The sequence below is a fragment of the Physella acuta genome, unplaced genomic scaffold, assembly GCF_028476545.2.
Source record: "Physella acuta isolate Inbredline_101_S28 unplaced genomic scaffold, ASM2847654v3 ptg000268l, whole genome shotgun sequence".
NCBI classification, from domain to species: Eukaryota; Metazoa; Mollusca; class Gastropoda; family Physidae; genus Physella; species Physella acuta.
The window spans coordinates 19093-86688 of record NW_026731787.1 but is presented as its reverse complement, the minus strand read 5'-3'; the positions used below and the strand labels follow the sequence as shown (position 1 = coordinate 86688).

General features: G+C 35.7%; 1 protein-coding gene across 1 annotated transcript; it reads right to left on the bottom strand.

The window, feature by feature from the left end:
• Positions 1 to 10020: 10020 nt before the first annotated feature.
• Positions 10021 to 45380, bottom strand: LOC131939207 (corticotropin-releasing factor receptor 2-like). Its single transcript, XM_059297400.1, has 11 exons — positions 45234 to 45380; positions 37511 to 37608; positions 30825 to 30939; positions 27801 to 27957; positions 25477 to 25607; positions 17984 to 18069; positions 17553 to 17688; positions 16466 to 16507; positions 15767 to 15914; positions 14371 to 14585; positions 10021 to 10569 (listed from the first exon to the last, which is right to left on the bottom strand). The coding sequence occupies exons 1-11, from the start codon at positions 45378 to 45380 to the stop codon at positions 10021 to 10023; spliced, it is 1824 nt and encodes a 607-aa protein (XP_059153383.1).
• Positions 45381 to 67596: the final 22216 nt, after the last annotated feature.

Genomic DNA, 67596 nt, shown 5'->3' with positions numbered 1-67596 from the left:
TCTCACGGACAAATGATCTCAAGACAAATGATCTCAGGACAAAAGATACCAGGACAAAATATATCAAGACAAATGATACCACGGACAATTGATCTCAGACAAAATATCTCAGACAAAATATCTCACACCTTAATTTTAATAGTGTATTGGATGATTTTAATTGATCTGAATTTTTTTTTTACTGTCTTATGGTTTTGTTTACTATGTTTAATATTGTTTATAGGCCTAAATAATTGTAAGCAATGTTTGCTGTATAAAATAGTCATATTGCACTAAACATTTTAAGGTTAGTATTAGTAATATAGTATAAAAAGATTAAAGAAATAATTTCGAAAGACAGCGTAGGTGTGCTTGACAAACATGAAACGATCCTACCACGTCAGGTGGACGAAACTAGATCAAAGAGGATGGAATAACAATAAGGACACACCTTCGTATCAAGGTGGCTTTGATGGTAGAGACATGCCTTAAGGGAAAGACATCCGCCCTCCATGGACAATACGACTAGCATATAACGTCCATTGTTATGCGTCGGTCACACCTTAGTGATCAGGTGACTAATGCTTATTTAAATGACAGCGGTCATCGCGGAGCTAAGTATGTTGTAGTGTGCATAAAACAAAGCAGTATTAATGGTGATTGCTTTGCTATGGTCTCTTACGTTACCTCGCAGAAAGGTATTTGGACATTAGTTTCTGGTGAATTTATGTTTGCCATAAACAGGCAAAGACATTTGGAAATATGAAATTAGGACATGTCAAGCAAGAGTTCACACAATAGATGGTCACATAGTATTGGAGAGATGTGATCATAACGCTGTACCTACCAGAAAAGAAACGTAAACGTTATGTTTGTGTTGATGATGTAATAAAAACAATAGTTTAACGTTACGAACCTTCAGACCCAATCACATTTTTGAAAGATATTTCGCGTGATATGAACATTAATGTTGTATAGCGACCGTTACTTTATTTGTTTTATACATTATCATTTATTATACCTTTCAGGCTAAAAGAGTAAGTTTGTTTTAATTTTTACTTTTTCAAACCCAATGCTACTACAAAGTTTAATACACCTTTTGATGGTTTGTTAGGTTTCACTAATTCATTTTATTCATAATTATTATACGTAAAAAAGTAAACAAAACCATATTAACAGTCAATAAAAAAGTTCAGCTAAAATCATCGTACATACTATTAAAAATTCGCTGTGAGATATTTTGTCTGAGATATTTTGTCTGAGATCAATTGTCCATGGTATCATTTGTCCTGATATATTTTGTCCTGGTATCTTTTGTCCTTGAGATCATTTGTCCTTGAGATCATTTGTCCTGAGATCATTTGTCCTGAGATCATTTGTCCGTGAGATATTTTGTCTGAGATATTTTGTCTGAGATCATTTGTCCTGAGATCATTTGTCATGGAACCATTTTAATTGGTTAATTTTATTGATGTTGTGTAATTCCGGAATGGATGTTTAAATACACAGGTTAAATAAACAGGGTTGTATGACGTCACACTTTCTAAACCAGATCTTAGGCATTATTTTTGAGTATTTTATGTGTTGTACCATAGGTTGATCTTAAAAATAAATTAAGAATTAAAAAAAAAATTGTATGGATTTAAAGAGTAAATGGTGAATGGAACTGTCAGATCTGTTTCCGTGTATTAATGATGAATGGCATTTTCATGTGGTGTTGTGTGAACAAATGTTGAATGACACCTTTAATTGGTGTTATGTATAAATGGTGAAAGACACCTTCAGGTTGTTCTGTATGCACACATAATAAATGACACATTTAGGCGGAGTTTAGTGTACAAATGATAAATGACACCTTTAGGCGGAGTTTAGTGTACACATGATAAATGACACCTTTAGGCGGTGTTGTGTGTACAAAGGGTGAATGACACCTTCAGATGGTATTGTGTGTACAAAGGGTGAATGACACCGTCAGATGGTGCTGTGTGTACAAAGGATGAATGACACCTTCAGATGGTGGATTGTGTACAATGGGTGAATAACACCTTTAGGTGGAGTTGTGTGTACAAAGGTTGAATGACACCCTCAGATGGTGTTGTGTGTACAAAGGTTGAATGACACCTTCAGATGGTGTTGTGTGTACAAAGGGTGAATGACACCTTCAGATGGTGTTGTGTGTACAAAGATTGAATGACACCTTCAGATGGTGTTGTGTGTACAAAGGGTGAATGACACCTTTAGATGGTGTTGTGTGTACAAAGGGTGAATGACACCTTCAGATGGTGTTGTGTGTACAAAGAGTGAATGACACCTTTAGATGGTGTTGTGTGTACAAAGGGTGAATGACACCTTTAGATGGTGTTGTGTGTACAAAGGGTGAATGACACCTTTAGATGGTGTTGTGTGTACAAAGGGTGAATGACACCTTCAGATGGTGTGTACAAAGGGTAAATGACACCTTCAGATGGTGTGGTGTGTCAGACACTGATTATTCCTGCTAGCCACCAGAGACCGCTGATAACGGTCACAATAAACCATTAGTAGAAACGTTGCACGACCTTTGACATTCAACATGGCCGCCACCCGACAGAAAAAAACGTCTATTTTTGGACGTCTTAACAAAGTCTTATTACATTTTTTATCCCACGAGAATCCCAGAGATAATATTAGCCGAGATTCTATTTTTAGAATCTTGTTTGTTGAGCTATTTTTAGTTGTTTTGTTACGCTGTTTTACAAGGGAAGGTCAAACAAATGTTATACCACATTACATAAACAGTGATTTTTTATCAATGTCTTCCATATTCCACAAACAGTGAAGATTTACCAATCTCTTCCATAGCTTACCCGAAAGTCTCGAGTCCGAATCCGGGTTCATGTCAGTAGAATGTCCCTGAGTAAACCCAGCTATGATGGTATCTCACGTTAAGGAAAACAAATGCGACTGGGCATAGTTTCGACCACACTATCCCTTCATAAGCCGAGGTCTCTGAAAAGTTCAACTCTACTTGATTTGCCACATGTGTCTTAGGCAAGAACGCGAAAAATGGTGAATGTCTTCCATATACATTGAAGTTTTACCGATCTCTTTCAAATGACCTCAGCAGGGATGTTTATCACTCTCAGCCACATTAAGTAAATAGTACAGTTTGACCAATCTCTCACATATTACATACATAGTACAGTTTGACCAATCTCTCTCATATTACATAAATAGTACAGTTTGACCAATCTCTCCCATAAAACATAAATAGTAACATTTTACCAATCTCTCCCATAAAACATAAATAGTAACATTTTACCAATCTCTCCCATATTACATAAATAGTAACATTTTACCAATCTCTCCCATATTACATAAAAAGTAAAGTTTGACCAGTCTCTCCCATATTAAATAAATAGTAACATTTTACCAATCTCTCCCATATTACACACATACTAATTGTGACGTTTCATCACTCCCACCTGTTACAAAAAAAAGTGCAGACACTCTTCAAATTATGAGCTCGGTATATGAATAAATCTGTCTATAACAAAACATTGACATATAGCTGCACAGACTCAGACGCCTTTACCTTAGTTTATCGGAAGTCTGAACGTGAACTAAAATAAGATACGGTAAATTTTGTAACTTTTAAAAATCTGAACATGAACTGAAATCAGATAAGGTAAATTTTGTAAATTTTAAAAATCTGAACATGAACTGAAATTAGATAAAGTAAATTTTGTAAATAAAAAAAAAATCTGAACATAAACTGAAATAAGATAAGCTAAATCTTGTAACTTAAAAAATCTTACCATGAACTGAAATAAGATAAAGGAAATGTTGTAACTGTTCAAATTCCACTTAGCTCATACAAAAAAAAAAATCGGCTTAGCCCAGCATGTAAAAAAATGAGAACCGAGTTATCTATTAATAGTCTGCAATCATGTGCTTACAGTTTCGGTATTTTAAATACATGTAAGCTTCATCATGTTTAATAGAGTCTTACAGAGACTGTAGACTTATATACCTAAAGATGTACTTGTTCCTTTGTATGGTCTAAATATAGGTTTCTGAAGTAAGATTTTTTAGATTATTAAAAAAGAGAGCAACAGAGTAAGAGAAATAAAAAAAAATATAACACACCTGGGTTATAGATCTATGTTTAACATGTAAATAAAATGCTAACATTGATAGAATGAGTACAACGCAATTACATTGTTTTTAACACAATTGTCGTTAAAGCATTGCTAAAATCAGGTCTTAAATACCCTTTAGAAACACTCAGATAATTAAATGATCTAATTATGTGATAAAACTAATTGCTCTCAATAGATGACTGCTTCGTGTTGTTTAATTTTGTTTTAGCTCCGCTTATCACGCAAGTGAAATACAAAATGAACTTACAACTTTGAGTTAAGCTTAAGGTTTATCCAGAGAAGGGTCAATGTAAATCTATAATTAAACATTTAATCTTTTTGATAACAGTAATTAACCCATGGTTATCTTGTAAATCAAGCTTAAAAATAAATTGTACTGCTACAAATAAAATAACGCATTTCTTTCATTTTAAAAATTGTTTTTTTTCTAGTTTCTAAGCAAACAGAATATTTGCTGATAATTTTTAAGCCATATAACTAAAATTTAGTAGAACGGCACAACTATGTTCAATATTTTGTTTTCAGACTAGACAAGATTCAAATTGTTCTAGAGAAACGTATTGATTTTCCGTGTACCCAGCGCCATTTCACTAAAATATATCAATATCTGGAACTGAGTTGGTATTTTAACTCGAGCTGTATGCACGTTCATCAATACAACCTGCTGAATAAAAATTGATATTTGTTCACAAAGAGCCAATTAAATATTTGAAAGCGCCGTTGGTTGTAGTAGATATTCGACCTTTGACATTCCACTAGGTACACACACACCACATCAGACAAGACCCCACCACACAACGCTACACTACACTATACCACACCCAACCCCACCACAACACACTACACTATACTATTGGTTGTAGTAGATATTTGACCTTTGACATTCCACTAGGTACACACACACCACACCAGACCCAATCCACCACACAACACCACACTACGCTACACTACATCATGCCAAACCACACTACATCACATCACACCACACCACAACACACCACACCACACCACACCACACCACACTACACTACACTACACTACACTACACTACACTACACCACACCACACTACACCTACACCACACCACACCACACCACACCACACTACACCACACTACACCACACCTCACTACACCAGACCACACCACACCACACTACACTACACCTACACTACAACATACCAAACCACACTACATCACATCACACTACACCACATCACTATTACACCACATAAAAAATGGGAGTTTTTGATTGATTTTAGACGGCACTTAATTGATGCCCGGAGCCGTAGAAAAATAAACAGCGTCTTACATAGTAGACTGTCGAAGTATTGGCACACCGGAGCCGTAGAAAAATAAACAGCGCCTTACATGGTAGACTGTCGAAGTATTGGCGCATGATGGAGGGCAGATAATAGGTTTAAACTATGGATAGGTCGAATAATAGGTTTGATGTATCAATAGGTTTGATAGTAGGTTTGATGTATCTGTAGATTTGATAACAGGTTTAAATATCAGTAGGTTTCATTGTAGCTTTGATGTATCAAAAGTTTGACAATATGTTTGATAGATCAGTAGAAGAAATTATTTAATCCGTTTTGTATATATTGAAGAGAAGACTTGAGTTCAAATGTTTTGTAAAGTAGTGTGTCGGAGTTAGATTGGATGGTGGGTGATAAGGAAATGTTTGGACACGATTATGGTTGATTGGGATAGGTGGGGATACAATTATGGTAGATTGGGATAGGTGGGGATACAATTATGGTTGATTGGGATAGGTGGGATACAATTATGGTTGATTGGGATAGGTGGGATACAATTATGGTTGATTGGGATAGGTGGGATACAATTATGGTTGATTGGGATAGGTGGGATACAATTATGGTAGATTGGGATAGGTGGGGATAAAATTATGGTGGATTGGGATAGGTGGGGATAAAATTATGGTGGATTGGGATAGGTGGGGATAAAATTATGGTGGATTGGGATATGTGGGGATAAAATTATGGTTGTTTGGGATAGGTGGGGATACAATTATGGTGGATTGGGATAGGTGGGGAAAAACTACGTTTGATTTGGATGTATGGGGACAAAAGTATTACACAGTTGAAGTTAAAAAAGGGCATTGTTGCATTTAATAATAAAAAAAAATAGCAGGTTAATTGTGTGTTTTTGTTTAGATATAAAATATATGTAAAACTAAGAATTTTCACTTGATTAGATAAACCTACGTATGTGATGAATGACATAAAATTGAAAAATTAAGTACTTAATGTTTTTTAAAGTACTTTACTATGTAAATTACTGACCAAACATCTTACATACATTATTGTCGTGTGTATGTACAACATCTGGCTAAATGTCATGCATATTATTTATTCACGTAACGGCACAACACTTGGCCAAATGTCATATGCACTCCGTGACCTTATGATTTTCAACTACAGCGAATTTTGTGAAAATCTAACACAACCACCCAATACGTTAATCACTGTTTAAAAAAAAAAGTAACAAAAAAAAAAAAACAAGAAAAAAGAAAAACAAAACAAAACAAAACAAAAACAACCCACACTGCCCATTCTGTGTTAATTGTTCTCTTAATGAAGATGTATTATCCCATTTTGTTTTAACTTTAGAGTAATCACCGTCCATCAATTAGAAAAAAACAACAACCTGATTGCTATTTTATTAGAAGCAGCTACATGGGCAAAACTACCGATCTATTTCTTCCAACTTTACAGAATATCACTGTGCTATTTAACAACAGGAAACGATTAGTAAAGAAAGTTGACAATAATTAATTAAAAAAAACAACCAAAATCTTGTATAAATATAGTAGCTGCAGTGAGGCTTATACAAAACGTAATAATAAAAACAGTGATGGTTCGACCCTTGATTTTCGTTATTATATTGTTTTAATTTCTGTTCTATCATCCAACACATTTTAGTCATCACACTCAACGAGAGATTCATAGTTCAAAACAGCGACAAAAAACATTTATAGAAAACTTCAGAAAATTTTTGATTTTACAAAATACCATTGGAAAAAAAAAGTTTCCTGAAAGTTTTTCTTGACTGCTGCAAGTTCCGGGTGATGGATGGGGGACGGGGCTTAATGAATGGGCACCACGAGACTTGCATTTCTTCAAGTCGTGGGCGCAGACTGGCGGTAATAGGCTCATATAAAACCTAATGCCCCGGGGTGGGAGAATTTAGTTACGGGAAATTATGTTTCAGGTCAAACTCAGGTCCAGCGACTTTCTGTTTGTGTGTGTGTGTGTGTGAGTGTGTGTGTGTGTTTCTATGTGTCCATCTGTTTGTAACTCTGGGTGTCAGTGTAAGTGTATGTGTGTATGTGTGTATGTGTGAGGTCGTTACAACGCATAAATCAGAAATATGTCTGAGTGGTGATATTTTAAAACTGTTCGATTTAGAGAATTAACCGGAATTAGACCTGTCATGATGTCATGTAAAAATGACTGTTATGTAAGACGGTACTATGACTAGTTGTGACACTGACATTATTCCCAGCAGCACTGCAAGGATCACTGATACACTGAAAATATATCTACACCCATACTCGTGATACCCGTATATCAAATCTAACTGCTACAATTCATCACAGCACAATTTGATTTTGTACAAGTTTGAGGCTTCTAGCAAATTACTCTTCATATCCAATAGCATGACGTGTTAAAAATAAAAACAATTTAAACACAAAATATATTTGCCGTACAAGAACTTTAACTGTGCTCAGCTATAAATTAAAAATAACATTAAAAATTAACGAATAGAATAGTAAGAAACATGTTGCTAATTTGCAGACAAAAAATATTGTTATTTACAACATTAATCTATTATGCCGTTTGGTGTGTGTGTGTGTGGGGGGGGGGGGGGGGGGGGTGAATTAGTATGAATGATGTCTTCTCTGTAAACTGACACATTTTAATTAAAATAAAATTTTCCTGTCGGCGCCAGTAATTAATCTTAGATAATTAGTCGGTCCATCTGTTACTGTGTGGATTATCTAAAAATGTGCAACGTTGCATTATTGCAACCTAAATCTGACAATCATGTGTACGTCCCTACCTTGATACTTACAGAATCATCGTCAAACTATCTACTTAATTATACACGACAGTTATATTTTCTATTTTAATAATAACGGAGTATTTATGTAGGTTTATGATTTAGCCAATGGCTCTGTTTTTAAACAAAGGCAGTTATAAATCCACTTGAAAAAGTAAGTCATGAAGGCATGACTTGATTTACTGTATAAATTGAAAATTTCTTATACGAAGCAGATCGCGACATAACAGTCGTACCTTTGATGCAGCGGTCAATTTGTTGTATCATTATTCATGTTGAAGTTTCGACTGGCTTTAAAACCACAATGTGGCTTATTCACTGTCACGAGTTTACAGGGCTGGAAGTGGCCCGCGGTCCGGGGCGAGTTGAGATTTTGAGATTGTAAAATCGATATCCGGCCTTGACGTCACACACCGTATGATGTGTGCATAAACTTGGGCATCCAGGCTTAGTTTCTGTAACTGTGTACACTACTGTGGCCACTCACTCTGATGAGAGCTCTTTACTTAGCTGTGTACACATACTCTAGTTTTTTACTTAGCTGTGTACACATACTCTAGTTTTTTTACTTAGCTGTGTACACATACTCTAGTTTTTTACTTAGCTGTGTACACATACTCTAGTTTGAGGTTCTTTACTTAGCTGTGTACACATACTCTAGCTTGAGTTTATTTTTACTTAACTTTGTACACATACTCTAGTTTGAGTTCTTTACTTATCTGTGTACACATAATCTAGTTTGAATTCTTTACTTAGCTGTGTACACATACTCTAGCTTGAGTTTATTTTTACTTAACTTTGTACACATACTCTAGTTTTAGCTCTTTACTTAACTGTGTACACATAGTTGACCTCTTTACGTAACTGTTTAGAAATACTTTACTACCAGCTCTTTATTTAGCTATGTGCATATATTCTAGTTTGAACTCTTTACTGAGCTGTGTACACATAGTTAACCCCTTTACTTAGCTGTGTACACATATTCTGTTACCAGATTTAGCTGTGTACACATATGCTAATGTGAGCTAGCTACTCAGCTGTGTACAAAGCCCATAAGTATTCCTATCTATGTAAGCAAAAACACAAAAACCAATTATAATTAAAACAATTACATTTCCATCAATCCTGACTTTCATGTGTAATGAAGTCTAATTGTACAATTAATTTGTTGGAGATGTTTCAGTTCTGTAATCCAATCCTAATCTAACGTAAGAACCAGCACAATCAAGCCATGAAACCGGTCGGATTAACGGCGTAATCGGTTATTACAGAGAGACCAGTCTTGCAGTGTAAAGAATAACCCCATTAAATTAAATCTAATTGCTAGCAGTTAACTGGGATTTTTCTTTTCGTGTCGGCTTTCTTGTTCGAATAATCGCAAACGTGGCGTTGTTTTACGGTAATTTTAATGTGTAGCATTGCCGAACAGGTTGCAACACAAGGGCAAATTATGTAGTTACATAAACGCGGTTATTTCCCTTGAATATTGAGCTGAAGGGGAAATAACGTTTTTTTTTTTTAGTGCTATTCACTAATGGTTACATCTGAAGGTTGTAGTTTAACTTATTTATGTACAATGAAGTCATTTGTCTATGCCATTGAAGTATTTATTCAACGAAGAGAAGTGTAGGTTTATATTAACACTAGCATCATAATGCTAGGCTGGTGGTTAAGGACTGCACCGAATGACACCATCGATGGGGGTGACACCAAAAAATAGATTAATAACTTAATAATTATGTCTTTTTTTTCGATTACATAAAAGCTTATTATATATCTTTAGTGATATTACATGGCTGCATTATTCCTTAGCTAATCATTACTGTAACATGTAGGTAGTCTGTAGGTGGTCTGTAGGTGGTCTGTAGATAGTTTGTAGGTGGTCTGTAGGTGGTCTGTAGGTGGTCTGTAGGTGGTCTGTAGGTGGTCTGTAGGTGGTCTGTAGGTGGTCTGTAGGTGGTCTGTAGATAGTTTGTAGGTGGTCTGTAGGTGGTCTGTAGGTGGTCTGTAAGTGGTCTGTAGGTGGTCTGTAGGTGGTCTGTAGGTGGTCTGTAGGTGGTCTGTAGGTGGTCTGTAGGTGGTCTGTAGGTGGTCTATAGGTGGTCTGTAGGTGGTCTGTAGGTGGTCTGTAGGTGGTCTGTAGATAGTTTGTAGGTGGTCTGTAGGTGGTCTGTAGGTGGTCTGTAAGTGGTCTGTAGGTGGTCTGTAGGTGGTCTGTAGGTGGTCTGTAGGTGGTCTGTAGGTGGTCTGTAGGTGGTCTGTAGGTGGTCTATAGGTGGTCTGTAGGTGGTCTGTAGGTGGTCTGAACCAGCATCTGCTCCATACCTTCTCACACCCAACAGCAACACTTGTGTGAAGAAACTTAGAAATACAGACTGTAAGCAAAGTCTATTAGCCTAATTCTATTGACGCTAGTTTATTCCAATAGCTTTTTTGTTATTCGTTGGTCTAAATCTTGTCTTTTTCAATGTATTGGCACGCGGACCTCCACCCACCATCTTAGCATTATGACGCAGTGCCTCTTACTATATCTTTTCTAGTGAGTCACAGAGTTTGGCGTTGGTGTCATCATATATATATATATATATATATATATATATATATATATATATATATATATATATATATATATATATATATATATATATATGTATATATATATATATATACATATATATATATATATATATATATATATATATATATATATATATATATATATATATATATATATATATATATATACATATATATATATATATATGTGGTGTGTGTGTTTGTGTGTGTGTGGTGTGTGTTTGTGTGTGTGTATTAACATTCAAATTCATGTTTTGTGAGTTCCTTGACTAAACAGGCTAAATAAATTTCACGTCACAATAAAAAAAATGTCATTTTTTAGGCTTAAGTCGAACCGTGTATGTCCGTTTTTCTGCCGTACGCTTTTTGTGCTTTCTAAATAAAAATCATTGTTGTGTGATTGTGTGAGTGCGTTTCTAAAATATATATATATATGTACGTTTAACGTATATATATATATATATATATATATATATATATATATATATATATATATATATATATATATATATATATATATATATCCATTTTGTGTATACTCCCGATGATTTACTTCATCAAACTGGATTCACCAAATTGTCAGTGTAAGCTATTAACAGTGGCATGTCCCACCTCCTTATATATGACAATATAGACTGACATACTATTTTATTAAAAAAATAATATAACTCACTTATATACATGTTTTGTTTTAATACATTCAAAGAAGATGAAACGTTTGAATGATATATACATGTTTTATTTTAATATTCAGAAGAAGATAAAACGTTTGAATGATATATAATACACATGTTTTAATGCAGGAAAAAACGGCAGTGTGTGCGATCAATTTGTGATTCTGATAACAAAATTAAGGCGTACAAATTATTTAAGGTAAATATTTATTTAGCTGTGAATTTTAAATACCAAAACGCAATCATGGACCATTTCGAAGCTTCTTACATAATCTAATTTGATTTATTGTACACAATACCTAAAGGGGAGATAACAATGTTTTCTATTTAAAACTTAATACTTCATTGAAACTTGAGATAGTAAATACGAATCAGATTTCATATGAGAAAAATGAAAAATAATTTTAAAAAATAATAAAAAAAACCCAATAATAATTAAAAAAAAACAACATCAGGCTTATGAGAGCAGGGGTGTGGGGTTATTTGTGTGTGGAGATACGAGGGCGAGGGATTAGAGCGGAGGGTAGGTGAAGTAGAACATGGCGTCTTTGTCTAGAGCTTAGACTAGCTGGCCAGTTACATTCATGTTACACACAGGTAATGTCTATCACGTGCGAGTATTGAAGCCACTAATTGTAAGGCGATAGGGTTAGGGTTCAGTTAGTTAATGGGGCTAGGGTTCAGTTAGGGGTCAGGGTTAGGGATCAGTAAGTTAATGCAGGTTTCAGAAGATATTCAGGCATGGCCTAACCATACACTTTTCAACCTAGGCGACATATCTAGTATGCCACCCATTGTGTGTCCTTCACCTAAACCCCCACCCACACACACACACTACCCCACTGTAAAGGAATAAAAACAAACGAACAAGAAAGCGTCAAATTGAATTGAATGCACTCTGGTGAAGATCATTGGTCTAAACTACGGTCGGATTTACTGAAATTTTCTTTGATTGCTAAGCATCTTCTGTTTTCTTTAAAATGTACGCTTGATAATACACAGACAATAAAACATATATTGAAAAAGTTAGCCATAGGAATGGCTTAATGTGTTGGTGTTTAAATCTAAGTAGACCCTGCCTAGCTATCTCAAGGCAGGAGAAACTTGTAAAGTTCTGAGATTTAAATGTCAATTAATTATTTTTTTTTAAACTAGGTACAAAAAATGAGTTTTTACGTTCATTTATAGTGTACACTTTAATTAATAGATTCTACATTTAAATTTTGTTTAAATTCTTGCAGTCTGTGTTGTTAAAAAAATACATATTTTATTTGAATTAGTTTCAGTTTTGTTTTTAAATACAAATATGTGAGCAGTCAATTGTGTTTGATTAACTGTTCTGAATTCATCTTGCCATAATAGATGAAAATAGAAGCAGAAAAAAATACTCTTTGATGATAGAGATGAAGGCACGGTTGATGAATTAGCAGTAATGATTAAAAAGTAAAGTCTTCCGAATGTCATTATGGCAAAATCATTGTAAAGATAGCCTACTTAAAAACAACAAAAAATAAAAAACTTAAAACTAACAAAAATGAAAAAATTCAATAAATATGTACACATGAACGAAACAATGTTGTTTGAAAATCTCTAGCCTATAGCAGGTTCTAGAATGACAAACGTTATAAACCTCACAGCGTCTCTCCTTCCTTCTCTTTCATGATTGTGTAGAAAAAAATATATCTTTTTTCTGTTCATTTTGATGTTATTGCATGATAAGGTTAATAAGACAAAAATAGACTGTTTGAAATAAGATAATGATAATAATAAAAATATTAATTATATTTATCAGGGGAATCCCAGTGTAAATATTTGAATAAATGTGTAAATAAATGTACAATAAAAGACATTCGTAGTTTTTGGTGGTGCTTGGTGGTGCTTCCAGGCCGTTTATGTGTCTTAGAAGATTGATGAGGCGCCTCTGGTAGGTCATAATCAGGTGAGTAGAATGGCAATATGACACGTGTTCAGATGAGTCACATCGTCAGGTCATTCATATGGCCAGATCAGAAATAAGACTAGGTAAGACATGTGCCCAGGTGAGTCATACGGTCTTTAAGTTATTCAACCAAGTAATATGTTTGGCCAGGTGAGACGTAAAGTCAGGCTAAGTTTGTCAGGTAAGTCAGATGGCAAGCTGAGTCATTTTACCTGTGTGCCGTTTGATCAGGTGATACTTATAAGACAGGGTGAGTCATATGACTAGGTGAATTATATGGTCAATTTAGTCCTGTGTACAGATGAGTTACATGATCAAATGTGTCATTTAACCAGTTGAGTCATTTAACCAGGTGAGTCATTTAACCAGGTGAGTCATTGAACCAGGTGAGTCACTGAACCAGGTAAGTCATTGAACCAGGTGAGTCACTGAACCAGGTGAGTCATTGAACCAGGTGAGTCATTGAACCAGGTGAGTCATTGAACCAGGTGAGTCATTGAACAGGTGAGTCATTGAACCAGGTGAGTCATTGAACCAGGTGAGTCATTGAACCAGGTGAGTCATTGAACCAGGTGAGTCATTGAACCAGGTGAGTCATTGAACCAGGTGAGCCATTGAACCAGGTGAGTCATTGAACCAGGTGAGTCATGGAACCATGTGAGTCATTGAACCAGGTGCATCATTGAACCATGTGAGTCATTGAACCAGGTGCATCATTGAACCAGGTGAGTCATGGAACCATGTGAGTCATTGAACCAGGTGCATCATTGAACCATGTGAGTCATTGAACCAGGTGCATCATTGAACCAGGTGAGTCATGGAACCATGTGAGTCATTGAACCAGGTGCATCATTGAACCATGTGAGTCATTGAACCAGGTGCATCATTGAACCAGGTGAGTCATTGAACCATGTGAGTCATTGAAGCAGGTGAGTCACTGAACCAGGTGTAACCCTGTCTGTATGCTCAGACCTGTTGACCCAGTTCCTCCCTCTCTGACCCATCGGTGTCCTGGGTGATGGGGTTCTCTATGTATGACGTAGTGGGGGTCAGCTTGTTCTTGCGTGACTGTGCGGCTATGAGGGTGGGCTGGGGGAGGCCACACAGGGACATCTTGGCCTCCCTTTCGGGCGTCATGTTGAGGACACTCATAGAGTGGTAGTCTCGCTCACGTGATATGTACGATTCTGGACAAGAGAAATACAAGTTCATTTAGGTATAATATAGATGAAAATCATAACAGTACTATCTCTCACGACAGATGAACGATTTCGGGCTATAGGATAAAAGTACATTTAGGCATAGAGGAGATAGCTGATGGAGTTGTAGACTCTCTCTCACAGGCGATTATTACTATTTGCAAAGTAGTGCATTTATGAATAAGGTATTTGAAGAACAAGAATCAATACTGAAAAATTCGAGTTCGATTTATGGGAAAGTCCTAAAGAAATCAATGTCATTTTAGCTCTAATGGTCTGAGATCGGTGAAAGTAAAATAGACTGGATGTATCATGGATGTACACAATTTCTCAAGAGAGTCAGCATGACTTTTATTAATTGTTTTCATTTTAAAATGTATTAAAGATCTTTAAACAATGAGATGGTTTAATAGGTTAGTTACGTTAAAGTACTAAGCAAATTAAAAAGATGGCTTATGTAAGGGAGGTGACTTCAAGAATATTAGAAAATACGTTTATTCACTGTTATCTACCCTTAAAAGTTATGTTAGTACTATTACAAAAATCATATGATTTTATACGTTTCGAAAACATTTTTATATTCAATTGCACCAGCTATTGGCATATTTAAAAAAAAAATCTTTTTTAAACTAATTATCACAAATTGAATGCATAGTTCTAAAACTTAGAGAAAGATTACATTATAAATGTATAAGTCTGTGTAGAGAGGAAAAATTCTAATAAGCAAATCTAGAATAGTTCAGTTCACATGTCAGACTCTCTTTTGGCAAGTTATTGTCGAGGGACAAAACAACCACTAAACCGAAAGTTTTAAGTTTGGTTGGCAGGCGCGAGACCATAGGACGTCAGTGAGTCCATCCAGCTATAAAAAGTACCTAACTTAAATTAGAGAAAAATTATTGTCTGGCCTGGAACATTGCTGACCATCCAGCCCCTTCTTATACCCAGTAAAATAAAATTGATAAACCGAGTTATTTGTTATTTACGGACAGTAGGTCCATAGTGGAAATGGTGGAGGCTCTATGTGCCATAAGGAGCAAAGAGGACTAAGTAAGTCAAAGCCTATAGTACTGGCCAGTAACCTTGGAAAATATCGTAACCTATAAACGTGACACCTAAAACCTAAACAACCCCACTGCGCATGTCACAGTGGGAGTAATCCTTCTTACTACTTAGCGCCATCTGCCGGCGAGTCGCAGGGACCTCACTCTGAGAGAGGAAATACGACGATGTCCTTGAACTCTGCCGGCGTGACCTCTTGCCCATGGCCCTGTTAGTGCGGCATCGCCTCCATTTTTTCTTAATTGCGTTCTGGACCTGGTACCAATTAAAAAATAAAAATAAAAACTAGATTGTTTTTTACCCCGAAACGTTTCACCAAACTACGCTAACATTTATTTACTGTTATGCTTCATCTACTGGCACTGTAACCAAAGTATCGTTTTTCTATCAAGTGAGTCAATTTCTGCCATAGCTGGTTTATTATCCATGTTGAGCACCAAGTGCTTATTAAAAATCAACAGCAATCATCCTAATCGATATCCAATTTGGTGGTTTATTTATGGAGACATATAATTGGAAAGCTGAAAGCTACACTTTTTACTGTGAATTTAGGAATGGAAAATGGATTCTAGATAAAATTGATCGATACATCATAAACTCATTAATTCCACTAAATCACATGGTTTTAAGCACAAAAATAATCACTAACTAACTGCTCGCTAATCGTAAGAAGGCTTATAGGCATGGGTGGATTTAGGGGTGCTTACAGGATACTGATTATTTACAAATCACGTAGACACCCCACCCCCACCCACTCCTCACCTTTCAGACTACAGGCTAAGCCGCGTATTCATTCAGTCACTTACCTCTGAATTAATAAAACAATATAACACAGAGACGAAGATGCCCTGTGGAGAAATCGTACATGTTGTCAAATATATATATATATATATATATATATATATATATATATATATATATATATATATATATATATATATATATACAATCCATATATATACTACTATATATATGTATGTATATTTATAGTTAAGTATAAGATAAAGCACATAAGGACCAAGAAGAATACTAGTTATATGTGAAACACAATCTAATCCATTCCCAGAAGAGAGAAAGTTTCCATTATGCCTAATGGATCCATACTCTCAAAACTTAAGAACCTCATTATAAGCATTATCCCATAACCTTTTATCGTGAACATTTAGGAAGTTTAACTAGTACTGAATATTTAACTACAAGATTTTTTTTTTCTTCATTTCAGATTAGTCAACAGAGGAGGAGAGTTCACTCACTAATCAATAAACATTAGGACGGATCCTATTCTAGTTCTATTTTTAGATTCGTGAAGAAATCTTAAATGAGTTAATCTTAAAGAGAAATATCACACCTTAAAGACAGACCGATAAGGGTCTTACCTCATAGTTTTTACCTACCTGCAGGTAGTTAGATGCCTTACATCTTAGTCAATTAGAGTTCTTACGTCACATACAATTAGTTTGAGATCTAACTTCATATAAAGGTATCAAAAGTGTCTACCTTATATACAGTGAGTAAGAGGTCTAATATAACTCAAATGAGAGGGAGGTAAAATAAGGTCTCACCTGACATGCATGTACTATAAAGTCTCATCTGACATGCAGGTACTATAAAGTCTCACCTAAAATGCAGGTAAAGTCTCACCTGACAAACAGGTACTATAAAGTCTCACCTGACATGCAGGTAGTATAGAGTCTCCCCTGACATGCAGGTACTATAAAGTCTCACCTGACATGCAGGTACTATATAGTCTCACCTGACATGCAGGTACTATAAAGTCTCACCTGACATGCAGGTACTATAAAGTCTCACCTGACATGCAGGTACTATAAAGTCTCACCTGACATGCAGGTACTATAAAGTCTCACCTGACATGCAGGTACTATAAAGTCTCACCTGACAAGCAGGTAGCAATGCATTCAACACCCTGAAGGCCCTGGTCAGATTATCGTTGTTGACGGGCTGGGCAAGGAAGAGAAAATTGGCCACGCCCAGCAAGGGCAGTAACAACACAGTAGCTTTAATCGCCTTCCTGTGGGGGAAATATTTGAGGCCTACACCCTTTCATCATGTTTCAACACAAATAAAAGCATGTTTTGGTTATTTACATTTCTTTTTGTGACTTTTACTTTCGAAACATTTAGATGGGTGAAATTACAATTTTTTTTATAAATTGAACTTTTGTGTGTAATGGTTATTGCTTTCGTTTAATTACAAGCTGAATTCCAATATTCCTTGAAGTTTTTTGGAATTAAATTTAAATAGAAAGTTAAATTTAAAAAAAAACTAATTCCAGGCAAGACGAGTTAATCAATCATTGGACTGACCTTATTCGTCGTGATTCCATTAGATTGTTATTTCGTAGTTTGACCACAAGCACTCGTATGATATTGACCAGAAAGGCACAATTAAACTGGAAAATAAAGGCACAATTAAACTGGAAAATAAAGGCACAATTAAACTGGAAAAATAAAAGCATAATTAAACTGGAAAATAAAGGCACAATTAAACTGGAAAATAAAGGCACAATTAAACTGGAAAATAAAGGCACAATTAAACTGGAAAATAAAGGTACTATTAAACTGGAAAATAAAGGCACAATTAAACTGGAAAATAAAGGTACTATTAAACTGGAAAATAAAGGCACAATTAAACTGGAAAATAAAGGCACAATTAAACTGGAAAATAAAGGCACAATTAAACTGGATAATAAGGGCACAATTAAACTGGAAAATAAAGGCACAATTAAACTGGAAAATAAAGGCACAATTAAACTGGAAAATAAAGGCACAATTAAACTGGATAATAAGTGCACAATTAAACTGGAAAATAAAATTTACAAAAAGGCGCCATTAAAATAAATGGAAAATAATATTCAACAAAAGGCATAATTAAACTGGAAAGCAAAATTCACTGGGAAGGCTTCTTTTCTTCTTCGTTCTTAATTATTTAGAAGGCTAAATTAAAGGATAAATCTATCTAACAATGCTTTCATTGCAAGAAGCTAAGAGGGTTTGCTTTAAAAAAATTATTGAAATTGTGCTCTTTTGTCTGTCTTAAATCCGGTGCAAACTTTAGTTTGTCCGCTAATTAATAGTATCTGTATCTGCCAATGGGTGCTCTTTTGTCCGTCTTAAATCCGGTGCAAACTTTAGTTTGTCCGCTAATTAATAATATCCATATCTGGCAAGTCAGGGTTGACCTTTACCAAAACCAGAAAGTAAAAAAAAAATGGTGGCATAGAATACTAGGCCAAGAGAAACAAATATTGGAATAGAGGAAAATGATGCGCGTGAGGGTGTGTGAGTCTGTGTGTGTGGAGGGTTGGGGGGGGGGGTATGTCTGGTCCAGGATATCGGTCAGTGATGGCTGCCACTAACAGCTGACTTCACTAAACAAGATAAACCGTTTTTATTGTATTTTTTAAACAGAAAATTTTAAGTCTTTTTTGTCTTTAATCCAGTTGAAACTCCACAGCAGGGGGGAAATATTAAGTTCTTCTTAGCTTACATTTTTTAACCTATGGCACACTTTCAAGAGGCCTATGTGTGTTGCAGTACCAATCGTAAGTAGAATGTATCATCTACTTATATATGAATATACATATCTATATACTTAATATACACCTAGATAGGCTATATACATAGCTCTCTTTTTCCTCAAAACCAGGCTGTTATAATTCCGTATTATAAATTTTTTTTAAGGTCTCAACACAATTTTGCCACGCTAAAAATAACATTGTAAAAAATAATATAGTGATCACACTACAATTCCATTTCCCTTCGAGCTTATTATAAAAAAAATGTTAGGACATCAAAACTTTAAAAGCCTTGAAATGAACATATTACAAAAATTGAGTTTTAGCAGACTGATATTGGGGAAGCGATATATATATATATATATATATATATATATATATATATATATATATATATATATATATATATATATACATTCATAGGTATATTATCATGTTGTTGTTGTCTTAAATAGTGATAGTGAACATTTCTCCATTTATACTATTTTATATCGTACCCTAGCACACCCAACCCAACCCCCACCCCACCCAACCCCACCCATTACCACAGAACCACCATCGTATGTTTACCGTCTAGTACTCAGATTACCCACATTAAAATGAATACAAATCCATCAGAAAGTCAGCTCCTATTTTACAGGTGAATGGGTGATCATCACCACGTTAGTGTCGCCTCTATTCACTTTGTACATTTCCCTTCTATTCACTCTTTACATTCCCAAGGCTTACAAGGTCAACCTTACTAGCTAAATTAGGATTTTCTTTCTGCTCCAAATTACAACGAAATTCAATCATTAAATCCTTATAAGGTTTAGGCAATATGTTTGTATACTGTCTGGGAATTTATTTTTTTTAAATTAAATTTAAAAGTTTCATATTTTTAGTTACAGTTGTGGGCAAGCGAACCAAATCTGTGCACGAGTTAGTTCAGGTATCAAGCAATGTGAGGTCACGTGGAAATCTCGTTTTGATCTCGCCGTCTGAGACTTGAATGTTTTTCGGACTTCAAAAATGTGAACTATAGATTGATGTGGAGTAAATCAACTACAAAATGCGAGTTTATATGACCGGACAAGTAATAAACTGGCGTATAGAGAGGGTGGGAGTTAGAAATGAAACTTCCTGGTTTGCCGAATTTATCCTGGTTTGCCGAAAAAATTCTAGTTAGTCGAATATATCCTGATTTGTCATCATTATAGTAGCGTAGTGTAAGTGACTTAAGTTGAAAATTCGATTTTACCAGGGTCAGAGTTTCTTCCAGGCATCTCTTCGTGAAGGGGGGGGGGGCTTAACCCCCCCCCCCCCCCCCGAAAAAGTCAAACTTCACCCCGCCCCCCCCACCCCACCCCCGGAAATTTTAGTCCAGGGACATCAACATTTGTTTTTAGATATCCAATCGGTGAACTTGTCTCAGTTGTGTATTGTGTTTGCTTATCGTTGTCGTGTGGCATTGTTGATCTTTCTTCAAGAACTCTCCCCCAAATCTATACCGGAGAAAAAGAAGAATTGCGAAATGTAATCAATGTGTACGCAAGCCGGACGACAAGAATAGAGTGAGGGGGTGGGGGTGGGAGGGGTGTGGCCTTCTGGTATTTAATTACACCTTCCCCTTGGTCGGGTCTGACGCGGGCCTCACCATTCTTACCCTGGGTTTGGGTGACATTGACGTGGTTCTGATCGATGGGGGGTGGGGGCGGGGGTGGGGGAATGGGAGTCCAACGTCAACTTGTCATTAGGGGGTTTAGTAAGTGGGGATCTAAACAGCACGAACTCTACGGCTCACGTGAACTTCTCATTCGCAGAGTTACAAAATTGGGGATCTAAACACTAACGATGGGACTAGAGCCCATTTTATCAGTTGGGGGTAGGGGTGGAGGGGTACTCGGTAATGTAATTGTTGAACTTGACCTGAAAATAACTTGTTATTCTTCGGGATCTTGTTAAAAGTAGGACGAAAATCCATTTTTCATTAGGACAGGAAAGGGCAATGTCCTACAAAAATGTAGATCTTGACCGAGAATCATCGTGAACATCTTGGAGTGATTTGAAATCTAAATATTAGCTACAGTCAACTAATCATAAAACGATAATCAATATTACTTTCTTACTAAGGGTATAATTGAATTAGAAAATCGGCAACGGATCTTAAATCCTGGCTCTATGTAGGCCATGTTCTTTATTAAAGCTGGTGTTGTTCTGACCGTTGACCCTTAAGAACTCGGGTCTGAAGGGGCTGTAGCACCAGCTAGTAAAACATGGGGGAGGAGACGCGGCCGTGCAAATAGACACAGTGGTACCACAGCCAGGGGCAGTGAGCAGCGGCTCATTTGCATCTGGTGAAAGTAAAAAGATGAAGCTGGCTATGGGCACGAACTTTGGATGTTGACAGTGGCTTGATGTGGGACCCGAGTGAGAATTTGGTGAATCATAGGCTAACAACACCGTGGACCTATTGACCGGTGGAGGGAGGGGGAAGGGAGTTGATAGTAAGTTGTAAAAAAATAGCGTAGGCCCATTTTGTGTACTGTACTTTAAGCCAAATTTTTTATTAGTTCGGGACGGGGTTAACCAGATTTTTTTCTTCTAGGACGAATTTTTTATTTTATTTTTGTAGGCGGGGAAATAATCTACAGCCGTACTTAATACCAAGGGCAGAACTGAATAGACAAGGGCAGAGCTGAATGGACAAGGGCAGAGCTCAGTAGCCCAGGGCACGTCGAGTCATGAGATTGATACCTAACCTATTATGGTCACTTTGCACTCCCCATAACTCCACACAACCGGCCGATTCTGATTCGTCTCAACAGCAAAAAGGAAAAAAATCGATACCAGACGTATTCGGTTACCACCTCTCGGGCCGGCGATACCACGATCTATAACCTGACGTGCCGATGTAAGAGTGAGTGCTTTAATCCGCCCCTGTTGGTTACGTCACATTACAGTTTAGGTGAGGCTAACCCGCGAGTTTAATCACAATTACCCCATTGACGTTTTACCTGATAAGTGACGGCCTCGTTTAATCAGTGGCTTATAACCTGCAGGAAGATTAAGGTGTGGGTTGATTTGACAGAATCATTTGGTTATAACCTGCATGAAAGATCGCCGTATGGATTTATTTTGACAGCTCAATCGGGAGTTATCGAATGGTGGAGCCATTTCAAAAGAGAAAATTCAAAATTATTACATTGATCAAAGTTTATAGTCAAATTTATTATATTTTCTCACTCTCTCTCTATCTCTCTCTTTCTCTCTCCCTTTATATATATATATATATATATATATATATATATATATATATATATATATATATATATATATATATATATATATATATATATATATATATATATATATATATATATATATATATATAAAACATTTTAATGGCAGAAGGTATAAAAAATTTGTTCTAGCAGGCTCCAGATTGTTCAGGAAAAGGAAATGATTCCTCGCTTAGGTAATGACCAAGTTAATCCTAGAAGATCATCCGGTAATCTCCCCAGTGCTAATAAGTCTACAGAGGTCAGCTGGCACTTTGGTAGAGACACCTACGTCACCGTCACGCTGGAATCGATTACCTCGGGTGTACTCTATCATCGTTACTTGGTTAGGTCCGAATACGATCTAGTGCATTCAAGTCATTCGTCTGTATTTGTGTCTTTCTTATAGTTACTGTATCGGCGCTAACGTAACATTTGTTTGACAAAAACTAAATAAAGTTCAGTCTGATATTTGCATACATGTTTAACGTGGTCCTCTATGTCTTTACATTACCACAGTAACTGCATTAGTAAGCAAAACTGCACTTTGCATAGTGTTATTGTGTTTAACACTTGGGATGGAGACGTTTGTTACAGTTATAAACGGGAGGTCCGATGTTTTTTACGGAAAGCCACTTGCCCGAAGGCCGTTTCTTAATCATTTCGAAATTGACATTTTTCGGTCGAATTTAAGCATTTGTCCCATTCGGTCAAGTGTCCATTCTGGAAAACTTACATCGGACAAACGTCCTTTAGGGCAAGTGTCTTTTGGGAAGTTAGTCTTGGACCCGTGAAAAACGCACATTTTCATTGAATCAAATATTGAATTCCGGTAGAGATCATTTAATCGCTGCATATACATGTCTTTGATAACTAGATGCACTCATTTGTACACATTACATATGAAAATGTTAATTAGAGCTAATTAGTTTAAATTAGATTTACGACTATCCGTTTTCAAGAGCAGTTACTTGATCCTTTCTTAGCCAACCGTGACATTTACGACAGACGGTTATTTAAATTAGGTATATTGGGAAATGAATTGAGTTTAAAACTAAGTAGAGAATAGATTACTAAAGAAAACTAAATTGACATATCTTTTCAAATTTCCTGAGCAGTTTCAAAATGTAATCATCTTTTTTAATGAAAGTTAAGGGGGATAACTATCATGAGTATGTTCATGACATTAATCTCCCTTGATTCAAAGTATACATGCACCAACCATTTGAAAATAAAAATTGCTAGTTTTTTTAATACTATATTTTCAAACTATTTCTAATACTATATATGCCAACGAATTATTCCATGATCTCATAAGTTGAGTGAATGTTTGATGTGGTCACTATTTTCTGGTACACAACATTCGAGAGCTCGCCATCAAATATTCACACTTGACTGAGCAGAGGGAAATTTGACCTTTACAACTCACGCATGACTGCACGTGCATAATTGTCCGGCATCGATCCTACGCTCGATGCGTTTTAAAATGATCCCCCTGTCATTAGAACTATGTCCGAGGAAGCTATGAGACGAGGACTGAATGAGCTGTTTAGTAAATCAAATGTCGTGTCCTATCTCTAAAGTAGAGCGTTGAATGTCCGTCTCGATAACAGACGCACGTAAATGATAATTTCATCGTGTCGTACTTGTTATGCTTGGGGTATTAAAAAAATGGGCACTGCGTGAATTGACAGCCGCGGTAATAAAGTAGGTCGAAAAACACAGCGTTAAATTAGATTGGTTGAACTGCCGAACTATGTTCCAAAAACTGGTCCAACAGCAAAAAAGTTATGCAATGTTCCAAAAATTAATCAAACAGCCATACAGTTATTTAAATTATGTTCCAAATATTGGTGTTAAACAGCCATACATTTAAACTATGTTCTAAAAATTGGTTAAACAGTTACTTGGTTTAAGTCAGTGTCGAACTTTAAATTAACAACATAATTTAAAATTATAAATCTAATCTTGGTTTAACAATACAGCTTTAAACTATGTGTCAGACCTTGGTTTAACAATGCAGGGTTTACTACGAGTGAAGATTTGGATTAACCCCACAAAGTTGAACTAAGTGTTAAACCTTAGTTTAACATGCAGCGTTAAACTACGTATCGAAACTTGGTAAAAATACTTTTCGAACCTTGGTTTGACAATGCAGCGTAAAACTATCTGTGGAACCTTGATTTAATAACACAGCTTTTACGTGTTGAACCTAGGTTTAACAACACAGTTTTAAAGTACGTTTCGAGCTTTGGTTTAACAAAGCAGCGTTAAATTACGTGTTAAACGGTTTAACCACACAGTACTAAGCCACGTGCCAAACAAACACTGGAAAGTACACACAACGAAAATGAACAATCAATACAACGGAAATCTCGTCTCACGTGAAACTACCACGAGACTATGTTCTGGAAAAAGTAGCACACGGATGCTAACCGGATATGGAGGTTAGTGTTACGACTGTAAACACATGCTAAACTGAGGGGAAGACAACAAGTGAATCATCTGCTTTACTAGCGTTATTTATGTCAGAGTTTGCTGTGTTGTAAATTTACAACATAGTCCGTTTATAAAGCATGTATGTGGTTGTATACGACCGCCTATGTTTTTAACAGACAGAGATTCTTTACTGGGAATAAATTAATACTGTAAGGGTTAGTAAATAGTGATTAAAGTGAGGAAAGGGCAACAATTTGATGCCTATTGTGATTCTTATTAGAAAAGGGCAACTTATTGCCAGAGTGATTACGATGGACGAAAGGCAACTTACTGTCAGGGTTATAACGATGGACAAAGGGCAACTTACTGACATTGTGATTAAGTTGGACAAAAGGCAACTTACTGACATTGTGATAAAGTTGGACAAAAGGCAACTTACTGACATTGTGATAAAGTTAGACAAAAGGCAACTTACTGACATTGTGATAAAGTTAGACAAAAGGCAACTTACTGACATTGTGATAAAGTTAGACAAAAGGCAACTTACTGACAGTGTGATTAAGTTGGACAACAGGCAACTTACCGCCAAGGCGATTATGATGGGGATGAAGATGATTAAGATGAGTTTGTTCTTGGCGTAACCTTGCCAGCAGGCCTCGTGGTGATCACGTGACATAAGCCCCGCCCAGAGCCCCGTAAACAGCACAGGTAGACCTGCAGGTGAACAAGCACAGGTGAAACATTCGCAGGTGACTCAGGTACAGGTGAAACATTCACAGGTGACTCAGGTACAGGTAAAACAGGTAGTTAAATCATTACTCTCTTCTCACATTCAGGTAGATAAACAATTAGGATCATATCTGTAACCATTATCTTCTACAGGTAAAATCGCAATTAAGAATATCTGTAACTATTCTCATTATCAGGTAGATTAACAATTTTGATCAAATCGGCAAACATTCTCTTCTACGCGTACTATCACAATTAAGAATATCTGTAACTATTCTCATTATCAGGTAGATTAACAATTTTGATCATATCTGCAAACATTCTCCTCTACAGGTAGTATCACAATTAAGAATATCTGTAACTATTATCTTCTACATGTAATATAGCAATTAAGGATATCTGTAACATTTCTCTTCTACAGGTAATATCGTAATTAAGAATATCTGTAACTATTATCTTCTACAGGTAATATCGTAATTAAGAATATCTGTAACTATTCTCATTATCATGTAGATTAACAATTAGGGTAATATCTGTAACATATCTCTTCTACGGGTAAAATAACACTTAGTAATCCCTATACGTTATAATATCTGCAGGTACAGGATTATGTCGATAGCTAGTAATGCTCACAGAATTGACAAAACCATAACCAATGCCATATTTTAAAATTAGCATAATTCCCTAATGCATTCTATCATCAATATTACTCAATTATAAGAAAAAAATGAATGTAATGAAATTTAGTCAATTCATTAACTTTACAACATCATTAACTGATTAAGAAAGCTTTAAAAATATTTTTTAAGAAATTTGAAAATTTGAAAATTCAACAATTTTATTTTAAATCATAAAAGGAAGTTCAGGATTTATTTATGAGCACTTAGGGTCACGAAGTAATATTTTAAACTTAAAGACAAGGACAAGGAACTTCAAGAAAATGGGAATTGAAAATTGTAAGGATATTTTTAATTTAAAAAAACCGAACATATTTCTTAGCCGTTAACCGGAAGTACGGCTAACCTTGGGCGGAGGTTTGAACGGAAGGACATTAAAGTAGAAATCAATTTAAAATTTGGGAGAGATGAATTGACAATAATGAATGTGGTTTTTTTTTTAAGGTTGGATGATATTAAATTTCTAATAGGGTGAAGTCATTATGGCCCCTTCATACAAGCAGTGCAAGATAAGCATAATATGCATTTCAAATTAGCACGTGAATTCGGGTTGGGAGGGGGGGGGGTGTGAAGGTAGGGGACTATAGGCTGTCGTTTGCAGTTTGCACTGCTTGCCATTGCCTCAATTTAAAAAAAATCTCTTCTATTTATTATAATATTTTAAAAATCAAATAAGAAATGTTAAGAATAAAAACGTACGCAGCTTCAAAGTAGGCTTTGAAAATAAAATGATAGCCTTCTTGAAAATCGTTAAAATTTCAAGTTTTTGAAAATTTCATTTGAATTGAAAATAATTTCCCATCTAATTGTGTTAGGAATGAACATTACCTGTTATTACAATAATAACTGGCGTTTTAACTCGCATTTTAACTGCCTTTGACGTTAGTTTCGAATTTTAAAAAAATGTTTTTAAATTTATTTATTTTGTTAAATAAACTGTTTTCGCTCCACTCAATTAGCGTATTTTTTGGCAAGGCAATTAGCTCATTTGATTACGTTTTTCCTTCATTAAAATTAAGTAGTCAACACTGCACGCTATTGACGTTAAATAATGCACACGTTTTATTGGCAAGACAGAACAGTTGTGTTCAGGATTTTAGGCGTTCGGCTAAGGAACATTCCAAATCCCAAATGTTTCAGAGTACGAGCGTTTCAAATTTTAAATCCTTCGCATAACGAACATATACTTAAATATGTTCGGATTAAGAATGAAAAGGATAAATGCTTCTGATTATGAACGTATACCTTTTGGTTTTAAATAGTTTCGAACAAAGAATATTCCAATATAGATATGTTCCGGATTTCGAATCCAACTTGTTGCGAACTTTCAAGACTACGAATTTCCAACATAAAAATAAGTTTCGGAAATCGAATTTCCGGAGGAAGTATTTCTTAAATTACATCTGAACAGGTTATACAATATTCCCGAAGTACACACTTCCAGAGTAACTCTGTATATGTCTATGTGTGTGGGGGGGGGGGGGGGGTGGTGGTGACCTACCCCATCCGATGAAGTAGAAGGTTTTGAAGGGGGCAGCCGAGGGGAAGACGGTGACCACCAAACGGTTGTGAAGATAAATCCCCTCCACCAGCATCCAGGCAAAGTTGGCCATTTGGGAGTATTTGGCCACCGTCACCACGGCCCTACACAGCCACTCCTGAAATACAGATCAAGTTTACTGCATGAGACATTTAGAATTGTTGTGTGAACACTGCTTTAGAATGGTATTATTTCTTTTAGAAAAAGTGTGCATACCGCATTAAAATAATTTTAAACTGCTTTAGAATGGTATTATTTCTTTTAGAAAAAGTGTGCATACTGCTTTAAAATAATTTTAAACTGCTTTAGAATTTTGTTCCAACATTGTGGTACCTAAATTGTAATTTTGTATAAAGCAGTATGTACACTTTCTTACACTACTCTATAAAAGTAGTATTTATACATTATTTTTACAACCGAGGAAGATGAAGTAGAATGCCTATTCAATTTGTCTTGGGCCCTTTTGGTGCGTCATACTAGTATAATAATGTCTTTGTTATCCTTGCATCTAATTCACGCCAGTAGCCTGCCTTGAATACTTATATATCCAACACGAAATTGGAAAACTAACTGGTACTCTGACATCGGAACTAAAGTATTTGTATACAACGAGTACAAAATATTGACCGGTATGTTCAATATTAAGAGACGTTCATAGCTAGACTGCACTTGAACTTTGAATATTTTTTCCCGATTAGACCTCGTTATAACCAAAATATTCTTGAAGTCTGTGTCTTAAAATGTGATGTTTTATAGCTGGATAACTAGGCAACGTTTCGAGAATGATATAAAGTAAAAAATTTTTAAATAGAAAATGGAACGTCAAAATTGAAATGTTAAAAATATAAAAATCTGGCATACAAGTGAACTAATGGACGGTGTGCCCGACTTGTCAGGGTGCATTTCCTAAGGGACACAACACCGCACTCTTAAACATTTCTTGTCATTTTAAACTGCTCAGAGAATTAGGTTAGAGACAGACGTTTGGTGTACTTTGTTTTAGGCTTTTCGGGACGGTGAGGTAGACACAATTATAATGTGTGAGGCTTAGAGTCTGAGCCTTAGAGTAGTTTTTGTAGACTTGGAATATTATGCAGGAATTATGAGATTGGTTTGTCTGTTAGGGATAATGCATAAAGGGAAAAAAAGGTATTTTTTCTTAAGATGCTAGGTTTGTTTGTCACGTGGTGTGAAAAAGATTTATCTTAGGGTGTGTGTTAGGTTAGTCTTAAGGAGTGTGGTAGGTTTATCTTAAGGTGTGTGGGAGGTTTGTCTTAGGGTGTGTCTTAGGTTAGTCCTAGGAAAGGTAGTATTATTTTCTTTAGATTTCTGGTAGGCTTGTCTTATTATGTACAGTCAGTATGTCTTAAAATAGAGGTTTATCTTAGGAGGGTGACAGATTTGTCTTCAAGTGTGGTATGCATGTCTTAGGGTGTGTAGTAGGTTAGTCTTAAGAAGGGTAATATTATTTTCTTTAGATTTCTGATAGGCTTGTATTATATGTGGTTGGTTTCTCTTAGGGTGAGTGGTAGTTTTGTCTTAAGGTGTGTGGTAGGTTTGTCTGTTAGAAAGTCAGGTTTGTAATGTGAGTGAGGTTCCTACATGAAGGTTCTCATTGACAGCAATTGTGTTTAACCTGTCACCACCTATAGTGGAAGATGGTTTAACCTGTCACTTACAATATCTCTAACGGTGGGTGGTTTAACCTGTCACCACCTCTAATGTAGGATGGTTCAACCTGCCACTTACAATATCTCTAATGTAGGGTGGTTTAACCTGTCACTTACAATATCTCTAATATAGAAAGGTTTAACCTGTCACTACCTTCGATAGAGAATGGTTTAACCTGTGACTTACAATATCTCTAATGTAGGATGGTTTAACCTGCCACTTACAATATCTCTAATGTAGGAAGGTTTAACCTGTGACTTACAATATCTCTAATGTCGGGTGGTTTAACCTGTGACTTACAATATCTCTAATGAAGATGGTTTAACCTGTGACTTACAATATCTCTAATGTCGGGTGGTTTAACCTGTAACTTACAATATCTCTAATGAAGATGGTTTAACCTGTGACTTACAATATCTCTAATGTCGGGTGGTTTAACCTGTAACTTACAATATCTCTAATGTAGGATGGTTTAACCTGTTACTTACAATATCTCTAATGTCGGTTGGTTTAACCTGTGACTTACAATATCTCTAATGTAGGATGGTTTAACCTGCCACTTACAATATCTCTAATGTCGGGTGGTTTAACCTGCCACTTACAATATCTCTAATGTAGGATGGTTTAACCTGCCACTTACAATATCTCTAATGGAGGGTGGTTTAACCTGTCACAACCTCTAATGGAAATGGTTTAACCTTCGACTTACAATATCTCTAATGGAGATGGTTTAACCTGCCACTTACAATATCTCTAATGTAGGAATGTTTAACCTGCCACTTACAATATCTCTAATGTAGGAATGTTTAACCTGTGACTTACAATATCTCTAATGTAGGATGGTTTAACCTGTGACTTACAATATCTCTAATGTAGGATGGTTTAACCTGCCACTTACAATATCTCTAATGTAGGATGGTTTAACCTGCCACTTACAATATCTCTAATGTCGGGTGGTTTAACCTGTCACTTACAATATCTCTAATGTAGGAAGGTTTAACCTGCCACTTACAATATCTCTAATGTCGGGTGGTTTAACCTGCCACTTACAATATCTCTAATGTCGGGTGGTTTAACCTGCCACTTACAATATCTCTAATGTCGGGTGGTTTAACCTGCCACTTACAATATCTCTAATGTAGGATGGTTTAACCTGCCACTTACTATATCTCTAATGTAGGAATGTTTAACCTGTGACTTACAATATCTCTAATGTAGGATGGTTTAACCTGTGACTTACAATATCTCTAATGGAGATGGTTTAACCTGTGACTTACAATATCTCTAATGGAGATGGTTTAACCTGTGACTTACAATATCTCTAATGGAGAAGGAGTTTGACTGAACCTGGAACACGCTAATGCTGAAGCTGATGATGAAGGACACAACCAGATGCTTGTGGATTGAGATTCTGCTGCACTGAATTGATCTGTGAGGACAAACATGCTCGTTCAAACAAAGTTCATTTACAGACGTCAACACTTGCTTAATAAGAATTCAAAGTTTCAATTTTAACAGTAACATGTATAAAATAAATTTTAAATAACATGTGTTGTGATATGAAATAATACAACGGAGTATGTGTAGCTTATTCGTGTAGTGTTTTACTGTGGCGATACCGTGTGATGTTGGGGACAGCGAAGTATTAGTCTGTGTTGTGATATGAAATATGTGAATGGTATGTATGTGTAGCCAGAGGCGTAGCGAGGGGGGACACGGGGTGCGAAAACCGGGTGACATCATTTGGGGGGGGGGGGTCGACACCAAGGCAAAAAGTAGCAAAATATATAGAGAAAAATAATAATTCCACTTAATGAAGTATTACTTCGAGTGTTAAATAGTCTTTTAAGAGGTGCAAATCGAAAGTTTGAGGGGGGTGCAAATCGAAAATTGTAAGTTTGTCCCCGAGAAGGGTCGCTACGCCTCTGAGGGGTGACACCATTTAGTGCCGCACTGGGTGACACCCGACCTCGCTACGCCACGGTGTGTAGCCTAGGCGTGTAGAATGTGTTCTATGTTTGACGTTTGCGTATGTTGAGGTTGTGAACGAGTTTCATTATGAAAGTCACTAGCCCGTGTGACATGGTATGTGTTTGTGGAGAGATTATAAGGATAAGAAATGGAGAGACACGAGAAGAAAGTGATTGACAGTTGGAAGGGGATTGTGAGTGGCAGTGCTGCAGGCAACTGATCAGATGCTGTGTGTACAGGCGAGTTGTATACGACAGTAATGGAGAGAAGTTCGAAAACTTTAAGCAATTTTTGTTGTCAATTACGTTTGGACTCCTAGACATCACCACTCAAAATGTTTTTTTTCCATCTAAGTTAAGTTTATGCAGAGACGTAAATATTCTAAAATTTGAATAAAACACTCAAAGATATACTAAACAGCCATAATAGCAAAACTTTGATTGCTCTGAAATATGTATGAATAAAACACGCAAAGATGTACTAAACAGCCAAAATAGCAAAACTTTGATTGCTCTAAAATAAAATTTAATTGTTTTTTTAGGTTAAGTGAATATAGTTAGTTGCACACAATTTTTCAATTGAAGAAAATGACAGAAATAACGACAGGGTTGTATTAATGGGACTAAATGCTGCAAAACAATACCAAACTTATGTTTATTGGATAAACGGTTCTCTAGATATGACGGTTTTAGTGTAAAAATTGCGGGGACAACTAAGCCTATGGAGAATGAAACCAAAAGTTGGTCACGTCGAGAGTACGAAAAAAGCGAATGGGAAAATCTTCTAATAAAAGGCATAATTATAATTTCTCAAAATTATTACATTATCGCAGTTTAACTTTGCGCGCGTCTAGTCTAGAGCGAAGAGAGTAGGTTACGTAAGACTAAATAAATTGTAATAAAATGTTTTTAAACAATCTAGTTTATTAGCTTTAAATATATTTACGCTTAAGGAAATACCAAAGCTAGATTATAAGTAGGTTTAGGCCTACCGTTTAACACTAATTAATTACTAGACTCTAGATCTAGATCTAGATCTAGATCTAGATTCTAAATAAATGTAAATAGACTCTAGTTAACTAGTACCTAGATATCTAGATCTAAATCTAGTACTAAATACTATTTAGTACTAGATTTAGATCTAGATCTAGATATCTTTAGTAAATAGCTAGACTCTACCCTAGAATCTAGATCTAGACCTAGACTCAATCCCCATCGCCATCATATCTCTAAACTCTAAAGTTTAACTAGATCTAGATCTAGATCTAAATCTAGATCTAGATTTAAATGAAATTCACGATTATTGAATTTTTTACGGACACATTAAAATTAAAATTAAATTAGGCCTAATTTAAAACAACAAAGATCTAGATCTAGCTCTACTCCAAAATTCAACCCTGATTGTTCATGATCTACGACGGGCGCGTTCTAGATTCTATAGATCTAGATCTATTGAGAGACATTTTAAAAAAAATTATGCATCATGACAAAACTTGGTTCATTAAAAATAGGCCTAAACAAGTAAACATGGATATTATTATTAATGGTTTAAATCATGGCACAATAAAGAGTAGTTTAAACTATTATAGCATACATGGAAACTTATGCCTACATTAAAAAATTGAATAAAACAAATTCATAAACAGAGTGTGTCTGTTTTTTTTTTATTTTATTTAATATATAGGAAAGTCCCAAAGTTTACAAGCTTTTAATTTTAGGAGTAATGTGTGAATAGAAGCAATAATCTGGCTAGTTTTGTGTACAGTGTAGGATGTGTAGTCTCAAAGTCAAATGAATAAGCTAAAGGCTAATTATTTATGAATATATTATATATTAATACATGCATCTGATTTGCAGGAATAATAAGATATATCATAACTACATATCTGATCAGTCCTGCTAATCAGATGCATATATTATTATTAGATATATATTTATGATATTGACAAACATGAACTTAGAATTTTATTTTGTTGAACAAGGAGCAGTCACAAAAATGTATAGATCTATATAAATTCTTGTGTTTTATAAAGAGACTAACTTTGTGCATTGCATTTATTAAAAATTGTACAATATAACTTCTAAAGGAACTTGTAAATTAAAACTCAAACAACAGATGCTTACTGATCATATCAGTTATTAAAGTAGCTACATTGAGTTCTGAGTCTTCACTATTTTCCTCATCAATTGACCAATAACTTTCAATAAGCAATTACAAATCTATCAAGTTTTGTCTCACTAGCTGTGAGTCTTAAGACTATTCTACCAAAAAACAAGGTGTCATTGTCATTTATACATTCCCACTTGTGTTTTAGCAGTTGGCCAGTCATATCCTCTCCATTGATAATTTTAGCAAACACTTGTTTTTGTCTGGTCTCCACATTGCAGAATATTTCATCGTTAATAAATAACTGACCTTTTGCCAACTTATCAACATCTATCTTTAACTTCTTTCTTTCTTTCTTTTCTTTCTTGATTCTTCTCTTCTTTGTATGATTTCACTTTCAATTTCTCGCTGTTGGGTTTTGTGTGATCTTTGCCTGCGAGCACCTTCAGTTATAGCAAAATCAATTAGCTGATTTTGTTCATTGATACTTTTTGCATCAAGCCACTCCATTGTTTTATTTAAGCTTTAACCTTTTCTCACAGATAGTGGTGTTGCCTGTGTGTTTATTCCTACATAGGGTTCATTGAAATAACTAACCAACTGTTGCCAATTTCTTTCAGGGTTTGATTTTAAGAGCATGAATTTTTTTACAGAGTTTCTGTTAGCAAAATAATTTTTTGTTGTTTTTATATGTCTGTTTCAATCTAATAGCTCATCAAGTACCTTGGAGATATTTTTATTTTTTATATAGTACAAATAAACTACATTGCCTATTCGCACTTCACCACTTACATCAGAATACCTTTGATAGAGATTTACTACATTCAAGGGATTCTTCTTCCCCATTCTGTCTTGCCTATAAATAATAAAATCATAAGTAGTTAATTATAGTTATACTATTTAATTTTTGACAATGGATAGCTAAAAAAAAAATTAATAGTTCTGCTTATAATATATTTTATTATTAAAAAAAAAATACACGGACCTTTTGAAGAAGGGCATCGATACCACTAATTAAAAGAGTGACTGGTTTTTGTGTTTTTGTAACGTCCGCAAAAAATATGTTACTACTAATATATCAAGTTATAGGCTAAATAAAGTTAATTAAGCTTTAATAATATTAAATATATTAATATATTTATTACAGTTATTAGTTAAACAAAAATTAGTGTGTTTGTGAGTGCTTAAAAAGAACAACTGAGTAATAATAATAAGCTAGTAAGTCGAAAACAACGATATGCCTATTTTAAAATATATAGTATATTTAATAGGCCTACTTAATAGGTTGACAGACATGCAATATGGTGTTTTATTAACAAGAACCTTACAATTTAAACAATAATTGAATCCCTTATTTTAATTTTATCAATATTAATCATGTATAAAGCCTTTAGAGCTAATTAATTATCTAGGAAGTTCGGGGCTTAAAAACTAGATTTAAGGCTGAACGGAGATGCGTGTTAAGCGGTATCGCTATTACTAGTATTGGTCTACTTTGTGAGACCATTTTCAATATTTTCTACATTGTTAATTATTAACAAAAAGAAGTCTACTAGTGCATTTAATTAAATAGATAAATACAGTGGCGTAGGCAGGGGGGGGGTTAGGGGGGGTCATAACCCCCCCCCCCCCCATAGACCCCTCGGTATATATAAAAAGTATGAGGGGGGTGCAAATCGAAAGTTTGAGGGGGGGGGGTGCAAATCGAAAGTTTGAGGGGGGGGGGGGGTGCAAATCGAAAGTTTGAGGGGGGGTGCAAATCGAAAGTTTGAGGGGGGTGTGCAAATCGAAAGTTTGAGGGGGGTGTGCAAATCGAAAGTTTGAGGGGGGGGGGTGCAAATCGAAAGTTTGAGGGGGGGGGGGTGCAAATCGAAAGTTTGAGGGGGGGTGCAAATCGAAAGTTTGTCCCCGGGTAAAAATTGGAACCCCCCCCCCCTTGAGACGATCCTGGCTACGCCACTGGATAAATATATTACACTCAATCCATGTTTAGTTTAAGTGTGTATCTTTTTACAGTATTTTATTTAAATAGCTCGATTCCCAGTTCGATCATGATTACAGCGAATTAGTTACAACTAGAGCGGGCCTTCAAAACGTTACATATTTGTATAAATGTGTTTTGTATTAACATTTAACACAAGATAATTACGTTAGCAACATTTAAACTCCAATTTTGTAAGTATTCTTTTTTTTTAAAAGCGTCAATGTCATAAAATTTAGGCCGATTCTAGTCGGAATAAGATACGCATGCGATACGCATGCGCAATGGAGAGAAACTACCACTTAGCGGCGATGTTTTCGATGGTACTGCGCATGCGTGTGTTTACAACCGCAGAACCCTAATACCAACCCTAATCCTATCCTTAACCCTATCCCTAATCCTACCCCTAACCCTCATTCTAGCCCTAACCCTAGCCATAGGTCACTGCGCATGCGCAGAACTATCTTTTGCCGAAAAATCTTATTCCGAGTAGACACTTCGTAAAATTTATTGTATTTTACAATCAATCAATCGGCGCGGAAAGGGGTTTAAAAAGTATCGATACCGTTTAAATAGTGTCATTCGGAGGATTGCTTTGTGAGACGAAGTTCGTAGTCTGCTAAAGCGTAAAATATTACAAAAAATTAGACTTAAGCAGAAAAATGGATTATTAAAATAATCCTAACAAATACAGAGCTAGTCCGAGTGTTAAAATATTTTAATACAATTTTTGAAAACTTACCTTTTTAAGTGGCTTTTGTTTTGACATATAGAAAAGGGGTCTTGTAGAAAAAATTAATCTGCCGTAAGCGGCCGCATCAAGTCGTTCCGACCAAAGTTAAAACGGGTTACGGAATCACGTGATATCTATTTTAAAGCCGTTTGATGCGCTATGTGTCGACGGCTTTAGACGTAATTATTTTCTTTGTAAACGAAAGGTTTTGAGACTGTGACGTCATATTTTCTTGGTTTGTGCAACTAACTATGATATACGTTTTTTTTTTCGTTAAAAAGGCTAATTTAAAGTAGGGCATGAAATTTTGTGAAGTGGGCAGATAGACTCCAATGTATGACAGAGCATGCTTTTTTGTATAGCATGTGACACGAAGACATCCAGATATAACCTCCCATAAAATATGCCTTTATTGTTTGTGACAGTCTTGTCATTTCACAAATATCTGACGCATTTGTCCGGATTATTTCCCCAGTTAACTTTTGCCGGTGGCTGTCGTTAATTGTTACAATCTCCTGGCACGATACTTCCTGTTTATTGTTTTCCTGTCAACATTCTACATGAACGTCACATCCGGTGTTCCACGTGATCTCTTTCAATATGTCAATGTATTAAGCACTTGTTTTATACATAAACACACACACACACACACACACACACATATATATATATATATATATATATATATATATATATATATATATATATATATATGTACGTATATATATCTATGTTGTATATATATGTATATATATATATATGTACGTGTAGATATATATAAATATGTACGTGTATATATATATATATATATATATATATATATATATATATATATATATATATATATATATATATATATATATATATATATATATAAATTTTATATATATATATATATATATATATATATATATATATATATATATATATATATATATATATATATATATATATATAAAGTTTTGCTAAAGTGGGTTGAAAATATCGGCATTCAAATCATGGCTAAAACACTGGTTTGGTTTAAAATACTTTAAATATGTTTATTTGCTGTTGCAGTATGATAATCAAGCGAAAAAGAGGTATGATTGTATGTATGTATGTGTGTACGTGCGGGTGTCACAAACGCACGTACAGACATACGCTGTATTTGTCCGTGGAACAGATAGTGTAAGCACGACACCATTGACACAAGTACCAGTACATACAAACCTGAAGTAACAAAAGATGAAGAGTGTGATGATGAGGAAGGCGAGCGAGATGAGGTTGGTGATGAAGATAACATCTATCAGGATCTTGTACAGGTGGATCTGAAATCAAAATTAAAAAAACGGCCAAATACAGATAAATATCAAATTAAAGAAAAACGGTCATATAAAAGTAAATCTGGTATCATACAAGTGCAGGTAGTTTAATGGTGAAACTTGAATCAAAGATGTACAATTTGTTTACAGTTAAATTTTTTTACAGGTAGATCTTAAATCAAAGATGTAGGCCTACAATTTATTTCAGTTAGATCTTAGATCAGAGATTTATAATTTATTAATAGGTGGCCTAAATCTTAAATGAAAGAAATGTACTTTATTAACAGGTAAATCTTAAATCAAATAACTAGCGCTCATAACCACTAGACCTGTTATTAAAGAAGTATGAGACATATAGATAAATTAAAAGGAATTAACCACTGGAACACTAGTACAGCTAAACCAAACACGATACGCAGACAATTACAGCTGAATGCTTTCATACTACACTACATTAAAACTTGTGTTTGTCTTTTGTAAAACACATCAGCTGTTTGGGAAAGGTTTTTGTGTATAGAACAATTGCAGTGTGAGACTTTTAATATATCAGTTGAATGAAACTTAGCGTGATGTAATTTACTGGATAATTGATTTTTTAAATATAAAACAGACAGTGAGTCGGAACGCTAGACAAGAGACGGACGGACGGAGTAAGGACGGACGGACGGACGGACAGACAGACAGACAGACAGAGAGACAGACAGACAGACAGACAGAGAGACAGACAGACAGACAGGCGGGCGGACGGACGGACGGACGGAATGACGGACGGACGGACGGACGGACGGACGGACGGACAGACAGACAGACAGACAGACTTCAAGTAACTTGTCGTGTTATCAAACCCAAAGAAAAATTAATTCGTAGCATTTACATTTTTTCAAATCAATTTACATAAATTTATATTGATTGTATTTTTAAACTTTACAATAATGTAATAATGTTTTTTTTTATGGGTTTTTTTTTTAGTTTTTCGTTTCGCAACATTAATGTTCCATTTGTTTTTCCCCAAATCTTTTTTTTTTAATTTAACGACTACATGTATTTAAATTTTACATTTTCCCAGCTCCATTACCATTTGGCCTGCCATAAGAAACTGCTGCAAATAATGCAGTTAATGGTTTTAACATTTCACAGCTCCAAAATATATTTTATACTCAAATACTCTTAATAAATCAAACTAGAGTTAAACGAATGTATCTGAACTGATAATGAAACCGCCATGCATACTAAAATGTGTACGTAAATAAGTACGTCAGTTCTCATTAGAGTCACCGTGAGCATCCCCTCCCCCTCTCCCGACACACACGCTAATCAAATGTTTGACTGAATGTGTCGACCAACTGTGATTAAAATCCAGATTCTCAAGTTGTTTTTACATGCAGCTAAAAATAAACCGCGATCACGTGATTATATTTGCCCTGGATTGATCTGTTGAAAGAGTATTGAATATTGATGGAAGACAAATAGCACGCTTTCCCAGCCGATTTCACTAAACTTCGGATTTGCTTTTACATGTACCATAAAGTAAAAAAAAATGGTTTTAAAGATGTGTTGGTGGCGGGGAATTAAGAAGTTGTTTGTTGGTGGTGGTGGAAGATCCAAAAGGTGTTTGGTGGTGGAGTGATATCTAGAAGGTTCTTATTTGTGGTGAAAGATAAAGAACGTGTTTGATGGTGTTGGAATATCTAGAAGGTGTTTGGTGGTGGTGGAAGATTTAGAAGGTGTTTGTTGTGTTTATTGGTGGTGGAAGATTTAGAAACTGTTTGTTGGTAGCATATAATTGTATACGTTTGAATTATTTTTGGGCCATTGGAAGGTTTAAACTGATTTTTTGTAGTTAACGTATATAACAATGGATGCTGGTAGTTGGAAGTTGAACCTGGTGTAAAAACCAGCTAAAAACAGTCTTCACTGCGCCTCTGGTATTTGACGATGTTCGGAGTATTTAAAGCAGAGGGTTGAATGCTGGGAGGAAGTTTCATAATGTCATGGCGGGAGTTGAAATATTGATCTCACTAATGGTAGGCTAAAAATACTTAAAAGCTCATATGTGTTTTATTACGGTGAACGTTTGAAATACCTGCTTTGATATTTCCAATTGTTATATGTCATATAAAGCAAATAGAAGCCAGATTTTCTGGCAATAAAGTAACATCATGAGCTATATAAACTTAGACTTGACGTCCATTTCATATTCAGTCCACTGCCGCTATCAACACTATGCATAGCAAGCAAGTCTATATGTTCTTGGTTCTGACATAAGTCATTTGTCCTGAAGACGTAATGTCCCATCACCACAACCAGCTAACACACAGCAGTCAGTCGCCTCCCATTCGAGCAAATATTTTTATTGGGCAAGTTAACCTAATACACGCTCGGAATAACTGCTGATAAAGATGAAAAAAAAGGACCAGACGCGTCTGAATTAAGCACAGACGTCCTAGACCCTAGTCCCACACAAATCCAAGAACTACAAGGTCGGGAAATTAATTTTTGGTCGATACATTAGGTCAGTCTCAGACCAAAGTAGAATCTCCGACTTTTGATGGGAGGGCTCTAAGGAAAATATTCTGGGAAAGATAGCTGATGTTATCGTATGGTAGGGGGTCTTTGGTTTAGCTTCAGTCATCTAGACAACTAGGAATATGATTATACATTTCATCAATTGTGATTATAATTTTACTGCGGGTACCAGAATGGCGTAACAAATTATGGGACACAAGTCAGCTCTATTCAAAGTTCAAATATTTTTAGATAGTTTAATATGAAACACATGTGCAGTAATGTCGTACGTAATTCTTTTTTTTTGTGTGAAAAAAATGTGAAAAACACAAAAGCTACCCTTATTCGCAGCTGAAAAAACTATATCGATGGTTGAGTAAAATAGAACAATTAGTAAACAGCTGTCGCAAAAAGTTATATCTTGATCGTGTTAGCCAAAAGCAGATTAATTGTTGATCCGGCGTAAGTCAAAGGTTCCAGACTGAATACAAAGCAGGAAATTTGGTGGGATGAATTGATCGCGCTAGTTATTGCTTAGATCTCATTTCTTATTGGGAATATCAATAGACGTTTCTCTCTCATTTAAAGGGGAATTGTTATTGTTTTCTTTCTTTTATTTAAAGAAGAATTGTTATTTTTTTTCTTTCATTCATTTAAAGGAAATCGTTATTGTTTTCTTTCTTTCATTTAAAGTGAAATCGTTATAGTTTTCTTTCTTTCATTTAAAGTGAATAATTACTTTCTTGTATCTCAACATTTAATAGGCATCGTTTTTTTTTTCGTATCTCTAAACTCATACACTTCTAGACAATAACATTTTTGTGTGTCACCGCATATGTATGTCTTTCTTCTTTTCTAAGTCTACTGTCTAGTGAGTCACAATTAGTAATTACGGTGAGAAAAAATCCTGACAGCTTCATTATCTAAGAAGAGATAACATTGTTTTTCTCCTAACGGCAGAGAGAATAGTCGTCTGCTAAGGTCTCGGATCTACAGAAATTAGGTCATGATATTGCACGAGATTTAACATTTATTCTAACAGCACTTGAATAAAGCTGTTTGAAAGGGAAGAATATTTGATTTTTGTGTCTCATGTTACTCTACCTATCATCCGCGCTGCTTCAAATATTTATATTTATAATATAATTCTTCTTTTATCCCCAATTTATTTCAGCTCTAGTTATAAGCCAGTGCACCCACTCCACCGAAAATTATCATTTGACTTATTTTAAATTTTTGTTTACAGTGTTGTTTTCTCGAATCACCATTTAATTACACATTTAAATTTTCAAGTTGAAAACAAAAATTGAAATTAGACGTTTTGTACTATGTAGAAGTAAACCATATTCAATGCTTGAAAGAATGTCAGAAAGAAGTATCACTATTATATGTACCAGTCCACACAAGCCGATGATGAAAACTGTAATACTGAAGAGAACACGGTAAATTAAACTGACGCTGTAAATTACATGTATGGCGCAATTAAAAAGAAACAAAAAATCTAACCGTACTTCTTATTGCTAACAATTGCTGTATAAAAAAGAACTCATCTTTCAGTTTAAGGTTGAAAATATAAGGCTGAAAAAAAAAGGTTTGTGCATCTAAATTTTTCTGCTGACCAGGCACAAAGTGAGCTTTACCTAAAACACGTTAGAAGCTAAAGCATACATTTCGTAGATAAAACTATTCTTACGTTCCAACATTAAGGCTTATCCGGACCACTTGCTAGCGTCATATACATACATTTTCTACTATATAAATATGTAAATAAGGAAGTCTAGACGAACATGGTTCATTTTAGACCTGACATTTCCTATAAATTGCAGCACTCGTAAATAAAATTGATGCTGTGAATTATCTATATAATTTATTCCTTTATTGATCGTTGTTTAATAATTACCCTAAAATGATACAGTTTAAAAGCTTTATTGAAGGAATTTTCTCGAAGCCTAAGGGAACGAGATAAAATACGGGTTGTTGATGAGAAGTTTAATAAGCAGACATAGCTAAACAGACAGATGATTCATGGCGGGTTTACTTGATAAAACGTAATGTTCTTCTGTATAGAATGTGGGGATTAACGTATAATAAAAGGGCACGAGTCTTCCCATAACTACTCCTTCACCATACACATCGTTTAGATTGTGGTAAAGGTTTGTTTTACGACAATCCTATGGTTTCGTGTCTAAGTCTACATTGACTGACACTCTCTCCACAAACTGATATTCTTTCTACACACACACACTCCCTCCACACATACTCACACTCCATCCACACACAGCGACACTCCTTTCAGACACTGAACTCCCTCCACACTTAAGTACACCACAAGACATGACTGTCTTCTTCCGTCTCACTTCTAGTGTTGGATGGGATTCCCTCCAACACAATGTAGTATTTTTGATTGGCTTCTATAGCCTTTGTCCAACCAAGAACAAACTACAAGGCAGAAGAGTTACTGTCCGCAGTCATCGAGCATCATCTGCCCAAAGGTTTGAACTTGAGACTCTCCGGTTTAGCAAACCACGAGCTTTACCGACTCGACCACGCCGACCTCCTCTCAACACACTGACACTCACTCCACACTCTGACACTCCACACTCTGACACTCCACACACTGACACTCACTCCACACTCTGACACTCCACACTCTGACACTCCACACTCTGACACTCCACACTCTGACACTCACTCCACACACTGACACTCACTCCGCACACTGACACTCACTCCCCACACTGACACTCACTCCACACTCTGACACTCCACACACTGACACTCACTCCCCACACTGACACTCACTCCACACTCTGACACTCCACACACTGACACTCACTCCACACTCTGACACTCACTCCACACTCTGACACTCACTCCACACACAAACAATCACTTCACACACACTGATAATTCCCCCACACATGCTGACACTGTCCATACACACTGACATTCATCCACACACAGACCATCCCTTCCACACACACTAACACCCTGGGGATTAAACTCGATTTCAACATCCCATCTGTTTGGCGAGCCATGACAAAAAAAGTGAGAACAAAACTGTGTGTAAACATCATGAGGCGATTGATGAGCTTCCATCAGTAAATTAGCGGGCATATTTTGCCAATGTTAAAAGCATTAGGGAACTACAATAAAAATGATACCAGATCGAGATTAATACTCTAATTAGGTAATTAAACTGAGACTTTAATAAAATGATGAGATTAAAAGCAGTTGGAGAAATTACAAGAACAAAGCTGTTTGACAAAAATTATCAAGATCCTAGAGATTGGGGTTAAAGGTCACGTTGATGTGTCACCAAGATCAGCGGTTAATGACCACGTGACTAACGCGGCTAGATAATCCCACCAAATCCAATCAGATATTTGTTGACTGCCTGACTCGCTAATCCCACTAAATCCAATGTTTAGTGACTGCCTGACTCGCTAATCCCCCTCCCCATGTTTCATAACGACTATTCCAAGACACCATATTGTAACGTGATCGTTAAAACACAAACGGTCTTTTGTCTAGAGAATACACGTGTTGTTTTCGCCGTTTTACAATTATATTCCAGTCAATGGAATCGACTTTGTTTCTCTGCGATAATTGTCACTAGGATCAAACTCGCTACACCGTCATAACTTATTTTAGATATAACATGGAATATAAAATTACATGACATATTGTTGTAGTAGCTATTCATGATCACTGACGTACAACAACTATATTTAGTTAATTGTATTTTACAGGTATTACTCTTGTTAAGTGTAGTTTCAAATATTTAATAAATTATATAAATAGAACAAAATAAATAATATTATTAATTATTTAAAGTTAGAGAATAAATATCAAAGATGAACACTATGAACAAATATAATGGCTAAACACTGACAAATAACACAATACCAAATATTAAAAAAAAAATTATTCTACAGAGTTACAGCCTCCCCCCCCCCACCTCCCCCAGTTCTCCCTCCTCTCTCTACCCCCCCCCCCCCCCCCAATCATTTTTGAGTTACAAGAACGTCATTAAAGGAAACGTCCATAAAATGTCGGGAACTTGTTAAACTTGCCCGCCTGAAGACTTATCGTAGGGGTCATCTTCCCACACTGCACCGCGCTACCCAACGGATGAAATACGAAGGGACGCCACTCTCACATTTTAAGCAGAAAATAATGACGTAGTACGCGAGATTTCAATTCCAGACGATTTGAGTAAACATTTCATTAAGTTAGCGGAAATCTGGTGAGGACAGTGACTGTATTGATATTTCCGTTCTCGTCGAAAATTCAATTGTTTATAAAAACTTAAAGTCTGCACTGGCGGCTTTTCGACGTTTAAAGTATTAACATCGGTATCAAGAAAACAGAACTTTGAAAGAGTGAATTAAATGATTTTGATCCGTTTGATCGGGGGAACTCTTGGAACTTTCTCGGGGGGGGGGGGGGGGGTGTAGACCATAATTTCGAGGTAAGGGGGTGCAAGTGTTTCTGGGTACAGTGCCCCCCTCCCCGAATAGATGCATTAAGGAACTGCTAATCTACCTTCAGCATTTTAAGATTCTTGGCATGCAACTTGCATTACTTACATTCTGGGAAGACTACTAACATTACTTACATATTTAGGCTACTAACATTGACTACATTCTGGGGAGGCTACTAACATTACTTACATTCTCGAGATAGTACAATTATTAAATCATTGAAAATTTTCTTACGTTTCTAAAATTATTGAGAGGTTACCTACATCACTATTGGGCGGTGTGGTTGAATGGCAGTGCACCCAAACTGAAAATCTTGAATTCTTGTTTGAACCCGTAGGAAGTCTTTGAGTCCACCCAGCTCTGATAGAAACTTGACTCACTAGTAAAAACGGCTGGGCATAGCGATTATTACAATATCCCTTTATATGCCAAGGGCACATAATTAGATGAACTCTACTTCACCTACCACATGATCTGTCAGGTTCGAAATGGAACTTTACTTACATTAGTAAAATCCTTGAGGTATTTGTTAGGGTAGCCTTCAGAACATTACTACTTACACGAAACCTCCATATACCTGTCTATAGTCTTTAACTTGTGAGGTAACTAACACTAACTGTTTTAGTACTAACTACTTACCTCACTCATATCCTTGAGATATGTATCAGAGTAGCCTTCAGAACATGCGCTGTAGTTTGTCCAATTGGCGAGCCATGTACCATTTGCTAAACAAATCCTGTATGCGAAGTACTCTGTTGATAGTAAAAGTATGTTCACAGTTGACATGAATATATGTTCTTAGTTAACAGTAGTTAATGAATATGTGTATCATGTAGTGGTGTGTGTGTGTGTTATGTGGTTGTGTTATGTGTGTGTGAGGAAGAGAGAGATAGAGAGAGAGAGAGAGAGAGAGACTCATACTATGTTATTAAGGTCTCGTTTCAACTTCTTTATTGTAAGATATTTTAAATGGTTCAAACATGTCTTGTATTCTAGATATTAAACATATTTTAAGCAGCTTGAGGTCATTAAAAAGTTAAAAGGTAAAAGTTTAAGGTAAAGGAACAGTTTCATAAATCCTCTAATCATAGGTTGATAAAGCAATTTTTTATGCTTGTGTGACTTTATGACCTACAGGACTTCAAACCACATCAAGACCTTTCGCCACTAGATGAAAGGGGTAACTATTTTAAACTGAGTGCTGAGTTAATTACCGCGTTTTCTTTACACCACAATCGTAACTACATAAAAGAAAAATTCGCCTTTAATTTAAACTGGTACATTAAGGTCTCGACCTTGCTAAATCAATGTGTCATGTGATGGCATTGGGGCATGGTCAGGAGACCGTCATTAGAAAACATTCAGGAGACCGTCATTAGAAAACATTCAGGAGACCGTCATTAGAAAACATTCAGGAGACCGTCATTAGAAAACATTTAGGAGACCGGCATTAGAAAACATTTAGGAGACCGTCATTAGAAAACATTCAGGAGACCGTCATTAGAAAACATTCAGGAGACCGTCATTAGAAAACATTCAGGAGACCGTCATTAGAAAACATTCAGGAGACCGTCATTAGAAAACATTCAGGAGACCGTCATTAGAAAACATTCAGGAGACCGTCATTAGAAAACATTCAGGAGACCGTCATTAGAAAACATTTAGGAGACCGTCATTAGAAAACATTCAGGAGACCGTCATTAGAAAACATTCAGGAGACCGTCATTAGAAAACATTTAGGAGACCGTCATTAGAAAACATTCAGGAGACCGTCATTAGAAAACATTTAGGATACAGTCTTTAGAAAACATTTAGGATACAGTCTTTAGAAAACATTCAGGAGACCGTCATTAGAAAACATTCAGGAGACCGTCATTAGAAAACATTTAGGAGACCGTCATTAGAAAACATTTAGGATACAGTCTTTAGAAAACATTCAGGAGACCGTCATTAGAAAACATTCAGGAGACCGTCATTAGAAAACATTCAGGAGACCGTCATTAGAAAACATTCAGGAGACCGTCATTAGAAAACATTCAGGAGACCGTCATTAGAAAACATTTAGGATACAGTCTTTAGAAAACATTTAGGAGACCGTCATTAGAAAACATTTAGGAGACCGTCATTAGAAAACATTCAGGAGACCGTCATTAGAAAACATTCAGGAGACCGTCATTAGAAAACATCCAGGAGACCGTCATTAGAAAACATTCAGGAGACCGTCATTAGAAAACATTCAGGAGACCGTCATTAGAAAACATTCAGGAGACCGTCATTAGAAAACATTTAGGAGACCGTCATTAGAAAACATTCAGGAGACCGTCATTAGAAAACATTTAGGATACAGTCTTTAGAAAACATTTAGGAGACCGTCATTAGAAAACATTTAGGAGACCGTCATTAGAAAACATTCAGGAGACCGTCATTAGAAAACATTCAGGAGACCGTCATTAGAAAACATTTAGGATACAGTCTTTAGAAAACATTTAGGAGACCGTCATTAGAAAACATTTAGGAGACCGTCATTAGAAAACATTTAGGAGACCGTCATTAGAAAATATTCAAGAGACCGTCATTAGAAAACATTCAGGAGACCGTCATTAGAAAACATTCAGGAGACCGTCATTAGAAAACATTCAGGAGACCGTCATTAGAAAACATTCAGGAGACCGTCATTAGAAAACATTTAGGAGACCGTCATTAGAAAACATGCAGGAGACCGTCATTAGAAAACATTCAGGAGACCGTCATTAGAAAACATTCAGGAGACCGTCATTAGAAAACATTCAGGAGACCGTCATTAGAAAACATTCAGGAGACCGTCATTAGAAAACATTCAGGAGACCGGCATTAGAGCAGAGACAAGAGACTGGCATTACGACACAGACAGGCCAGTAAGCGAAAGTACCTTTACAGGTTACCGAGTGATCGGTTGATTGAATGATCTACTGGCCATTCTGAGATCGATATATGTATGGACGTTTTTACTCCGTCTTCGGGAGAAGGGTTGCGTGATTCTACCACAACAACATTGTGAACTACACGTGACCAACAATACATCATTTACACATACAGCAATTCTGTATAGGTAGTATTCAATCGGGACGAGTGGCTGGTGATGTACACGAATGGGTAGCCCGTTACTCTCATCTAGGTGTCCCGACCCTAGGAAAGATGAGGCTCTTTAGATAATGACGGCAGCCCGGCTAGAGAAACATGAAGTCAAACAACTGATGTTGTACAGATAGTTATGGGTTATCAGAGACTATAGAAGCACATCTAGAAAGAAGAGCAGGCTGAGTCAACGTGCCATTTGGTGAACTTGTTTGGACCTTATACTTATTATGTTTGAGAAAAAACATTACGTTGGATTTGTTCTTTGATCCACTCAATGGGGAGTGGGGTGAGGGGGATGAATTATATTTTTTATACACTTAACTTTACTCTTTACTCTGACTTACGTAAAATGAAATTAATAATGACTCTCAACATCAATATTCAGTTAGGATAAAATCAATATTTTCTATCTCGACATTATAGAAAACCAAACCTAAAAAGACCTAATTAATTCCAATAAAAATATAATTAAGCTCTCTGGTCTGAAAAAAATGTTACACGGAAGTTATAAATAGAAGTACTAAAATTCCCTGGTGAAATCTGTGTTGACAGCTAAAAATTAATCCTAAAATATCCTTACAATAGTGGCTTTACAGAAAAAAATTTACATTGCAGTTTTTACAGAAAAAAAAATTACATTGCAGTCTTGACATAAAAAAACAACAAAAAACAATAAAATATCGTAGTAGCTATATATCTTTACAACGACCGTCTTTACAAAAAAAATAAACTCGTAGAACTAAATGTCCATATAATAACTGTGTTAACAAACAAAAAAACAAAAAACAAGAAAAAGTAGTACTAAAACTCCCCGGGCAAATCGGGGGCTGACTATTCAACTAGAAAATATGTACTCAAGTATTCTACGAGCGAACAAATGTATTGATAAAAGCTTATTGGGGGGACGGGACTCGTAGGGGGCGGGTTAAAAACTGAGTGTCTGTCGAGGGGAGACGGTTATGACGAAATGATGAGCTATCTAGAGATGTGAGGAAACTACCACACGGTAGGAACTGGTGGATTTATGCAGATTAGGTCAGCGGGCTTGGGGAAGAGGGGGGGGGGGGGGGGAGAACAAGTTAATTTATTGAAAGAAATCTGGTTCTTTCCATAGCGGTATAGCGACGTTTAGTTTTTACTTAAGGTGGTTATGTAAATCACCGCTTCATGAGATGGGTTTTATTGTAGGGAAATCTGGTAGTTTCCATAGCGGTATAGGGAGATTTTAGTTTTTACTTTAGGTGGTTATTTAAATCACAGCATGCATGTAATGGGTTTTATTGTAGGAAATCTGGTTCTTTCTTAAAGTAGCGGTATAGAGAGATTTTAGTTTTTACTTTAGGTGGTTATTTAAATCACAGCATGCATGTAATGGGTTTTATAATTGTAGGACATCTGGTTCTTTCCTTAAAGTAGCAGAAAAAGGAATTTTAGTTTTTACTAAAAAAGTAAAACTGTTTTATTCATAAAGCAACGTGATACGGAAGTTGCAGTAGTTATTTAAGGTTGTATAAGTCACAGCATGCCAGTGTTTCTTCCAGACTTTTTTCTCTTGGGAGGTGGGGGGGGGGGGGGGGGCACTTGAAATTTTCGGGGGACGGACACTGTTAAATGTATATATTTTCTATATAAATTCCATTTTGTTCGAAAAGATGCCTGGAAGAAACTGTGCAGCATGCATGCATTGCTCTGATGGGTACCTAACTCACATTAGGGAAAGTCATGGAGGTTAGGTATAGAGCTAACCATACTATCCCTTCATGTGCCGGGGCACAGAAACAGGTGAACTCTACTTCACTTACCCCATGACTCTTCAGGTTCGAAAAGGGCACCTTTTTCATCTTTATATAGTCGTTGGTAAATTTAAAAAAAAAAATTATTACGGCATGAAGCTTTGTTTTGAGCTGATATTTTTAAAATGTTATGTAAATGTGTTTATTGATTCATCGATTTAGACCGTTCGGTTCGCAGCCTTTTATCAATAACAAACGCTGGATCTAATGCACAAGTCAGCATGTTTTATTCAATGTCAGCATATGTGATTGTTTACATACTGAGGGTCTAGACCTACAATTCTACAATTTTAATGGAGTAGAAGATAAACTCACTTAAAACCACGCCATCCCCACTCTCAAATTGTTTATTGCTTTAGAAACATGACATGCTCAATTATTACTCAAACTGCGTTAGAGTATTAAAAAGTAATATGTAAAAGTAAACAATTTATGTTTATATATAGCCTTACAAACTGAGTGGATATTTTCCCGTAAGCTCTACGAAAACTTCAGACAAGAAAGAAACTCGATGTGATAACATTATAAGTAGAGAAGACACGATCGCAAGCAGGAAGTGAATGTGATACCATCACAAGCAGGAAATAGATGTGATACCATCACAAGCAGGAAATAGATGTGATACCATCACAAGCAGGAAATTGATACCATCACAAGCAGGAAATAGATGTGATACCATCACAAGCAGGAAATTGATAACATCACAAGCAGGAAATTGATAACATCACAAGCAGGAAGTGAATGTGATACCATCACAAACAGGAAATAGATGTGATACCATCACAAGCAGGAAATAGATGTGATACCATCACAAGCAGGAAGTGAATGTGATACCATCACAAACAGGAAATAGATGTGATACCATCACAAGCAGAAAATAGATGTGATACCATCACAAGCAGGAAATTGATAACATCACAAGCAGGAAATTGATAACATCACAAGCAGGAAATAGATGTGATACCATCACAAGCAGGAAATTGATAACATCACAAGCAGGAAATAGATGTGATACCATCACAAGCAGGAAATAGATGTGATACCGTCACAAGCAGAAAAAAGATGTGATACCATCACAAGCAGGAAATAGATGTGATACCATCACAAGCAGAAAAAAGATGTGATACCATCACAAGCAGGAAATAGATGTGATACCATCACAAGCAGGAAATAGATGTGATACCATCACAAGCAGGAAATTGATACCATCACAAGCAGGAAATAGATGTGATACCATCACAAGCAGGAAATTGATAACATCACAAGCAGGAAATAGATGTGATACCATCACAAGCAGGAAATAGATGTGATACCATCACAAGCAGAAAAAAGATGTGATACCATCACAAGCAGGAAATAGATGTGATACCATCACAAGCAGCAAATAGTTGTGATACCATCACAAGCAGAAAAAAGATGTGATACCATCACAAGCAGGAAATAGATGTGATACCATCACAAGCAGGAAATAGATGTGATACCATCACAAGCAGGAAATAGATGTGATACCATCACAAGCAGGAAATTGATAACATCACAAGCAGGAAATAGATGTGATACCATCACAAGCAGGAAATAGATGTGATACCATCACAAGCAGGAAATTGATACCATCACAAGCAGGAAATAGATGTGATACCATCACAAGCAGAAAAAAGATGTGATACCATCACAAGCAGGAAATAGATGTGATACCATCACAAGCAGGAAATAGATGTGATACCATCACAAGCAGGAAATTGATACCATCACAAGCAGGAAATAGATGTGATACCATCACAAGCAGGAAATTGATAACATCACAAGCAGGAAATAGATGTGATACCATCACAAGCAGGAAATAGATGTGATACCATCACAAGCAGAAAAAAGATGTGATACCATCACAAGCAGGAAATAGATGTGATACCATCACAAGCAGCAAATAGTTGTGATACCATCACAAGCAGAAAAAAGATGTGATACCATCACAAGCAGGAAATAGATGTGATACCATCACAAGCAGGAAATAGATGTGATACCATCACAAGCAGGAAATAGATGTGATACCATCACAAGCAGGAAATTGATAACATCACAAGCAGGAAATAGATGTGATACCATCACAAGCAGGAAATAGATGTGATACCATCACAAGCAGGAAATTGATACCATCACAAGCAGGAAATAGATGTGATACCATCACAAGCAGAAAAAAGATGTGATACCATCACAAGCAGGAAATAGATGTGATACCATCACAAGCAGGAAATAGATGTGATACCATCACAAGCAGGAAATTGATACCATCACAAGCAGGAAATAGATGTGATACCATCACAAGCAGGAAATTGATAACATCACAAGCAGGAAATAGATGTGATACCATCACAAGCAGGAAATAGATGTGATACCATCACAAGCAGAAAAAAGATGTGATACCATCACAAGCAGGAAATAGATGTGATACCATCACAAGCAGCAAATAGTTGTGATACCATCACAAGCAGAAAAAAGATGTGATACCATCACAAGCAGGAAATAGATGTGATACCATCACAAGCAGGAAATAGATGTGATACCATCACAAGCAGGAAATAGATGTGATACCATCACAAGCAGGAAATAGATGTGATAACATCACAAGCAGGAAATAGATGTGATACCATCACAAGCAGGAAATAGATGTGATACCATCACAAGCAGGAAATAGATGTGATAACATCACAAGCAGGAAATAGATGTGATACCATCACAAGCAGGAAATTGATAACATCACAAGCAGGAAATTGATAACATCACAAGCAGGAAATAGATGTGATACCATCACAAGCAGGAAATAGATGTGATAACATCACAAGCAAGAAGTAGCTGTTACAAAGATATAAAAACTGCTGAAGCTTTAGGTTGGTATTGTAAAGATTATGTACTTTTCTAAAATGGACATACACATAAGTGATGGAACACTGTCATATTCTGATTAACGTTGACTATGACTATATGTATTAAGTAATTATTATTTCAATTATTGTAATATTTAAATATGAAAAATGTTTTAATGTAATTACAATGTCATACATTTCACACGGTAAACATAAAAACTTTTTCGAAGCTAGCAAAAATTGTAACGCTTTAGTGCTTGTTGATTTTAATTACACAATGTTTTAGATAAAGTCAAGAATCATTATCGCTTCCAGTGGTTGTGAATAAAAATCTCTTTTAAAGTAATTACATTCTGGCAGAGGCGTAGCTAGGGGAGGGCGGGGAGGGCGGCCGCCCCGGGCGCCGACCCTAGGGGGGCGCCAAAAGGGGTAGAAAAAAAATTAAAAGCTCATTTTAAGCTGCAGTTTTGAATTATAAACATTCAAAGTAAAGAAATTTAACGGCTGAGAGACTTTGCATACTGATTTAACTGTTTTCTTCCTTGATTGTGTAACTGTAAAACGTATATCTTTAAGAAACATTGACCGGAAAAACCGCTTTCCAGCTTTACTAGATGGGGAGGGGGGGCGCTTTTTCGAAGACTAAAATCGGAAAAATTCACAACGGATTAAGGAATAAATAGCCGATATCACTAAGAAAAGAAACACATTGAACTAAAGCGTATTTTACGATTGTGTAACAAAAAAGAGTTAGTGACGTTTAAAATCGGCTCTACCATTTTTGTTCAAGATGGTAGGGCGCTTTTTCACTAACAAAAATCGCAGGATTTGTACTAGATCGGTTGCTAGATAACTCTTTTAACACTTAGAAAAGAAATCAATTGTATTAACACTTAATGTACGATTTCACTACGCAGTTTGCTAAGTAATAACGCGACTAGTTCTTTATACGATTCTTACGATTCTCTCAACTTGATCGTAAGAGATCAGATACTTTTACTTGATTGCATTACATCTTGCCTGGATCACTGCATTAAAGAGAAATAAATATAACAGATTCTTGTATCGCTATCCGATTAGTAAAATAGCAGACTGTCGGAGCGGGTGGATGGGAAGCGACACTCTTTGCCAAAATTTTAAGAGAGAAGAAAATTAGTATATTGTACTGATTATTACTTTGTTCAACCTAACTGATAATTCAAAATTGCAATATTGGCCTACTATTATCGAAATTGTTCTAAAGACACGACCAAAAGTAGACCAAATACGGCTTGCACCTTCTACAAAATACACTCTAAAGCAGAGGTTCTTAACTTTTTGGAGTACCGAACCCCACCAGTTTCATATGCGCAATCACTGAACCCTCCTTAATAGTTGTATCGTCCACAATGACAAAATCCGATTGTGAATCCTATGAGTCGGGTGTGTGTCTTGACCTCCGCGGAAGCCCTGAGACTGAATTACCGAACCTCTCGGGTTCGATGGAGCCCACTGTTCTAAGCTCTTTTGATTTTCTACTTTTTATTCGTTTCGGCATCTTAAGGGGAATTCAATTGGCGTTCAGTGAAGTTTTAGGGAACGACAATCAGCGTAATTGTTGATTTTTTTCCAGACTGTCGCACACACAAAAACACACGCATATATATATATATATATATATATATATATATATATATATATATATATATATATATATATATATATATGGGGGGCGCCAAACTGAAAGTTCGCCCCGGGCGCCGGGAAGGGTCGCTACGCCTCTGCATTCTGGAGAATTGCAATCAAGATTTTTTTCTCATAAACGCATGTATTGACTCCTAGATATTCGTTAGAGAGTCACAGACTCTTGTTATGGAGTCACAGACTCTCGTTATCGAGTCACAGATTCTCGCTATGGAGTCACAGACTCTCGTTATGGAGTCACAGACTCTCGCTATGGAGTCACAGACTCTCGCTATGAAGTCACAGACTCTCGCTATGGAGTCACAGACTCTCGCTATGGAGTCACAGACTCTCGCTATGAAGTCACAGACTCTCGCTATGGAGTCACAGACTCTCGCTGTGGAGTCACAGACTCTCGCTATGGAATCACAGACTCTCACTATGGAGTCAAGGACTCTCGTTATGGAGTCACAGACTCTCGCTTGATTTGAGATGTAAATTCCACATGGGTGATATAAGCTCGTGATGAGATCCATGTTGTCTATAATTACATCCATTAGCGTGATTACAAACATGGTAATTTTTTGTGTCAGTGGTTCCTGATTAGAGAAATAAAAATATATTATTGGAATAGATTGTAGCATCTGATACTAACATGAAATTTCTACTCTTTTAGGTCGAGCGGGTTCCAATATCGCTTGTATGTGTATGTCTGTGATAAGTTCTACATAGGGTCTGTAAATGTAATTGCATTGCAAGCGTTCACAACGGTCTAGTTTTAAGAATTCATTTGTTTTATGTTTTCCTAGAGTAAATTTGCTAATTTAAAAATTAGTTCTTCTATTATTCCATTAGCATTAATGTAAAAATGAATATTATAAATCCATTGTTTTTTTTTTCTTTTACATCTATTCAGTTTGTATTTAAATAGCTCTATATACATTTGATTTTTTTAAATAGCTATAGTTAGAAAACAAAAGAATTTTTGAAACAATAAAGCCGAGGAAGGTTGAACTGGTCGCTTTTAAATCAAGTACAAAAGTGTGTTGCATTATTAATGGGAAGGTTGTAACATAATATAGGATGTCAAGTCATGTGACAAACTATGGTAGTATAAAACACACCGCCCCACCCCCGCACACACATACACACACACTATATAAACAAATATATACATATATATATATATATATATATATATATATATATATATATATATATATATATACATTTAAGTATATATAAATAAAGATATATATTATTTATGTATATATATATATATATATATATATATATATATATATATATATATATATATATATATATATATATATATATGTATATATATATATATATAAATATATATATATATTTATATATTTATATATATATATATATATATATATATATATATATATATATATATATATATATATATATATATATATATATATATATATATATATATAAATATATATATATCGTGTGGCGATTAAAACCTAGAACCACAATTCCAAGAACGGCCTGCCGTGAATATCGACCCACTAGGAAGTCGGTGCGATGCTCACCTTCAAGTGATATAGAAACTGTAATTACATCTCACGCCGCGATGCACATGCATCACGAGACAGCTTGTTCGATGTTCGAGACAGATTTCAGATGAGTCGGGCTTTAATTAAAGATTTGTCAATCGAGAGGTCACGGGGTCAATGAACGACGAGAACAAGAGAAAACCGCCATGGAACACGAGAGCTATGTTATTGGATCCTGCCAGACTTGGGTAGGAACTAGTACAGACTGAATCAATGAACTAAGGAAGGAATAGATTGATTCTAAGCTAAGAATTATTCTTCTCGCTACTTGACTTTTTTTCTTGTTTGGGTATAATAAATTAGATTCTAGTTTAGAATGTATTTAAAATTATCTTTCAAAGACTATGCCAATTTAGTTTCTAGTCTTGGATGTTTTAAAAACGATCTCTATAAGATTGAATAAACAAATTAAAGGATAAGACGTGTTGCTACAGGCATTTTTAAATTAAAAAATAAACAATAAATTAAATTGAGCTATATAACACACTAAATTTACGATTCTAAGACGAATATCAATACTAAGTAATTTGCCTGAATGTGTAACTGCCATTTCAATGTTTTAGCGGAGTGTTGAAGAGGTTTGAGTTTTTAAAAATTTAAAGATGCTTTAGGACAAAGCATTAATGCAGACATTAATGATTAAATAAAGTAGCTTATCTTGATGAGGTCAGTGCTGTAATTAGCTTACCCATGCCTGAGGCACCCAATCCTAACCTTGATGCTGTATACTTCACAATAATATCTATGCTTTTCTCGATAAAAAATGCTTAGATTTCAGAATTTAGTTTTCTACTTAATAGCAAACTAAAATTGGATAATTGGAAACTACTGTTCTTTAACTTAGCTGAAAGAAATTCGTTTATATTTTTTAATTGAAAAAACTTTATTTGTTAAAACATAGTTAACTTTAAGAATGACAGTCCTTAATCTTAAAATTAAAATATCTAATTAAAAAACTCCAATATATCTAGTCAACCAAAGCAGACAGAGCTAAAAAAACCTAATCTAATTTCAGTCTAAAATGAGACTTTCAACAGTTTGGTGTTGGATTGGATCAGTGTTCAAGAGGCTAGCAGATGAACATTTCAGCTTCCTATAACAAACGCTGAAAGTTTCGTACTGAAACCTGTAGAATGGAACTAAAATAACTCTCCCATTTAGGGAAACCACGTTTTTATTCAATAAAGTAACTTTCCTATTTTAGGTGGCTGCATTTCTTTTCGGGATTTCCAGAAAATGCACTTTATTTGTTTAAAAATTAACAATTTTATAATGTGATAATTTTAATGATATTTCGTGACAAACATATTAGCCTAGTGGCGGAAAAGGGAGAGATGAAATCAGACTGACCTTCAGTGGTGTAAGGGCAGGGGCCGAACCTGGTGGTGTTGGCTGGGGTCTCTGGCCAGCACTGGAACACGTCACGGTAGGGTGGACAGTATAGACCTGAAATACATGGACAAAAGTGTACGTTCAAATAGCCTAGGTTTGTTACAACATTGTACGTTCAAATAGCCTAGGTTTGTTACAACATTGTACGTTCAAATAGCCTAGGTTTGTTACAACATTGTACGTTCAAATAGCCTTGGTTTCTTACAACATTGTACGTTCAAATAGCCTAGGTTTGTTACAACATTGTACGTTCAAATAGCCTAGGTTTGTTACAACATTGTACGTTCAAATAGCCTAGGTTTGTTACAACATTGTACGTTCAAATAGCCTTGGTTTTTTACAACATTGTACGTTCAAATAGCCTTGGTTTTTTATAATATTGTACGTTCAAATAGCCTTGGTTTTTTATAATATTGTACGTTCAAATAGCCTAGGTTTGTTACAACATTGTACGTTCAAATAGCCTAGGTTTGTTACAACATTGTACGTTCAAATAGCTTTGTTGTTTTTACAACATTGTTCGTTCAAATAGGTGTTCTACAACATTGTTTGTTCAAATAGCCTTGGTTTTTTATAACATTGTACGTTCAAATAGCCTAGGTTTGTTACAACATTGTACGTTCAAATAGCCTAGGTTTTTCAACAACAGTGTACATAAAAAAGTCTTTTTTTTAAAATAATTTTTTTACACTTAGCCAAAGTTTTATTACAAGATTATATATTCATATTGCCTTTGGTTTTTTATATAACAGTGTACATAAAACGACCTTGGTTTTTTTCTACAACAATGTGCATAAAGTGGCCTTGGTTTTCTAAAGTTTTGTCAAAAAAATATCTTTGTAAAATGTTTTTGAAACAACTTGCACAGTTGACCTAGATTAAAACTACTTATATGTTAAATGAAGTAAAGTTTAAATTGGTGACATAGTATTTAAAGCTTACATAGAAAACAAAGAGATTTCTCCTCTTCAAAAATATATAAAATACGTTATATGAAAATCTATAGAGAATATTAACATAATGAATATGCAAAACTTTTAATTAAGAGACAGTGTCCAGTCATGATGGCATATCACTGCCCCTTTTTAGATTTAAAAATGCATTGGATTTGCATTGAGCTTCATTTCTATTTAATTTTATATGTTTTTTCCGGTTGGTTTTTATTGTTTTGTTTTTAAATGATGTTCCACCCCCTCCATATCTTTTATCAGATTTTTTACTTTATATATGCGGTCTCGTGCACTCAAAAAATATTCGTTTTTAGTTGTTTTTTTTTTTTAAATTAGGGATTTTTTATTGAATAAGTTTAATTTGTGTCGTTTATATAGAAAAATTTTAGTTATAGCGTACATAGAAGCCCATCGAAATATGTGTGTAAACAAGTTTACATATTTCTACAGAAGCTTTAAGAATACAAGTCTAAACATAACAATGTATTTGTTAAACAATGCGATTTTAAATTTTATTCAATTAGTTACATTTTTAAAATTTAATTTCTTGTTGTTGTTTAGAAAATTTAAATCTTCCATAACTAATCCAATGAAACTGGATGACATCGCTCGCGTATGCTAGGGTGGCAGGTCCACTGCTACATAGAAAACCTACGTAGCTGAACTGCGTCTTCACGTCTAGACGGCTGGAGAAGCCAAAAGAAAAATCTACATGGGACAAAAACTAAAACTGACACCGTACAAATACAATCGACACCGGAGAAAAACACAAGTTGACATTAGACAAACACAACAACACATTTTTACGTCACGTCGTACGCTTGAATGCGTTTAATTTCCGGTTCAATATTTGATCACTTTTTTTCAACATTTATCACATGAGATTTGGATTAGGCAACTATTGACAACCCACGCCGAGAAATCCATGTTTAATTATAATTCGTAAAAAAATTACAGCAGATTCTATCAAGTAAACAGTGTTATGACATTCATCCTCATCACTTTGTTGCTTGTTTTACGCACGATATATTGTAACGACGTTTAGAGATTATATGGGATAATAATTTTCCATAAGTTAGGTTAGTCAGTGGTGTAGTTAGACCACCACTGTCCATGAATCATAGTTCTCTAAAACTGGTTCTATTATCCTTCAAGTCCAATCTAAATTCTAAAAAGGCAATACTTATCTGTCAAATTTGTCAGCAAAGTTTATATGGGATATTAATTTTCGTTAAGTTAGATTAGCCAGTGGTCTATAGTTAGACCACAACTGTCCAGATATCTAAATTCTCTAAAACTGGTTCTATAATCCTACTAGGCCAATCTAAATTCTAAAAAAGCAGTACTTATCTAATAAAAAGTCAGATAGCCAAGTTGACGTTTTTAAATCTCTCCATCTCGCATTAGTATTGAGCTCCAGTCACAAAATTCTTCAAATCTTCAAATTGGACTTTATCAGTTGACAAGCATTGACTGAGTCGGGAAACGAGTCATTCAAGGGGAATAATTTATTCATCTTCCGGCTTGTCTACTCGTCTGGTAAACGACATCACTTAGCAGAGATTTTTTTTAAAAATTCTATTCAGATGCATATCTGTAACGCTATTTTGTTATACTCTCTGTCTTTTTATAAAGATTTGTGCGTAATTGGGTTTACGATGAAAAACAAATTCAGCTCATGTGTGTATGTGAGTGTGTGGGAGGGGGAGGGTTGTGGCTACTTGGTGGGGAAGGGACCTGGCATCTTTTGTCAGCAGGTCAGCTGTCGAGGTTGGGGATTAGGTGTCTTGTCCTACTAACAAGGTTTTTACCGTCGATAAATTGATGGCCGTTGGATTTGCTCTAGCACTGTGGGACATTACCCACGGTCCGATGTTCGAATGTCGGAGTTGACTTGCGGTCTGACTCGTCTAAACGTCAGATGTGTTAGGTCGTTTAGACCGTATTAAAACCAAGATGTACAAGACTTTTAGACCGTATTAAAACCAAGATGTACAAGACTTTTAGACCGTATTAAAACCAAGATGTACAAGACTTTTTGACCGTATTAAAACCAAGATGTACAAGACTTTTAGACCGTATTAAAACCTAGATATACAAGACTTCTAGACCGTATTAAAACCAAGATGTATAAGACTTCTAGACCGTATCAGAACCAAGATGTACAAGACTTTGTGACTGTATTAAAGCAGAGATCTATCAGTCCTCTCTTGACCTCCTTAGAACACAGATTGTTACTTGAACAATGGAGTTATAAAGATAAAACCTCTTTTAAAAATCAAAATTGGTGTTCTTGACCCAAACACATTTATTTAGGACAAGTGTCTCGGAGGGGGGGGGGAGGGGGGAGGAAAAATGATGAACTTGAAACTTTTTTGGGAACATCCGGTAGTGGAGGTGGGTGCGGAAATTGGGTAAAGTATATAATTGTATTATATGTATTTTATTTTATTTTGCCTCCACCCTCTTCCCCTTCACACCCTAAAGAGATGCCGGCATGATATCCATTGAGAATCTATATACGGATATTGCTGACCTTAACAAACCAGAACTATCCTCTACCCCACACCATCTACATATATAATTCTCTTCTTGGATACCCTAGAAAACACCAAGCTGTTAGCGCGCCTAGCAGCCCCCTCTCTTCCTCTCTAGGCATATCGCTACTACCCCCACCCCCAGGCATATCCCTACCACCCCCACCCCCAAATGGTCTGGTGAGTTGTGGTTCACGCCAAATGTTTACAATCGTAGAGCCGGGTTTAGTGACGGCTATTAGGGGCAGATAATTTAGTTTGAAACGTAACTAAGAGGAGGCTGCTTTCACGGAGTGATGGGTGTAGGGTAGGGGTAGGGGGAAAGGAGGGGGTAGTATCGTCCTTAACGACCTACTGATGGTGTTTTAAAGCAAATATTTTTAGTGGCAGCATTGGTACTGTCGAATTCACAAATTATGAATTACTGAAAAGTAGAAAAATAAAACAACTAAATAAAGGCATACGATACGCCGCGGGTGTATATATATATATATATATATATATATATATATAATACGCATATTCAAGTCTTCCGTGTTGATAAATGTAAGAACCAATTTTTTTTTAAATAACTGGATAAAGTATCACAATGTGTGACCTGATATGAGATTCTTATATAACTCCTATCATTATTTAAGTTAAATCAGCCATAAAAAGACTGTCATGTAACCCATTACATAATGTTGATTTATTCAAAGATAATAAGCTAATTAGGTTTCTGACCCGCACTTGACAATATTCCGTTACGTGGTCCTAATACCCTCCATAATAATCATTAGGTAATAAGAGATTTTGATGCATTGATTGAAATTTGAATCAAGTCTTTAAAGTTTTTAGCCGCGAGAACAAATGCAAGGTACATGGATAAAAAGATGATGCTCGTAATTTTTAGAATTTGCAAAATCTTAGTTTTTCCACGACAGAACAAGTCGCCGTTATCGAGGGTTTGAGATTTTTTTTATGACTGAAAGGGTCGACCCCAATGGCGTCTGAGATTTTCACACGCTTCTAGGCTAGAATAATTGGAAAATGTCAATGGTCTTTTCTCTTGTGAATGGGGTCAACTATAATTTCTTTGTATTGATTGTCATAGCTAGTTATAATTAGTTGTAGCTGTGTGCTGTAAAAGTCAGCCATGCTCATAATCTGTCATTTGAATGTAATTTTCATCAGACAGTCACAACAAACATTCCAGACTTAACATAAAATGTAGTTTACGAAATTCGGCAAAATGTTAAATAAACCTTTTACTTATTTCACTTTATTCTCTATGCCATCGCAGCCATCCCATGTTTTCACTCTATTGACATAAAACTCCCGAGATTATCGTTTGATTTTTACCGCTAGAAAGTTATGATCCATTCCCATCAATTATTTATAACTCTAAGTCTACTTTTCCCCCGTAGTGTACGTACGCCTCTAATGCTGTAATAAATACAATTATAGTCGCCTGGATAGACAGATACATTGCTGAAGGTAAAATTTAAAGTAGGTTTTTTTTTTAAGTCAGTCATTCTGAACTGGGTCATGTCTGAAATAAAAATAACTCATTCGGAACTTATAAAAATAAAAGTAGGGGCAGCGAATATTACGAACATAAATGTGATTATTTGACCTTGAGATATTTTTAGTGAGATCATTTATCCTTCAGGTCATTTGTCCTTAGGATAAATTTGTATAGAAAAATTATACTGGGATATTTTGTCTGGGATATTTTGTCTGGGATATTTTGTCTGGGATATATTGTGTGAGATTCTTTGACCTTAAATCATTTGTCCAGAGTTATTTTGTCTGTGATCCTTCGTCCTGAGATCATTTGTCACAATCATCATTTTTTCCCGTTCGTGCCCGAGACACTTGGGGCAGATTAAGTAGCGTTCACGTGTTTCAGTGACCTCAGCATATAAAGGGATAGTGTGGTCAGTACTTTGCCCAGCCACCTTTGTTTCCCTAACGTGAGTTAGTTACTCACCAGAGCTGGGTGGAACACAGGAACGTTCCACTGACTTGAACTCTGAATTGAACTCGAGCACTCTAGCTCTCTACCGCTAGATCGCGACGTCCCACAATACAAACAGCTAACTTTTACATTTATGTTAGGGAACTACTTGTTCCACTCAGTTACTGTATGAAAATGTATGTACAAAATTTTAACCAGTACTCAACGTTTAGACAACCCTATAATACATGAATCAGTAAAAGTAAAGTTAGGCAAGTGTCACACGGAGGGCGACACACCATCTTTATTCATGCTCCGACAAAAGAAACTATGAAGATTTTGCAGACTTCCAAATTATATATATATATATATATATATATATATATATATATATATATATATATATATATATATATATATATATATATATATATATATATATATATATATATATATATATATAAATTAGCAGTCCCGGTTTTGCCCTGCTCTGGCCTTTATGAAAATTCTATCTTTAAAGGACCGTGACTTGTGTGTTTGTTAAGCAGTAAATACCCGTGATTGCCCGGGTTTTGGAAATACAATACTTTTCCAAATAAATGTCTAATTGCAAATATGAACATTTGAGAGAATAACACCTCACTCCAAAACCTAACTCTAACTCTAAATTTAACCATAACTACCACCAACCACAACCAAAACCAAAACACAAACGAAACACAAACGCACACACAAACGCAAACTCAAATGCAAAAAAAAACCGAAAACACAAACACAAAAACAAATGCAAACCTAAATGCAAATATAAACTTTAAGATTTAAAAACAACCGCTTCTAAACTGTTATTGATAAAAAATAACTATATACATTCAGTGTATACAATAAATAATTTGTCTAATTTAAAATACCTGTGTTTTACCTACCACATTGCACTTTATCAAACCATGCTAATTAGATAACTGTTTTGTTTTCATCATCAAAACAAACTTTAAAAAGTAATTCAATTCTGGGAAGTAATTTGTACAAAGGGACGTAATTTGTATTTTTTCCAAACATAATTGGAAGGTTAATTTAATTTTGTTCTTCACACATTACGTCAATCAAAATGATGAATTGTAAAATTTAACTTTAGTTTGAAAATTATCAATGTTGAGTTTTTTTTTTAATCATGAATTTTGATTTTGGTACAAAAATGAACATTTAAAAAAATTTCATAAAAAGCCGTTGTATTAGCAAGCTTTTATGTAATAATGCACAAAAAAGTAGAAAATAAATTATACACTACTATTTAAATAACTATAAAGAAAAGCGTGGGTCACGAAGTGGGTTAGAAGTGCCCGTAATTTCGCTCGGGCGATTCGATCTAGACTAACGACAGACAGAGATAGCGAGTTAAATAAAAGCTTGAAATATTACACAACTGTGATCAAGTCGAGTCTTTTTACTATATGCACGGCATACACAAATATACATACAGTGACACATACAGAGTCCATTTCATCTTTTAAGTTTTTAAATTAGCGTCACTTTTTAGCACTAAGATGAGCCAATAGAACGTAGCCCTTGTAAATATCCTTGACCGTTGACCTTTATCGCAATGCAGAGTCAGCATATGTTGCTCAGCTAATTTTTTAACCAAGCGGTGATGTATACAAGTTTTTATTTCCTCCTTGTCTTATCATCCATTATTGACCACGGTCAACGGAAAACTAGATCCCACCGAGACCACTGCACATCTATGTTGGCTTCCTCACAGCTCCACAGACGGACATTGGAATTTGGAATGTCCGTGTTCTGGTTCGGCCAATTTTCGACTTAACATTTAATGACCCGAACAAACACAAACATTGTTTTCTGCACGGCGTGTGGTAGAGAATTGAGTTGAATATTCGATGACGCTGTTGGAGTCGACAATTAAAACTGGTTTTGCCGATGTGAACATGCTGGAAAAACGATGATTTTAGACAGAGGCGTAGCGATCCGTTCCGGCACACGGGGTGAGCTATCAATTTTTCGCCCTCCTCCCCTCCCTTCCCATTTTTAAAAATACATATTCATGTTGTTAAAAAACGTTCTGTTATGGCTGAACATTAGAAAACAGTTTTACAAGTCCGTAAGGCCAAGTAGCAGTCTATTTTCTGCAGATCGACTGTTGATTATTCCAGAGGCGTAGCGACCCTTCCCGGCGCCCGGGGACAAACTTTTCGATTTGCACCCCATCCTCAAGATTTCGATTTGCACCCCCCTCAAACTTTCAATTTGCACCCCCCCCCCCCCTCAAACTTTCGATTTGCCCCCCCCCCCCCTCAAACTTTCAATTTATTTTTCCAACCCATTTTGGCGCCCCCTAAGGTCGGCGCCCGGGGACATATGTCCCCCCCCCTCGCTACGCTACTGGATTATTCAGTAGTGCAGCTCAGAATGAGCTTTTTTAAAGTTATTTTATCACGTTTTGGCGCCCTCGTATGGTCGGCGCCCGGAGAAGCAGCCCCACCCGCCCTCCCGTAGCTGCGCCTCTGATGGTAGGATGAATAGCTATTTTTTTCTGCGGGTTACGAACAAGGGGATGAAGTTAATCGAAGCTTCAGCCGAAATATTTTAGCATTACATGGCATGAGAGGGAATAACTTGCCAGTTAATGTAGCCAAGTTATGGTAGCATTATTTCACGCGGTTTCTGAGCTAAGCCGCGTTAGGATTAACGTTTTGGTCGCCATGAGAGACCAAACAAAGTAAAAAGAGTATACTTATATTTTTCTTTCATTTTTACTTAATCCCTGTTTAGAATCTAGCTTGAAAAGCTATTTTTCAAATCACCCGCTTTCTAATCTGTTTTGAAAGTGGAATATCCAATGTAACTTTATACGGCCACATTTATTGTATAGATACAATAGTGATGTTGACGCAAAAACTAATCATAAGCTATTTCGCGTGTCGCATATTTAAAATGGTGTTTATTGTTGGTGTTTGGGGTATTGTTAGTATTTAAATGATTGCTGCTATTTTGGATATTGTTTTTTGGATGTGGTTGGTATTTTGAGTTTTGATGCTATTTTAGTTATCATTTTTTATTTTAGGATTTTTGTTTTTAATTTCGATTGTTATTTTAGGGTTGGTTGCCATTTTTGTTATTGTTTGCATTCGGGGCATTTTTGGATCTTTGTATACTGCTAGTATTTATGTGCTGTTGGTATATATCTTGGATATTTTTATTATTTATGTTATTGTTGGCTCTTTGCTTGTATTAAGGTATTGTTTGTACTTTGGGTAGTGTTTTTTCATATCGTATCGTTGGTATTTTTGGTTATTTAGCCGGGTGTATCTGTACTTGTGGTTTTACAACTACGCTAGCTGTAGTCTCACGACTTTGGCTTATTTCACAGTTTGACCAACTCCATACTGTGTTGTACAACCTCATCCCTTAAACCACGTCCAACATCTAGACCGTGGATCTACTGTAAACCGTTTTTGTACTCTAATCTTGTTGGTGAGGACTACAGACGTGATTAATTTCACGGCAAGCCGGCCGTGACAAATCTTACACCCACCCTCCCCACCCCACTGTGGCTGGCCGTGACAAATCTTACACCCACCCTCCCCACCCCACTGTTGCTGGCCGTGACAAATCTTACACCCACCCTCCCCACCCTCCCCACCCCACTGTTTCTGCAGTTGATCGGGGAATCCCCGAACGTGACAGAAATAAATAGATTACAGTTGATGGTAAAGCGGGAGGCACTAGTGCAGGAGTAGCTCTTGTTGAAGACGTGTGGGGGGTCACGGGGTCAAAGTCGTATAAGGTTCTCTAATAGTATGGAAGGTCATTAGGTCACATTATCATTTTTTTTTCTCAAATATTATTGCAGGTCATAGGGTCACATTATCATTTTTTTCTCAGATATTATTGCAGGTCATAGGGTCTGATTATCATTTTTTTCTCAAATATTATGGTAGGTCATTAGGTAACATTATCATTTTTTTCTCAAATATTATGGCAGATCATTGGGTCACTTTATCATTTTTTTCTCAAATGTTATGGTAGGTCATAAAGTCATATTAATATTTTTTCTCAAATATTACACCGAGTCCTTAAGTCACTTTAACAGTACCTTCCGAGATGTTAAGCAAGACAAGGGTCACGCTATCTTTATTTACACGGAAACTAAATCTTGCACTTAAACAGCCATTCATGAAACGCATTAAAAATATCAACAACAAAAAAACAAAAAAATACCAAGAAAACAATCAATTCGTTTTATTTTAAACCTGCGATAATTAAAACTACATTTTTTGCCTTAAGTTCATTAGATCACCAAGTGCCTGAAAAGAAACCCACCGGTAATTAAGTCTGTCAAAAATTACAGAAAACTAGACCTGATACCTCTTCAAGGTTCATATATAAAAAACTTGGGTTAAATTACTTTTCCGAGCACATTTCAATACAATATCTCTCCCTTTTTTATGTCTTTAATAAAAACCTTTGTAATTTAACATGTTAAAATCCCCCCCCCCCCCAAAAAGTTTACAAATATTAATCTCACTAGTTTATTGTACCTTTATTCTTTATTACAGTATCTTAAGTGCCTTAGTAATTTCTTCATTGATTTGTTCCAATTTATACTGACACAGTGGTTAATATTTTACATTAAACCTCGAACTAAAATCCTTCGAGTAAAATACAAGTTGTAATTCCAAGGAAACGGTGGTAAATTCATTGCAACACCGCAGGTCTTTATGGAACGATATATATATATATATATATATATATATATATATATATATATATATATATATATATATATATATATATATATATATATATATATATATATATATATGCATTAAAAGTGTGCGCTTGTGTATAATATATTCAGTTTCGATATTAAACCTTTTGTTTAAAATAGCTGTTCTTGTGATTTTACTTAACCATCAAAGTTACAACCCGACTCAGTTATTCTAAATTCCCGCTGTTATCCTTTGATATACCGGTGAATCTATTAACCAGATTGCTGGGGGCGTCCTCTAGTCTAGACACAATAACTAGCCGGACCAATCCGTCGCATTTAAAAGACAGACATTTACTATTTACTTATTCACAATGACACTAACCTATAGCCTATGGCTGTAGTGTGGTTAATGTACTAGTATGGAAATAACATC

What these genes read in the sequence shown, in the direction of transcription:
- LOC131939207 (XM_059297400.1), bottom strand. Translation starts at nt 45,380, where the DNA reads ATGTCAACTGTGAACATACTTTTACTATCAACAGAGTACTTCGCATAC. An exon ending in ATCTCAAGGATATGAGTGAG is followed by an intron (nt 37,609 to 45,233) that starts GTAAGTAGTTAG and finishes TTTTGATTTCAG; the next exon opens with ATCCACCTGTACAAGATCCT. An exon ending in ATTGTTTTATTAATTCAGAG is followed by an intron (nt 15,915 to 16,465) that starts GTAAGTGACTGA and finishes AATTGGTACCAG; the next exon opens with GTCCAGAACGCAATTAAGAA.